Source organism: Macaca fascicularis, chromosome 17 (genome assembly GCF_037993035.2).
Source record: "Macaca fascicularis isolate 582-1 chromosome 17, T2T-MFA8v1.1".
In the NCBI taxonomy this organism is placed as follows: domain Eukaryota; kingdom Metazoa; phylum Chordata; class Mammalia; order Primates; family Cercopithecidae; genus Macaca; species Macaca fascicularis.
Window position 1 is genome coordinate 27792096 of NC_088391.1, and position 72089 is coordinate 27864184.

The 72089-nt window shown below is 39.1% G+C and overlaps 1 protein-coding gene across 5 annotated transcripts; it reads left to right on the top strand.

The window, feature by feature from the left end:
• The first annotated feature begins 2287 nt into the window (after positions 1 to 2287).
• On the top strand, positions 2288 to 49778 carry CYSLTR2 (cysteinyl leukotriene receptor 2). 5 transcript variants are annotated; one of them, XM_065533242.2, is made up of 5 exons: positions 2288 to 2375; positions 35811 to 35900; positions 38037 to 38109; positions 41104 to 41204; positions 46622 to 49778. In XM_065533242.2, the coding sequence occupies exon 5, from the start codon at positions 46623 to 46625 to the stop codon at positions 47601 to 47603; it is 981 nt and encodes a 326-aa protein (XP_065389314.1). In that variant the 5' UTR covers positions 2288 to 2375; positions 35811 to 35900; positions 38037 to 38109; positions 41104 to 41204; position 46622; the 3' UTR covers positions 47604 to 49778. The 5 variants fall into 5 exon arrangements, with proteins under 5 accessions (XP_065389314.1, XP_065389315.1, XP_015294766.2 ...); XM_065533243.2 differs by having other exon boundaries at positions 35811 to 35877; XM_015439280.4 differs by lacking the exon at positions 41104 to 41204.
• Positions 49779 to 72089: the final 22311 nt, after the last annotated feature.

Here is a 72089-nt window from a genome sequence, read left to right on the forward strand (position 1 = left end):
CCAGAGGGGTCCCAACCCCTTGCGACAGGAAGGGCTGAATGAGGACCAGAGACAGGTTAGAGTCCTCCCTGATCCTCATCCAACCCCTTTCTTGTTCCAAGGGGGCTGAGAGTCTCGGGGGCTGAGGGACACTTCCTTGTCTGTATTGTGCTCTAGATACTTGAGAATTCCCCAGCCAAGTGTCCTCAAAGGTTATGGCCTTTTCCCTAGTTGCATCAGAGCATACAGTTTGTGTAGCCCTACATCCTACAGGTGGCCAAGAGCAGCTGTTTTGAGGGGAGAGGGGACATGGATGTGAGGGCTAGAATTCCCCATGCCTAAGTGTGGAGCTCTTCATATGTGGGAGGGAGCTGGGAGTGGGAAGAGGACAAGGGCAGCTGCAGGCTTTGCCAACTGTTCTGTATAATTAGGGTAATTAGCATATTCCCCACCTTAAACATTTGGCATTTATTTTTGAAAACATTCACAATTTGCTCTTCTAGCTACTTGAAAATATACAATAAATTGTTGTTTATTTCAGTCACTCTACAGTGCTGTAGAACACTAGAACACATTCCTCTTATCTAGATGTCCACTGATCAACTTTTGTGTCCATTAATCAACCTCTGTCTATCTCTCCCTGCCTCCTCCCCTTCCCAGCCTCTAGTAACCACTATTCTACTCTCTACTTCTATCAGGTCAACTTTTTTAGCTTCCACATATGAGAACATGCAGTATTTATCTTACTATGCCTGGCTTACTTCACTTAACATAATGTCTTCCAAGCTCATCCATGTTGCCACAAATGACAAAATTTTGTTCTTTTTAAATCAATAAATAGTATTCAATTGTGAATATATACATTTTTCATCCATCTTTCTGTTGATGAACATTTAGGGTGATCCATATTTTGGCTATTGTGAATAGTGCTACAGTAAACATGAGAGTGCAGAGATCTCAACAAGATTCAGTAACCCTACTACTGAGTATATATCCAAAGTATTTTATTCGTTTTGATGCTATTCTAAATGGAATCGTTTCCTTAGTTTCCTTTTTTGGTTGTTTATTGTTAGTATATATAAATGCAACTGATTTTTGTGTATTGATTTCCTATCCTGCAACTTTGCTGAATTTGCTTATTAGTTCTATTGGGGTTTTGTGTGTGTGTGTGTGTGTGTGTGTGTGTGTGTGTGTGTGTGTGTATGGAATCTTCAGGTTTTCCTACGTATAAAATTTTATCATTTGCAGACAGATATAATTTTACTTATTTATTTCCAATTTGGATCCCTTTTATGTATTTTTCTTGCTTAATGTTACTGCAGCTTTCTATCCAGGAAATGAGGATTTGAACAGTGATGGGGAGGTCAGCAATGGTTGGAGTTGGGACATATTTTATGGGCAGAACAAATGGAACTTGTTGGCTCAGAAGTGGGTGGTGGAAGAAAGAGAGAAGTTAAAAGTGACTTCTAGGTTTATGGATGGGCTAAATTATTGTGGTGCCACTGTTTAGACAGGGTAGATGGGGGGATGCAGGACTAAGAGGGGAAGAGAAAAGGTCCATCTGGGTCACATTAAATTTGGCCATGATTGTGCATCAGATAGATAAAAGCAAGAGAAGGAGGGAAGAAGTCAGAACACAGACCTCTGGGGAAAGCTCACATGTAGAAAAGGGATGGAAGAAGAGGCATCAGAAAGAGAGGCAAAGAAGAGCAATCTGAGGGGGAGAAAAAGAACCAGGAAAGTCAGAGAAACAAGGAAGAAGTTTCAGGAAAGTGGTAGTGGTCAACTATGCAAACAAGACGGGAAGGAAGGTGAGGACTGAGAAAGGATTTTTTATGTGAGCAACAAGGTTATTGGTAACCTCTGACAGAACATTTTCAGCAGAGTGGATAAGGTCTCTGCTGGAGTGCAAGTGAATTGAAAATATAAGTGAGTGAGGGAAGTGCTTTAAACAAATCTAAAGTGCTGTGTGTGTAAGGCAGTGTTGCTATTTCTGTTGCCATGGAAACAGAAACCTTTCAGGAGAACTAAAAGCCACTTAAAATCCCTGACTCTAACCCATTATATCCGCTTGTTCTCTTGAGAAAGATAATGACAAAAACCAGTCATTAGAGGGGCAGGGCAATTTTAGGTTTCTTCTTTTTAGATGTAGCCCTTAACTGGAAATCTTCCCCCTTCTTGAGAAGAGATCTTGCACTGACATCTATACTGGCTTCTAAAAAGCACAGATGACCTGCTACACTTCCTGACTTTCTTGCTATTGGTTGGCACTGTTCATAAATATAATTTGCTGTTTCCCTTTTCTTTTAAATGAGCAATCCGAATTACTTGGAGGAGAAAGGCAGAAGAGATAGAGGCAGCAGAAGCCAGGGCAGCTGAAAGACAGAGAACTTCAGGTGGGCATTTTAATCTTTGTTTTGTTAATTCAGTGTTGAGAATCATGACTTGAAGATCACGTAATAGAGGAGTAATTTTTGAAAAGTAAATTTGTTTTGTTCTACTATAAATATTATTTTCCTATCATGTACATGGTAGTTTAAAAAATACTGTGAAAGTACAAAAATGTTAAAGGAAGCCAAATTCTCCACCAAGATAGCCTCTATTGATATTTTGGGGGTTTTCCGTGTGTGTGTGTGTGTGTATGTGTGTGTGTGTGTGCGTGTTTGTGAATGTGTATATGCACATATAACTTTAGTTTTCATAGTTGCGTCCCTGCACTATGGACACGTTTATATTCATTTCCTGCATTTCAGTCTATGGTTTTTCCATGTTGCTGTGAATTCTTTGTAATCATAAATTAAAGCTGCTGCATAATATTGCATTGAGGAACTTTACTTCCTCCATTTTTAGCTGTATAGCAGTTATCCTATTTTTCATAGTTTGGGTCCTTTTATTATATAAGATATATTTTTTTCATTCAGGGTCTTGTTTTAGAGGTAGAAGAAGTTGAATCTGAGCACATATGTTTCAATGGTTTTGCTTAGAGGCACAATGAGAGTGAAAGAGTATGTGAGATCATGAGCATATAATCTGTTCCTTACCCCACTGGGACCCTAACCAGTGTTTCTCAACTCTGGCTGCACATCAAGTCAGAATCACCTGACTCTGAGGAGATTAGAAAATTACCCCTAGAATAATTGAAGCTTAACTTTTAGAGATCAGCAAGTCATCTGCAGTATTTTGTCTTGTTTTCCAGAAACTTCTCAGGTGATTCTAATAGGTGGTCGGCATAAAAACAGATGACCTACGTCATTCAAAATATTTTTCTGTCTCTGACATATACCTGAGAGTAATATGTATTAGGAGAAAGGGAGGTATAATTTCAGGCAATCCAATCAAATCTCCCTTTCAACACTACATACATAATGCAAATTACAGAATAATTTGGGGGGAAACATAAGACTTCTAGAAATTTCTATCTACCTCAGCCACATAAACTCTTGAGATGAGAATCTACTTGTGTTTCGATTTACTAATGTTTTAAAGAGGTGGATTTGTTTCCAGTGCTTCGATGGTTAAAAGTTAGAGAAGTTGAGGCTGTCGTATGTTCTGAATGTACCTGAATCACGCCCATATCTGCTAGAATCTGCCAAGGCAGCCAGGCTTCCTTTCTTTTGCAATCTTCAAGATTAAACACAAGGTGGGCATTTAATAGCTGGCCAGTCACTAACACACTGTGGGCACAGTGAAGATCGATGGCATTGGATTTGGAGGCAGAAGGTGGCTCACTCTGGCTTTCAGGAGCCCCATAGACATGGCACTTACCTTCTCTGGACCTCATGTCCTCAGGAGGAAAGTGGACAGAGTTTATGCCAGGGCTGCGTTCTGGTTTCTCCCATTGGGGACTGAAAACAGAGCCAGAGCCCCTAAACCACATTGAAGCATTTGCTGTTGCACTCCTAGCCTGCTGCAGGCCAGGAATCATCCCAACGAGACCAACAGCATGTTAATCAAATTTCTTCTTGTTTTGACTCAGTGGAGAACACCTGTTTAGTACCTTCATTAATGAATGTAAACATTCACATAGTACTTTACAAAACACGTTTACATGCATCAGTTCATTTGATCCACATACTAGCCTTAAGAACTGGAGTAATTCTTATTTTAAAGATGGTAAAGATGAGACCGAGAGAACATAGGATCTTTTCCAGGTGGAACCAGAACTGGTCCAATCTGGTTTAGCCCAGGGCACATGGTCCATTCTTACAACTTAAATAATAGCTATTGTGGGAAATTGGTTAAACATATTTCATAATGTTTATATAATTGGTTATTCTGTAGCCAGTTAGATGATGACATTGATGTTGTTATTTGGCAAAGAAAGGTGATCATGGCATGGAAATAAGAAAAAAGCAAGATATAAAACAGTATTATAAATGCGCTTATTTTTGTTTAAAAATATTTTCATATATTTCAAGAAAGATGAAAAAAAGCATATATGTGAAATTTTAGATATGTCTGGTTGGTGGTAAAGTTCATAATTTAAGTTTATTTCAGCTTGTATTACATTGTAATTTTTCTTTACCATGAACATGTACTACTTGTGTAATAAAAATAAAGGAAAGTAAATAGAATTGTTCATGTCTTTCTGGTTGGCTCTTCTCCGGATGAAATGGCCCCATCTTTTACTTGGCCGTAAAGAAGGCTGCTATTTAATTCTCTGAGTTTTGTACGTTATTGTCACAAATTTTATTGTGATTGTCAGCTAGTACTGACTGAATTCTTTGTGTGTGTTGGGCACCAAGTTAATCACTTCACATCCATTTTTTTTTTCATCAGTACTCACTCCAGTGCTCCTTTGGCAGAGGAGAGTTTGAAGCTCAGAGGGCTGCAGTAATAAAAGAGACTAAAAGGCAGAGTTGAAACTTAAACCCAGGACCCTTTTAACTCAAAAGCACATGGTTTCATTCATTATATCACTCTGCCTCCCATCCACCTGGGATCACATGAGCAGCCTCCGTTTTGGAGGAAAGATGATATATTTTTTCAGTGTACTACTCATTGCTGTGTACATGAATACATGATGGTTACTTTGGGCATCATTAAGATTTCCTGTGTACTCCAGAATCAAGGATCCTTTCTGCTTTTCTATAGTTTGCTCTATGCACCAGATATCTGAGGCACTCTAGTTCCCCAAGGGTAAGGCTTTAAGATAAAAGCCTCACAAGGGATTGTGCAATTACCCAATGAACTCTGGCTAATGCGGCAGCCAAACTGGATAATACAAAGAAAGGCAAGTATTTTGCTGTGGATGCTTAGCTTTGCTAGAGAGCTTTTTGAAATCCATGTCAGAAACCCCTAGCACTGTATTTCTTTATTTATCAGGGTATTGGCCACTGCCTCCTTTGTACTGCAGTTACTTATGTACAGTAGGTTCTATTGGACTAAGACTTGGACATTGGAGTCCTTGCATAGAACCTAGCACATAAACTCCATTGAGAATAAGGCATTGTGTAAATAAATCGATTCACCAGTGAATGCAGACTTTAGTTACAGCTAATGTTTATCTCTGTGGAACTTTATTAACCTCTTTATATTAATTGACCCATGGAGAAAATATAATCTTGACAGAATTTAAAGGAAAACCTCTTCCAATGGATTGATGACTTTGTGGCAGTATAGTCAGAGTCTTTTGACAGAGAAATCTAGTTATTATTTGAGAGGCCCAGGATAAGGGTCTAAGCAGTGAGTTGGAGTCAAGAAATTCCAAAGTTGGAAGGGTCCTTAGGAAGAGCTGGGACCAGAGGTAGACTTTTTTTGCTTCTTTAGTGTGAAATCCTTAAGGGAGAGGTTTCCAAAAAGTATAGGAAGCTGACTATAGGAAGAACAAGAAGGAAGGAGAGAAAGGAAGGGAGTAGAGGAGAAAGGAGAGGAGGAAAGAGATGGAAGAGGAGGAAAAGAGATTGAAGAGGAGGGAAAGAGATGGAAAAGGAGAGAGGAACAGAGGGGAAGGGAGCCGGTTTACTCTGGAAGTTTAAATATTAAGCTGGGGTAATTTAAAATAATTTAGTCCACCATTATTACCTATATTGTACATTACATAAATAAGAATTTTTTTATTATAAAAAAGATAATTTCCCATATAAGTCTCCTCCCATGAGGCTGTAGAAACAGCATCTTACCTTGTTTGTACCTCTACTACAGAAAAACAATCATCTAAAGAGTATTTGAAGGCATCCTAGATTCTTTTTTCTCTTTTGTCAAATTATTATTTTAAAAGTATTTTAAATTTGTGTAAATTTATGGATTACACATGCAATTTTATTACGTGCATAGATTGTGTAGTGGTCAAGTCAAGGCTTTTAGGGTAACCATCACCTGAATAACATTGTATCCCAGATTCTTTTAGGTAAGTTGGTTTCTTTTTATTTTGAGTCTTACCTTAAAAATAACTCTGTTATCTTGTAAATTCACTGAGAGACATGAAGGTGACTCCCTTTGTTAGTTGTAAGAGGCAGAAATCCCTATTGGGAACTTGCTGGCAGAGAGTCAGACAGACAGTTTGCTACCCTCCAAGATATAAAGGGTGCTGCTTCCTACAGTGTTTAGAACAGAGCACCTTTTGGGTACCCTTTGTGGCTGCCTTCTGCTCCCATGCCATGCCATTGACCATTGACCCTATATTCCTGTTCCCAGACTTTAGATTTGAATTTCAGGAAAAGGAAATTTTCAAGGAAAAACACATTAACATCATTTCATTGTAAAAGACCATGTGAGTTATTTCCTCCCTGCCCCCAGAAGATATTAATTGTAAGGCATAAAATGAGGGCGTTGGATAACAGCTTCATTAGCTCATTTATTGATCTGAGCACATTCATGTGCCTCATGCTGTGCTGGGGCCTGGGGTCCAGCAGTAGCCACGTGCTTGCCTTCCATGGGCAAACAGTCTGGTGGGTAGGGATAGACAGGAGACAACTGCTGCCCCTCGGGTAAATGCTGGATGGGAAGCCCAAGGGTCGGCGAACAGCCAAGACGTGGAGGGGTCAGAGAAGCCGTCTTCTGAAGGAAGCGATGTTTAGAAAGAAACCTGAGATTGGGTAAGCAATAGCTAGGAAATGAGCTTGAGCTCAGAAGAAATGGGCAAGAGAGAGCTTGCTGTGTTCGGGGCCTTGAAATAAGCTTCATGAGACTGAGTATTCTTTATTGAGGGGATGGTGGGGAGAGAATATGCTGGATAACAAGATCGATACTGTGAAAAGCCTGGAGATGAACTTGATTCTGAGATGATAATGGGTTTTAAGTGGAAGAGTAATGTAGTCAGACATGCATTTTGGAAAGGTCACTCTGGCCACTGTGTGAAGAATGAATTGAGAACAGCCAGAGTGGAGATAAGGAGGCATTGAGGAGGCTGTGCCCACTGTCCAGGTGAAAGATGACAGCCTGCACTAGGCCAGTCTTGAGCTGACCCCTGAGATGAAAGGAGGGAGTTGGTGGAGCCTGCTGGGTAAACAGGCCAGGTCTGCCACAGAGGAGACACTGGGCAGCAGGACAAGCAGGGGAGGAGGAAAGCCCATGGTTTACTTTTGCTTCTGGCCCTCTCTTCTTTAGGTTCCAGATACCCACTGCCCTCATGCCACTGGCAGCAGGTGGGGTGGCAACAGTAATGACAATGCATGGTGCCAGGCACAGTGCAGCTGCATCCCTGGCTGTCACCTGTGCTGCCTCCTGGGGTCCTCTCAATAACTCCGAGAGGTTGAGTACTTGCTGATGATCACACAGTTTGCACAAGGAAGAGCTAGGATTTGGGTTCAGTTGGGATTTATTCCAGAGGTTTTCCATGATATCCCAATATCTCTTTATCGTTTTAGGAAATACACATGATGTTTAACAAACTACCTTTGTAAATAATTTCTTTTCTCTAAGAAGTGAATTTAATAGTGGAATATGAAATGCTGTCTAGGAGAAATGAGAACAAGTGGGAGTTTTAATTTGAATAAATAGGCTTGTGTGGAGCCCCTGAGTTATGTCATTTAGTCACCTTGATCATGGACAGGGAGGACCCTAACGTTGACCCATTCGTAGGGATTTATTGGAATAAGCAGGACAATGTCTCTATGATAACACTTGCTGTTCTTCTGTCTTGGAAATCAGAAGATTTGGAAATCAGAGACTCAGATAGAAAACAATCCTGTGATTCTGTGGTTTCCTTAGATCAGACATTTGGTTAATAACAGATACCTCCAACCTTTCTAAATACAAGGATGAAGTGCATTAGAAAATGAAAAACATATGTTGAGATTTTTACGCAAAATTAAATTCATAATCAGCATCAGACTCATGTGTTATATTAACCAAGGAGAGCTGAGGAAAGCTTTGAGAGCCAGAGAGAGGGCAACATTTAGTCAAAATAGTGTTTTTAAACAAAATGAAGCCGTGTCTCTAAGGAACTCAGAGCTCTTCATATATGTTGTTTCGTTGAGTTGAATTTTTATTTGTTTGTTTATTTGGTGGCTGAATGTTAGTGGTAGGATAGATGTGCAAGAGAAGCTACTTTTTGGAGTCTATTAAAGAAGGAAACAAGGAGAGTTAGTAAAGACAGAGATGGAAAGAAGGCGGTCTGAGGTAATGCCATGCATCTTGTTCTTGAGGGCGGAGGTGTCCCCTGGCATGCTTGGCTGCCAAACTTCTGCTAGATTTCAATCCCTGCTACCTCCCTGGGGATAAGTTGTTCTCTGGGAGCATTATCTCTTCAAAATAAAACAAGAAAGAATGAAATTGTACAAGAACTCCCATTTTAAGGGAATGTGTTCATAATCAATAGGCACCTTTTCTGCACAAGGAAATTCTCAAGAAAGAAACTTCAGTGAGGCTGGTTACGGTGGTTCATACCTGTAATCTCAGCACTTTGGGAGACCCAGGCAGCCAGGTGGGTGGTGCCCAGGAGTTTGAGACCAGCCTGGGCAACATAGCAAAGCCCTGTCTCAAGTACAAAAAGTTAGCTAGGCATGGTGGCATGCACGTGTAGTCCCAGTTACTTGGGAGGCTGAGATGGGAGGATCGTTGAGCCTGGGAGGTCGAGGCTGCAGTGAGCCATGATCACACCACTGCACTCTAGCCTGGGTAATAGAGTGAGATCTTGTCAAAAAATAAATAAAAAGAAAGAGAGAGAGAGAAGGAAGGAAGGAAGGAAGGAAGGAAGGAAGGAAGGAAGGCAGGCAGGCAGGAAGGCAGGCAGGCGGGGGAGAGAGAGAGAGAGAGAGAGAGAGAGAGAGAGAGAGAGAAAGAAAGAAACTTCATTGGATAATGTACAAATTGACCAATCAAAATGACAGAGGGAAAAAAACTTGTCAGCAAGATAGAGAAAAAAGCATCTATTGCTATACTGTCAAGACAATGGTGAAACTTATAGGATCTGACATTTTGGCCACACAGACACTTTCCAAGCTGTCATTTTTCAGCCATGCAAATCTTTGTCCTAATGGCGCTCTGACAATACACAGCTTTTTGAGGTGTCTCTTCCTCCATCTGTCTGTGTGCATTTGTGGCAGAGGATATTATTACCACACATTTGGTGGTCTGGGCAAAGTTCTCCTTTCAGTGGAAGAAGGCCACAGCCAGTTCACACTGCACGTCCACCCACTCCAAACTAGGCCCAAGAGTCAGTGCTTCAACAAGACCAGCAGCCCCAGGGAGAGTTCAGGCAAGGAAGGTGGTTCCTATAAGATCTCAAGAGCCAAAGAACATTCTAGAAAGAGTAAGAGGCAGATACAAGCTGAAGGGTGGATCAGGAGCTGGGGGGAAGTACTGAAAAGTTGGCAACCCAACTAATGTGATTTCAAAAAAAAAGTTCTAAGTAGAAAACTAAATATCATATAACACAGCATATCTGGACTTTAGAATTAAAACAAGAAACCAATATTTTAAAATTCAGAAGTTACTTGGGGGGTTTCTAAACTTTCTCTGCATTCTGGGATTTAGTCAGGAGGCAGGTTAGAGAGATGAACTGATAGCCAACATTTCCCAACATCCCTGATATCCTCCTCACCCACACACAAATCCTGGTGGATTCCTGAGAATCTGAGGAGAGATGGAGAAGGGAGGCTGGAACATTTGCTTATATAAGAAGCCAATTCGATAAGGCGACTACAAGGGAGTAACTGCTCAATGCATTAGCTTCCCCATGGGGACCCTTCCCTGTTGTGGCAATTGCATATTAAAGCCAACCCACTCTTGCCACAAGGGTTGACCCAGATCTTCCCCCAGTGGAGAGCGGAACAGTTTCAGAGACTGCTCCTCAGAGACTTCAAGCTGCTCTTAGGAATCTGCAGAATCCTATGAGCAACTCACCAAATTTTTTGTCTGCTGAGCTTCAGGGCAAGTCAGGCTCTGTTTAGTTGGGATTCAAGGGGAGAAGACCCTGTGAGCTTTGAGACTTCCAAATATGGCATCTTAACTAAAGGAACTGCTAAGAGGAGGGTAAAAATAAGGCAATTAAAGCTGCACAGGCCCCAGAGGGAAAACTTTCGTCTCCCTGCAGGGTGAATTATCAGGCCCCTGGACTCTGGCTGAAAAGTCCTTCCCTGTCCCAGAGCTGTTGAAGAGAACCTCTGCAATAGAGAGAAAGTGAATTGGAGAATTTCCTCCCCAGGGGACTTCCAGAGCCATAAATCCTTATTAACTGTACCAGTTTGCAGCAGATCTGCCAGCAAACTCTTCACCAATGGCCCAAGGTGCTGACTTCACAGTTAAGTGGCCTGTGGAAATAAATGGCATTCAGAAAGCAAAGGGTCACTAGTCTGGTGGCCAATGAAGTGACTCATATTTTGGGGGCTCCTTGAGGCACTTTGTGGATGACAGGGTGGAGGAAAAATCAGTGGAGCAAAATTTTCCAAGACACTGAGTCCATGAAAACAGGGCCCTGTGAGATTGATTCCCCTCCACCCCACTTCCTCTGGAAGCTCAGAGACCAGCTCCGTTTCACATTCAAAATACGTCACAATTTCAGTTCCTTTTATCTGTGTTTTTGTTTCGATCTCCAAGAACTTAATTCACCTTATCGTTTTGAAAAAAAGAAAAAAATTCTGAAAGCTCAAGACCATTCCTGGAAGGCCAGAAAGGTCTAGAAAGCTTGGCATTTCTGACATGACATTTGGAGCCTATTACAAATAAACTCTGAGTTGTCAGCTTGGATCTCAAGAATAGACTCTCAATGATTCTTCCCTGTTCTGGAGGGCCATGTTAATTCAGCACTCTGGGGCCTCTGGGATTTTGAGGAACAAATGTGTTGTAGAATCTTCTCTGCACAACTTCAGAGAGCTTATTCTGTCAGCCTTTGCAATAACAACAGCTAACACTTTATATGGCACTTTCTCTGGTCCAGGCCCTGACCTAAGTGCCGTTCATGTATTATCTCACTTCATCCTTACAACCCTATGAAGTAAGAACTATTATTAGCATTATCCCCTTTCTTTTATTTATTAATTTAAATTAATCTTTTTTTTCTTTTTCTTTTTTATTGAGACAGTGTCTTGCTCTATTGCCCAGGCTGGTCTTGAACTCCTGGACTCAAGCGATCTTCCAGCTTCAGCCTCCCAAAGTGCTAGGATTACAGGTGTGAGCCACTTCGCCTGGCTGCATTATCCCCTTTTACTAATAAGGAGCTGATGCCCAGGGACATAAAGTCATTTTCCCATGGTCATAGAGGTAGTCCATGAATGAATCAGGATTTAAATCCTGAGGTTGCCGCTCTACTATTGCTTCCCTGCAGCTGAGAGCAACACCTGTCATGCTTCTCACCATTTTTTATCACTAAATCATTTCTCAGCCTTGCTTTTACATATTTGCTAGTCCCCTGGGAAAATTTTGCCTCCTTAATACTTGTTCTAGGTCCCAGTTCTGAGGTTTAATAATAGTAACATCACTGAGCACTCACCCTGTATGAGACAACTCACATTCATTATGCCATTTATAGATGGCATAACTGAGGCTCAGAGAAGATAGGTCACTTCTGCACAACTTCAGAGAGCTTATTCTGTCAGCCTTTGCAATAACAGATCTCGGAGAAGATCTCACAGCCAGTTAGTGGCAGATGTGGCCTGCTACCTTACACCAACTGTCTCCTGTGAACATTTCTATTTATTTTAACTTATTTGTTAAATTGACAAATAATAACTGCATATTCATGGGGTATATATTGATGTTTCTATATATATAATGTATACTGATCATATCAGGGTAATTAGCATATCCATCATCTCAAATATTTATCATTTCCTTTTGTTGGGATTGTTCAATATCCTCCTTCAAACTAGTTGAAACTATTTAATACATTATTTTTAATTAGAGCCATCTTACAGTGGTATGGAACACTAGAAATTATTCCTCCCACCTAGTGGTAATTTTGTAACCTTTACTACATGTGAACTGCATTCACATACTCCCAGCCAGGGTAACAGTCCCATGGCCTTAACCCCATACTTAACTCATAGTTAAGCAAACTTAACCCATAGTTCATTGGCCCATCATGTGTACACACATGACCTTTACCTGAGAAACAACCCTGGAAGCCCATATCTGGCTATCACTACAAGTTCTTACAGCCTAGGCCACTGAGAGACTTGCAAATGCTGCTAATGTGGATTACAGCCAAAGAAACCACATGAAGACTACACTGAAATGTCTACCTAGAACCAAGGTCTACTTACGTCACTGAGCTGATACTCCAGGATACGTTTATATGAATAAACTTTGTCCTGTGAAACCTACTCCATAAAATTGAAAGAGACAACTTTTCCACCAGATGTGTAGAAATCAACATAGGAACACATCAAATATTTAAAAGCATGGCAACATGACACCTCATAAGGAAAATAATAACTCTAGTAACAGACCCAGATCATAAGGAAATATATGAAATGCAAATAAAGGAATTCAAAATAATAATCTGAAGGTGACTCAGTGAGATACAAGATAATACAGATAGACAATTCAATGAAATCAGGAAAATGATTCATAATTGAATGAGAAGTTCAACAAAAAAGATAGTTATCATAAAAAAGAACCAAAAAGAAATCCTAGCCGTGAAGAATTCAATGAATGAAATAAAAATACAATAGTCTGTTTCAACAACAGACTGGCCAAGAAGAAAAAATTTCTAAACACGAAGACAGGTCTTTTGAAATAGCACAGGCAGACAAAGAAGAAAAAAAAGAAGACATAAAAGAGAATGAAAAAAGCTTACAGGATTTATGGGACACCATTCAGGAAAGAAATGCTCATATTATGGGTGTTTTAGAAGGCAAGGAGAAGAGAAAAGGGTGGGAAAACATGTTTAATAAAATAATAGCAGAGAACTTCTCAGGTCTTGAGAGAGAGATGAGCATTCAGGTCCAGGAAGCTAAAAGAATTCCAAATAGACTCAACCCAAAAAGATTCTCCCCAAGTCACATTATACTTAAACTGTAAAAAGTCAAAGAAAAAAATTTAAAAGCAGCAAGAGAAAAGCATCAAGTCACATATAAGGGAATCTTCATTGGTCTAAGGGTGGATTTCTCAGCAGAAACCTTAGAGGCCAAGAGAGAGTTGGGATGATAAATTCAACATACAAAAAGACAAAAAACCTGTCCATGAAGAATATTATACCAAGCAAAGCTATCCTTCAGAAATGAAGAAGTAATAAAATCTCTCCCAGACAAGCAAAAATTAAGACAATGTATCACCACTAGACCAGCCTTAAAAGAAATGCTCAAGGGAGTCATATCTGGAAGTGAAAAGATGATAAACATTTTCATGAAAACATGCGAAACTATAAAACTTACTAGTAGAGCTGATACACAAAGGAGAATCAGAAAGGAATCAAGACTTATCACCACAGATAACCATTCAATTGCAAGGATAAACAATAAGAGAAGAAGTGATGAACAAAAGATACACAAAACAACCAGAAAAGAATCAATAAAATGATAGAAGTCCTCACCTCCCAAGAAATAATAACTTTGAATGTAAGTGGATTAAATTCCTCATGTAAAAGATAGAGACTAGCCTAACAGATTTTAAAAACACAAGACCCAACTATATGCTGCCTGTAAGAAAATCACCTAAACTGTAAAGACATACATAGACTGAAAGTGAAGAGACGAAAAAAGATATTCCATGCAAATGGAAATCAAAAGTGAGGAGCTATGCTTGTATCAGACAAAACAGACTTCAGGTTGAGCTGTGAAAAGAGACACAGAAGGACATTATATAATAATAAACCATTGTCTTCCACAATAGTTGAACTAATATACACTCCCACCAATAGTGTAAAAGCATTCCTATTTCTCCACATCCTCTCCAGCATCTGTTGTTTCCTGACTATTTAACGATCGGCATTCTAACTGGCATGAGATGGTATCACATTGTGGTTTTGATTTACATTTCTCTGACGACTGGTGATGATGAGCTTTTCTTCATATGTTTGTTGGCCGCATAAATGTCTTCTTTTGAGACGTGTCTGTTCATATCCTTTGCCCACTTTTTGATGGGGTTTTTTTAATTTTTCTTGTAAATTTGTTTAAGTTCCTTGTAGATTCTGGATGTTAGCCCTTTGTCAGATGAATAAATTGCAAAAATTTTCTCCCATTCTGTAGGTTGCCTGCTCACTCTGATGATAGTTTCTTTCTCTGTGCAGAAGTTCTTTAGTTTAATTAGATCCCATTTGTCAATTTTGGCTTTTGTTGCCATTGCTTTTGGTGTTTTAGTCATGAAGTCTCTGCCCATGTCTATGTCCTGAATGATATTGCCTAGGTTTTCTTCTAGGGTTTTTATGGTTTTAGGTCTTATGTTTAAGTTTTTAATCTATCTTGAGTTAATTTTTGTGTAAGGTGTAAGGAAGGGGTTCAGTTTCAGTTTTCTGCATATGGCTAGCCATTTTTCCCAATACCATTTATTAAATAGGAAATCCTTTCCCCATTGATTGTTTATGTCAGATTTGTCAAAGATCAGATGGTTTTAGATGTGTGGTGTTATTTCTGAGGCCTATGTTCTGTTCCATTGGTCTATACATCTGTCTTGGTACCAGTACTGTGCTCTTTTGCTTACTGTAGCCTTGTAGTATAGTTTGAAGTCAGGTAGTGTGATGCCTCCAGCTTCGTTCTTTTTGTTTAGGATTCTCTTGGCTACATGGGCTCTTTTATGGCTCCATCTGAAATTTAAAGTAGTTTTTTCTAACTATTTGAAGAAAGTCAATGGGACTTGATGGGAATAGCATTGAATGTATAAATTACTTTAGGCAGAATGGCCATTTTCATGATATTAATTCTTCCTATCCATGAGCATGAAATGTTCTTCCATTTGTTTGTATCCTTTCTTATTTCCTTGAGCAGTGGTTTGTAGTTCTTCTTGAGAAGGTTCTTCACATCCCTTGTAAGTTGTATTCCTAGGTATCTTATTCTCTTTGTAGCAATTGTGAATGGGAATTCACTCATGATTTGGCTCTCTGTCTATTATTTGGGTATAGGAATGCTTGTAATTTTTGCACATTGATTTGTTTCCTAAGACTTTGCTAAAGTTGCTTATCAGCTTAAGGAGTTTTTGGCTGAGATTATGGGGTTTTGTAAATATACAATCATGTCATCTGCAAACAGAAACAATTTGATTTCCTCTCTTCCTATTTGAATACACTTTATTTCTTTCTCTTGCCTGATTGCCCTGGTCAGAACTTCCAATATTGTGTTGAATAGGAGTGGTGAGAGAGGGCATCCTTGTCTTGTGTGTATTTTCAAAGGGAATGCTTCCAGCTTTTGCCCATTCAGTATGGCATTGGCTGTGAGTTTGTCATAAATAACGCTTATTATTTTGAGATATGTTCCTTCAACATCTAGTTTATTGAGTGTTTTTAGCATGAAAGGATGTTGAATTTTTCTGCATCTATTGAAATATTCATGTGGTTTTTGTCATTGGTTCTGTTTATGTGATGAATTATGTTTATTGATTTGCATAAATTGAACCAGCCTTGTATTCCAGGGGTGAAGCCAACTTGATCGTGGTGAATAAGCTTTTTAATGTGCTGCTGAAGTTGGTTTGCCAGTGTTTTATTGAGGATTTTCACATCGATGTTCATCAGGGATATTGGCCTGAAATTTTCTTATTTTGTTGTATCTCTGCCAGGTTTTAGTATCAAGATGTTGCTGGACTCATAAAATGAGTTAGGGAGGAGTCCCTCTTTTTCTATCCTTTGAAATAGTTTCAGAAGGAATGGTACCAGCTCCTCTTTGTACCTCTGGTAGAATTCAGCTGTGAATCCATCTAGTCCTGGGCTTTTGATTTTTATTGGTAGGCTATTAATTATACTGCCTCAGTTTCAGAACTTGTTATTCATCTATTCAGGGATTCCACTTCTTCCTGGTTTAGTCTTGGAAGGGTGTATGTGTCCAGGAATTTATCCATTTCTTCTAGATTTTCTAGTTTATTTGCACAGAGGTTTTTATAATATTCTCTGATTGTAGTTTGTATTTCTGTGGGATGAGTGGTGATATCCTCTTTATCATTTTTTATTGTGTCTATTTGATTCTTCTCTTTTTTCTTCTTTATTTGTTTGCCTAGCAATCAATCTATTTTGTTACTCTTTTCACAAAAAACAGTTTTTGAATTCATTGATTTTTTGAAGGGTTTTTCATGTCTCTATCTCTTTCAGTTCTGCTCTGATCTTAGTTATTTATTGTTTTCTGCTAGCTTTTGAATTTGTTTGCTCTTGCTTCTCTAGTTTTTATAAATGTGATGTTAGGATTTCGATTTTAGGTCTTTCCTGCTTTCTCCTATGGGCATTTAGTGCTATAAATTTCCTTCTAAACACTGCTTTAGCTGTGTCCCAGAGGTTCTGGTACATTGTGTCTTTGTTCTCATTGGTTTCAAAGAATTTCTTTATTTCTGCCTTAATTTCATTATTTACCCAATAGTCATTTAGGAGCAGATTGTTCAGTTTCCATGTAGTGGTGTGGTTTTGAGTGAGTTTTTGTTTTTTGTTTTTTGGGGTTTTTTTTGACAGAGTCTTGCTCTGTCACTCAGGCTGGAGTGTAGTGGCACAATTGCGGCTCACTGCAAGCTCTGTCTCCTGGGTTCATGCCATTCTCCTGCCTCAGCCTCCCAAGTAGTTGGGACTACAGGCGCCTGCCACCACACCTGGCTAATTTTTTGTATTTTTAGTACAGGCGGGATTTCACTGTGTTAGCCAGGATGGTCTCGATCTTCTGACCTCGTGATCTGCCCACCTTAGCCTCCCAAAGTGCTGGAATTACAGGCGTGAGCCACCGCACCCAGTCTTGAGTGAGTTTCTTAATTCTGAGTTCTAGTTAGATTGCCCTGTGGTCTGAGAGACAGTTTGTTATGTTTTCTGTTCTTTTGCATTTGCTGAGGAGTGTTTTACTTCTAATTATGTGGTCAATTTTAGAATAAGTGCAATGTGGTGCTGAGAAGAATGTCTATTCTGTTGATTTGGGGTGGAGAGTTCTGTAGATGTGTATTAGGTCCACTTGGTCCAGAGCTGAGTTCAAGTCCTGAATATCCTTGTTAATTTTCTGTCTCATTGATCTGTCAAATATTGACAGTGGGGTGTTAAAGTGTCCCACTATTATTGTGTGGGAGTCTAAGTCTCTTTGTAGGCCTCTAAGAACTTGCTTTATGAATCCGGGTGCTCCTGTATTGGGTGCATGTATATTTAGGATAGTTAGCTATTCTTGTTGCATTGATCGCTTTATCATTATGTGATTCCCTTCTTTTCTTTTTTGATCTTTGTTGATTTAAAGTCTGTTTTATCAGAGACTAGGATTGCAACCCCTGCTTTTTTTTTTTTTTTTTTTGCTTTCCATTTGCTTGTTAAATATTCCTTCATCCCTTTATTTTGAGCCTATGTGTGTCTTTCATGTGGAATTGGTTACCTGAATACAGTACACCAATGGGTTTTGACTCTTTATCCAATTTGCTAGTCTTTGTCTTTTAATTGGGGCATTTAGCCCATTTACATTTAAGGTTAATATTGTTATGTGTGAATTGATCCTGTTATTATGATGCCAGCTGGTTATTTTGCACATTAGTTGATGCAGTTTCTTTACAGTGTCGATGGTCTTTACATTTTGGTATGTTTTTGCAGTGGCTGGTACTGGTTTTTCTTTTCCATATTTAGTGCTTCCTTTGGAGCTCTTGTAAGGCAGGCCTGGTGGTGACAAAATCCCTCACCATTTACTTGTCTGTAAAGGATTTTATTTCTCCTTCACTTATGAAGCTTAGTTTGGCTGCCTATGAAATTCTGGGTTGAAAATTCTTTTCTTTAAGAATGTTGAATATTGGCCCCCACTCTCTTCTGGCTTGTAGAGATTCTGCAGAGAGATCAGCTGTTAGTCTGATGGGTTTCCCTTTGTGGGTAACCCGACCCTTCTCTCTAACTGCCCTTAACATTTTTTCCTTCATTTCAACCTTGGTGAATCTGATGATTATATGTCTTGGGGTTGCCCTTATTGAGGAGTATCTTAGTGGTGTTCTCTGTAATTCCTGAATTTGAATGTTGGCCTGTCTTGCTAGGTTAGGGAAGTTCTCTTGGATAATATCTGGAAGTGTGTTTTCCAACTTAGATCTATTCTCCCTGTCACTTTCAGGTACACCAATCAGATGTAGGTTTGGTCTTTTCATATAGTCCCATATTTGGAGGCTTTGTTTGTTCCTTTTCATTCTCTTTTCTTTAATCTTGTCTTCATGCTTTATTTCATTAAATTGATCTTCAATCTCTGATATCCTTTCTTCCATTTGATCAATTTGGCTATTGATACTTGTGTATGCTTCATAAAGTTCTCATGCTATGTTTTTCAACTCCATCAGGTTATTTATGTTCTTCTCTAAACTGGTTATTCTAGTTATCAATCCCTGTAACCTTTTATCAAGGTTCTTAGCTTCCTTGCATTGGGCTAGAACATGATCCTTTAGCTAGGAGGAGTTTATTATTACCCACCTTCTGAAGCCTACTTCTGTCAATTTGTCAAACCCATTCACTATCCAGTTTTGTTCCCTTGTTGGTGAGGAGCTGTGATCCTTTGGAGGGAAGAGTCATTCTGGTTTTTGGAATTTTTGATATTTTTGCACTGGTTTTTCCTTATCTTCATGGATTTATGTACCTTTGATCTTTGATGCTGATAACCTTTGGATGGGATTTTTGTGTGGGTGTCCTTTTTGTTGATGTTGATGTTATTACTTTCTGTTTATTAGTTTTCCTTCTAACAGAGGAGTTTGCTGGAGGTTGACTCCAGACCTGTTTGCCTGGATATCACCAGCAGAGGCTGCAGAACAACAAAGATTGCTGCCTGCTCCTTCCTCTGGAAGCCTTGTCTCAGAGGGGCACCTGCCAGATGCCAGCCAGAGCTCTACTGTATGAGGTGTCTGTTGACCCCTGCTGGGAGGTGTCTCCCAGTCAGGAAGCATGGGGTTCAGGGACCCACAGGATTCAGGGGCCCACATGAGGAGGCAGTCTGTCCCTTAGCAGAGCTCAAGTGCTGTCCTGAAAGATCCGCCCCTCTCTTCAGAGCCGGCATTCAGGAATTTTTAAGTCTGTTGAAGCTGTGCCCACAGCCGCCCCTTCCCCCAGGTGCTCTGTCCCAGGGAGATGGAAGCTTTATCTATGAGTCCCTGACTGGGGCTTCTGCCTTTCCTTCAGAGATGCCCTGCCCAGTGATGAGGAATCTAGAGAGGCAGTCTGACTACAGCAACTTTGCTGTGCTGTAGTGGGCTCTGCCGAGTTGGAACTTCCTGGCAGCTTTGTTTACACTGTGAGGGGAAAACCACCTACCCAAGCCTCAGTAATGGCAAATACCCCTCCCCCACCAAGCTCAGGCATCTCAGGTCGACTTCAGACTGCTGCTGTGCTGGCAGCAAGAACTCAAGCCAGTGGATCTTAGCTTGCTGGGCTCTGTGGGGGTGGCATCTGCTGAGAAAGACCACTTGGCTCCCTGGCTTTAGCCCCCTTTCCAGAGGAGTGAATGGTTCTGTCTAGCTGGTTTTCCAGGTGCCACCAAGGTACAGGAAAAAAAAACTCCTGCAGCTAGCTCAGTGTCTGCCCAAACAGCAGCCAAGTTTTGTGCTTGAAAACCAGGGCCCTGGTGGTATAGGCACCTGAGGGATTCTCCTGGTCTGCAGGTTGCAAAAACCATGGAAAAAGCGTAGTATCTGGGCTAGATAGCATCATCCCCCATGGCATAGTCCCTCAAGGCTTCCCTTGGCTAGGGGAGGGAGTTCCCCAACCCCTTGCACTTCCCAGGTGAGGTGATGCCCCACTCTGCTTCTGCTTGCCCTCCATGAGCTGTGCCCACTGTCTAACCAGTCCCAGTGAGATGAGTTGGGTACCTCAGTTGGAAATGCAGAAATCACCCACTTTCTGCATTGATCTCACTGGGAGCTGCAGACCGGAACTCTCCCTATTCAGCCATCTTGCCAGTCACCCTATCCTCATTTTATAGATAAGCTTCCCTCAAAGAAGTTAAGTAATTTGTTCTATCCAAGGTTACCTAGTTAGAAAAGGCAGACCAGAACCCAGCCTCTATGCTCTTTCTGCCATCTGTTCCCTTATTATACAGCTCCACTAGTTGGTGCTGACTCTCATATATGAGAATACAGATATGATTGGGATCAAGTAGTGGAAAGTCTTATATTTGTGGTTGAGGAATTTCCATTTGGTCTGATAGGCAATTACACTCTCCAAGTGAAATGAAAGTTGCATTTTAATTGGTAACATCTAGCAATGGTGTACGGATTTTACTAGTTAAATCTCTACAAACAGATGATGCTATGGTTTCTAGGCATCAGCTAAAAAGTCTGAGGTTAGGATGGTGATATTGTACATATAGAGTAGGGATAAAGTATAAGAAATATGATATAAAAACAATGGAGATAACTCAGCCAATTGATTGTGAAGTATAAAAGAGAGAAGAATTAAAGAAAACATCCCAATAGTGGCTACCAACTGAGTGAGATCAGTTTGAGGAGATGGATAAATTCAGATAGAGTTTGAGGTAGAGGCAGAATCTCCAAATAAGACTATTCTGTAGGCAACTAAAAATATTGGAACTACAGCTCAAGTTAGAATTTAGGAAAAGCCATTTGAGTTCTCCTAGTCCCAGATTTTTTTCTTTACTTGTAAAATAGGGATAAAAATGCCAATTTAGCCTGTCTCAAGGATAGCCAGTGGAGCAAATGAGATATCTGAAAAGAAAATTCTTTGCAAACTATAAAACAAAAATATGGGCTGTCAAAAGGCATATCTGGGAGGCAGAGGCAAAGAAACAGTACAAAGTTTCCATGGTGGGTAAATCCTTTGAGGAAATATAGACAGAGGTGAGCCAAGGACAAAGATGGGGCTCCAGTGGGTGTCCACAATAGGGTAAAGATGAAATGACTGGGGGTCAGAAGGGTGAGCAGTCAGGAAATGGAAAACCATGAGGCCTCAGGGCTACAGAAGTCAGATGAGTGGAGGTTTCAAAGATGTGAGAATTGAAGTCTACAGAGTGACTGAAAAAGGAGTTTGAGAAAAGACCAGTAGAACTGGCTGCTGAGCAGGGACAAATGATCTTAATCTTAGTCATGTAAAATTCTGAGGAGGGTCTCCTCTGAGGTGGAGGGCATGGGGCAGGGAAGGCGTATTGCTGTAGATTAGGAAGAAGATAATCACAAAGAAACAACACCAGAGTCCTCTGGTTCAGGGTGTCTAGGTGCAAAACAACAAGAAGAAATGGTACAGAATTTCAGTTGGTCACAGAGTTTGGTAGGAGGAATCACTAGCATTTGGTGCTCAGAGAGCAAAGGTTACACAGCTACAGAGTGGGAAGGTTGAGTCAAGCCTGGTCTCCTGGATTTCTGGTAGACTCTACATTCTACCACACTATGGCTCAGGTGTATGATGTTCAGAGAGGAGGAGAGATGAACAGAGGAAGAAACTGAAGTTACATGAGAAAGATGCACTGCCAGTAAGAGTCACGGTGACCCAGGGAGAAGAAGTACACATCCTCCCTCCCTGACTCAAAGTCTTTCTCCAGCAACAAACCTTTTGCAGTAACTGCAGAACTCAAAGGCATCCTCTCTCCTTCCTGAGGTCACTGTCTCAACTGCTGCTTTTTTTTTTTTTTAATTAGCTTCCTGCCTTCAGCTTTCTACACAACCCCTCTGATCACTGATAACTTTTCTGTTACTGAATCACCTGGTACTTTTTTTTTTTTTTTTTTTTTTTGAGACAGAGTCTCACTCTATCACCCAGGCTGGAGGGCAGTGGCACAATCTCGGCTCACTACTGCAACCTCCGCCTTCAGGGTTCAAGTTATTCTTGTGCCTCAGCCTCCTGAGTATCTGGGATTTATAGGCAAGCACCACCACATTTCTCCATACCAAGGAATTGGGATTTCATCCTGAGGGCAGTGAGAGCCTCTGAAAGGTGAAGAGCAGATCTGTGTTCTAGAGAGGTGACACTGGCAGCAGATGAGGACAGTTTGGTGGAGGCAAGCCCAAGTACAGAGAGGGTAGTTTTTGTATTTTTAGTAGAGATGAAGTTTCGCCATGTTGGCAAGGCTGGTCTTGAACTCCTGGCCTCAAGTGATCTGCCCACCTCGGCCTCCCAGAGTGCTGGGATTACAGGCACGAGCCACCGCACTGGGTCCACCTGTTACTTTTTATTCCCATTGAACACTCACTTCTCCTTAAAGGAGTCTTTTTCTCAGCCTTCTTGGCATTGTGTTCTTGTATCATTTGGCCAGTCTTTGTATCATTTGGCCAGACTCTCCTTGTATCATTTGGCCAGTCTTTCTCAATCATCGTTCCAGCCTCTTCTCTCTGCCTGTCCCTTAATTGTTGGTGTTCCCCAAGGTTCAATCCTCCTTCGTTCTCACACCCCCCTGTGTGAGCCTCTCCACTCCTCTGGCTTCAGTTACCATCAAGTGCTGACAGCCTTACGTTTATCAGGTTCAGGTTCACCTAGTTCCTCCTCCCCAGCTATATAGAGCAACAGGATAGCTCCATTTGCCTATTTCTTGAATGCCTCAAATCCAAAATGCCCCAAATTAAACTCCCCATTTCTTCAGCCCAATCAGCATTTTCTCCATAGGTTCCTTTTATTCATGAAAGGCACCACTTCCTTCCCCTAATACCTGAGATGAACCTTGACTTCCCTTTTCCCTGACCTTCTATATTTAGTCCACCCACAGTCTGGTCAGTTCTCACTCCTTTATAGCTCTCAGTCCCCTCCAGGTCTGTGCAGCCTCTCTGTCCTGCACAATCACAAGAGCACCCCTACTCACCTCTCTGTACTTGGGCTTGCCTCTCAAACTGTCCTCATCTGCTGCCAGCGTCACCTCTCTAAAGTGCAGGTCTGCTCTCCACCTTTCAGAGGCTCTCACTGCCCTCAGGATGAAACCCCAATGCCTTGGTATAGAGAAAGGCCCCGCAGGAACCGCTCTCTGCCCACCCATCCTCCTTGCATGCCTCACCTAGTCTCCACTATATTACTTACACTTCCCCAACTTGCCATGTGCTCTCAACTTCGGGCCTTTGTACATCGTTTTCCACTGCCCAAAGTCCCTGTCCCTCTCTCCTTAGTCAATTCGTCTCCCTCAGAACCTTAAAAAATCACCCCCCCATTCCCCAAGGCTGGTGTGGTCCCTCCCCTGCATTCTCATAGCACTCTTGAGGTTTCTATCTGTGGGCCCTTCTTCCTCATAGAGCTTTGTCCTGTTGACTTGTTTGACCCAGTCACCACTCCACAGGTTCCTTTTGGTCCGAGATCATGTTTTCTTTACTGTCATATACACAGGGCTGAATATATGTGGTGCAGAGAAGCAGGACAGTGTTTTGATTGAGCAGACAACTGGATTCAAGCCACATCCTACCACTAACTTGCAAGGGAATTTGGGCACACAAGTTATTCCATGCCTGTGCACTTTGGTCTTCTCATCTATAAAATGATCAAATCAGAGTACTTAGAGCTATTATCAAGTAAGAGTAGCAAGGATTGTTTGAGGACTAATTGAGTTAGTAACATAAGGAGCATGGCAGAGTGCCCGGCACAGAGTAACAGAGTACAACTCGCTGTTGCTGCCCCTTGTTGGATGAAGGAGCATCTGTGGCTTGAGGTGGGGTGGGCTGATAAAGAAAATGCCTTTCCCCAGAGCCCTTGGGCAGGTTTGACCAAGACAGATAGCTTGAAGTGAGGAGTCTTGAGGGTAGCAATCAGAAAGTCAAGAACCTCGATGCCAGTTTACCAGAAGGGTTTCCAATGTGGGAGTTACAGATGGCAGAGACAGTGGGCAAACAGTATACTCAGAAGGTCACTGAGTAGCAACTAGGGAGGCTTCCGCATGGCAGGTCTACCAGTTTTCCCCCCCTCTGTCTCAGGGCTGCTCTACACAGAAGCCTATCATTATTTCCTTGTTAAGATGATGCAAAGTGCACCAACCTCTGTTCTCCAGGTTATTTGCACTGTAGCAATTTGCCACAAGGTCAGGGTAGCTCGTTGTCTAATTGCACACTGCTTGTGGCTATTCTGGGTTTGTTTGTGTCAATGCATCTTCAGACTCCGCGGGCAGGACACAGATTCAAATCTGGGAACCAAAGGTGAGCAAACCCATCTGCTCATAGTCAGTGTTGACGGAGAGGGGTTAGTGGGGGAGGAGTCTGTGCCAATATCTAATGATCCCATAAGAATGTATCAAAAGATACATTTTTCTAAGTATAAATAAAAATAACATCTGTGAGATCCGGAACAGTTGCAGCTTTGCTATCACTGTGACAACATTCTAAGCATCGACGTAAGCTATTCACCCTCATCAGACTTTAACTGGTCACGCAGCATGTTTGGTTTTCTTCCTAACTCAAATATGGAATCTCCATCTGCTGCTGCTGCTCCCTGTCTCTTCTTTGTTGTTTAATTACCAGCAAAGCTGCAGGAGATGAAGTCTTAATTCTGTCTTTGTTCTGAATCCCCTTTCAGTACAGTAAGCTGTGCACATGCTTACTCCTTTCCCATTAAGGCCGTGGAAATTATGCTGCCAAATTATTTCCCAGTTTCCCTTGAATTTACCTCTTCATATATTTCTCAGCTTCCTGTCACATACTTCATTGGTCTGGCTAATTTTTACAGTCACATCTAGCAGACAATTTTCTTTTCTTTTCTTTCTTTTTTCTTTTTCTTTCTTTCTTTTTTTTTTTTCAGTCTAGTGAAATGTTGCAGTGTGGTGTAGTCAAATGTATTTTATATTGGCAGGAAAGTACAATCAAAATATTTTAAAGGTTTCTCAAGAAACAGTGTTGAGCTAAATGGAATTTGGAATGTGGGCTGGCCCTGCTTTTTGCTGGTAGCCTTTAGCTACATGAGGTTTCTAGGAAGGATGTTTGTGTATTTTTTTTTTCTTTCGTTTAGCTTTCTGGGGAATAAGATGCTCTTAGTATCAACGCCTCTGGCTTCTGTGATTATACTCTCCCTACAACTGCAGCTGTTTGACAACCATCTATCACTCTTGTTTCCCATTCCCATCCAGCCCACTGTGGGGCCTAGAACCAACCCCAACCTCAAGCAGAGGAACTGAAACAATTCTAGAACTCAGTGTTGCCCTTGGTGTTGCTCTGATCTTGATCTTGTGCCTCAATTCTAACATTAAACTTCTCTTTTGTTCCTGAGATGTTGTTCCCAGTTCATTAGGGGAAATGGACCCTTGTTTTGGCATTCTTGGTCTGAGTCTCTGCGCTCAAGGCTTTATCTAACTCAGAACTCAGGACTCAGGGCCCACCTGCACTAGCCATGCCTCCTCCTAAGTCTGAAGTTCTCTCCTTGCACTGTGGCCTGGTAGTAAGGGCCTTGCTGCTTACAAACGGACTTCCCCAATGAAGTCTGCCTTCCTCCCCAGTTGCTTAAGAAGTCCTTATTGCTGGGGTCTGTTTTTGGTCTACCTGCTCCCCTCAAATCCTTGGTGGATGACCAATTACTGTTGTTTTGGTGACCTCTTGTCTGTGGTCATGCCTGCTGGATTTCATGTCCTGCCTTTGACAAGGAACTTACCCCAGCATCTGTATCTTACAGTGTCCCTGAGGGCCTGCTATATTCCAGCAAGGGAGAAGTCCAGGGCTTGGTCCTGCCTGTCTTGAGCTGCCCTTTTCACTGCAATTCACAGCCCTATTGATCTTGAGATAGAACAAGTGGTGGTCTTCATGGTCAAAGAGTTAAATCAAAACTTTCAAATACTTTTTCAGCCCCTTCTCTAACTTCTTAAACTGTAAGGTTTCCCTAAGATTCTAACAGAATCTTGGCTCTAAAGTCAGGTTCTTTAAGACTAAAGTAGGTTCTATATGGCCATGTGGATGGACAAGAATGTCCTTTTCAATAAAAAGCCATTTGTAATGAAATCTTTATGTAAAAATTCCTCTGACTGATTCCATATCAGTCTTAGTTCTCATGCCTTGTTTCCTTGTCCCCTAGGCTCTGTGTGTTAACTCTGGTTCTAGTGCCCTGCCCATCCAGAGCTGAAACATAATTATGACGTTAATCCGGCTCCACATTTTCTTTATTGACCTGGTTTGGGCAAGCTGCCTGTACCACTTCTAGTATTCCAACGGAGTACCTTCTGATTGTGCATTTAGTCCTGCTGTCCTGGCCCTGCCAACTGACAGAAAGTATAATTCACTGTGAGATTGAGTTAAGACACTATCTCCAAGCTTCTAGTTTTGTTGTATTCACTTTCCTGAGTCAGGCTGACAGAGTTCCAGCCCCTATGTGACTATTTCCCTGAATTATATATGCCACCCTGACCTGTCTCCTGAGCTCTAAAGTATGTGGTCTCCATTCCAGCTAATGGCCTCACCATTCACCTTACAATCTAAGCTAGGAACCTCAGACTTGCTGTTGAGATACATCAAAACAAAAGAGCCATTATCCATGTAATCAGAACTAAGGCCCCAGCAGTCAACTCAGAAATAGGATTGGATGCTTAGCTCTGCACATGAGAAATTGCATCATATCAGTTCTCAAGAAATCAGCTTACACCCATAGAACTCATAGGGAACTACACCCACAGAACTAATAGGGAACTAATTTTTTTTAACTTTTATTATAGATTCAGGGGTACATGTGCAGGTTTGTTATATAGGTATATTCGTGTCACAGGGATTTCTTGTATGGATTATTTTGTCACTCAAGTACCTAGCTTAGTACCCAATAACTATTTTTTCTGATATTCTCCCTTCTCCCCCATCCAGATCTCAAGTAGATCCCAGCGTTTTTTGTTCTTCTCTTTGTGTCCATCTGTTCTCATAATTTAGCTCCCACTTATAAGTGAGAACTTGTGGTATTTGGTTTTCTCTTCCTACGTAAGTTTGCTAAGGATGATGGCCCCCAGCTCCATCCATGTTCCTGCGAAGGACAAGATCTCGTTCTTTTTTATGGTTATATAGTATTCTATGGTGTATATGTACCACATTTTCTTTATCCAGTCTACCATTGATGGACACGTAGGTTGATTCCATGTCTTTGCTATTGTGAATAGTGCCGCAATGAACATGTGCGTGCATGTGTCTTTATGATAGAATGATTTATATTCCTTTGGGCATATACCCAGTAGTGGAATTGCTGGGTCAAATGGTAGTTCTGTTTTTAGCTCTTTGAAGAATCCTCAGACAACTTTCCACAATGTCTGAACTAATTTACACTCTCACAAATAGTGTTTAAGCATTTTCTTTTTTCTGCAACCTCTCCAGCATCTGTTTTCTTTGACTTTTTAATCATAGCCATTCTGACTGGTGTGAAATGTTATCTCATTGTGTTTTTGATTTGCATTTATCTAATGATCAGTGATATTGAGCTTTTTTTCATATGCTTATTGGCCACATGTATAATATGTCTTCTTTTTTAAAAGTTTCTGTTCATGTCCTTTGTCTACTTTTTAATGGAGTTTTCTTTCTTATAGGTTGGTTTAAGTTCTTTATAAATGCTGGATATTAGACCTTTGTCAGATGCATAGTTTGCAAAAATTTTCTCCAATTCGTAGGTTGTCTGTTACTCTGTTGAGTTTCTTTTGCTGTGCAGAAGCTTTTAAGTTTAATTACATCCCATTTATCAATTTTTGCTTTTGTTGTAATTGCTTTTGGCATCTTCATCATGAAATCTTTGCCAGACAGGGAACTAATTTTTAACCCAGAACTCTGTTTGGTAAATTTAGAATGGGGATTATAATGGGGTATCCAACTTTCCTTTTATTGCATTCTTACAGTTCACAATCCATAGTCACTTTTTTAAAACATTTATTTTACAGAGAGTCTCACTGTCATCCAGACTAGAGTACAGTGGCATGATCATAACTCACTGCAACCTCAAACTCCTGGGCTCAAGCAATCCTCTTGCCTCAGCCTCCTGAGTAGCCAGGACGATAGGTACACAATACCATGCCTGGCTAATTTTTAAAAATTACTTTTTGTAGAGATGGGGGGATCTCACTATGTTGACCAAGCTGATCTTGAACTCTGGGCCTCAAGTGATCCTCCCACCTTGGCCTCCCAAAATGTTGGGATGACAGGTCCATAGTCCCTCTTCCAGACAAACTTCCCTGAGCAGATGAGTTATCAGAGGGTTCCATGGAAGAAACAGGCTTTGAGTAAAGGAGTGGAGTAATCTTGAGAGATTCTCATTATGAGCATGTCAGAATAATCAGAGTAATCCGTGCTTCTATAGAGAGATGGCATCAACTCTCACATTCACATAAGGTGTAAAAAGTAAACTCCTCTTGATGTCTTTCTAGCAAGCATCAAGAGGAGTTTACTTGTTATACCTTATGTGAATGTGAGAGTTGATGCCATCAGCTCATCCTTGGTAGCTAATGAGAAGACAGGTGTTGAAGTTAGATCATCCCTACATTCATTCACAAAGTTGGAACAATGAGGGAGCACTTAGTGCCAAGTACCCTGAGAAGCACACACTGTCTCTCTACCTCTCATATAATACAACAACTCTATGAAATAGATCTTACATATCCTTGTTGTGGTTGAGTTATGCACTCGCAAACGGTATGTCCAAGTCCTAACCCCAGGTACCTGTGAAAGTGGCCTTATTTGGAAATAAGGTCTTTGCAGATGTAATGTTAAGATGAAGTCATACTGAATATGGTGGACCCTAAGTCCAATATGACTGGTGTCCTTATAAGAAAAGGAAACGACACAGAGACACAGAGAAAAGACAATGTGAAGAGACACAAGGAAAATGCCAATAATGACAGAGTCAAGAGATTGGAATCACATGTCTGTTAGGCAAGAAATACCAAGGATTGCTGGTAACCACCCGAAGCTAGAAGAGACAAGGATGGATTCTTCCCTAGAGCCTTCTAAGGAAGCACAGCCCTGCTGTATTAGTACACTGTCACACTGCTATAAAGAAAGACCTGAGACTGGGTAATTTATAAAGAAAAGAGGCTTTAATGGGCTCATGCTATACAAGAAGCATGGCCGCTTCTGCTTCTGGGGAGGCCTCGGGGAACTTTAACTCCTGGCGTAAGATGAAGCAGGACCGTTGTCTTACATGGCAGGAGCAGGAGGAAGAGAGAAGGGGGAGGTGCTACACACTTTTTTTTTTTTTTTTTTTTTTTGAGACGGAGTCACCCAGGCTAGAGTGCAGTGGCCAGATCTCGGCTCGCTGCAAGCTCTGCCTCCCGGGTTTACGCCATTCTCCTGCCTCAGCCTCCCGAGTAGCTGGGACTACAGATGCCCGCCACCTCGCCCGGCTAGTTTTTTTGTATTTTTTAGTAGAGACGGGGTTTCACCGTGTTATGGTCTCGATCTCCTGACCTCGTGATCCGCCCGTCTTGGCCTCCCAAAGTGCTGGGATTACAGGCTTGAGCCACTGCGCCCGGCCGGTGCTACACACTTTTAAACACTCACGAGAACTCACTCACTATCACGAGAACAGCACCGAGGGGATGGTGCTAAACCAATCATGTGAAATTGTTCCCATGATCCAATTACCTCCCACCAGGCCTCACCTCCAACACTGGAGATTACAATGGAACATAAGATTTGGGTGAACACAGATCCAAACCATATCCCCTGCTGACACCTTGATTACAGACTTCTGGCCTCCAGAATTGTGTGAGAGAGAATAAATTTCTGTTGTTTTAAGCTACCCTGTTTGTGATACTTTGTTAAGATAGCCCTAGGAAACTAGTACAAACTCCATTTTCCAAATGAAGTAAGGTATGCTCGGAAATGCTGCTTTACCCAATTGCAATTTCTTAGAGCTCCCTGACTGCAAACTCTTGAACCACATGCTCCTTTACTCCCTTGCTGTTTGATCTAGCCTATTAGGTGCTGGTTCCCTTTCTCTTCTGTTAACATCATATTCTAGATAAATGACAACATCTTCAAGATAAATTACATAACAACATCAGCATTCTCCCAAGTCTGATTGTACAGAACATTAGTTCTATGAGATGTTAGACTGTTAGCATGCAAAAAAAAAAAAAAAAAAGTTTTCAAGGTTAAAAAAAAGAGACAGCGAAATTCTGTGTAAATCAGGCTTTTTTGTTTGTTTTTTTTCTGTAGGACCTCATAGAAACTTCAAAATGTACTGTGAATCTCTAAAAGGGGCATATTAGAGCTTGCCGTGTTTCTCAGGCTGATTTGACCAAGAAAGTCTTTTCTTTACAGAGCATCTCGTGGATTCGTGTTTAGTGGGAGATACTGTGGGAAGTGCTAACTTGAAGGATTAATAACTCTTCTCTTTTCTTTTTTTGACATCATTTACATGCCAACCATGTTTTTTGAGTATTATCTTCACATAGATGTCTAAAGAAGAATTGAAAAATATTCTTGCTGCATCAGAAATATGTTGACAAACCACCTTTTGGGATAGGTTAAATTAACTACTGCTTTACCATACCTCCTTTATTCTTTAGATCATTATATGGATTCTCAGGGTCAAGGTCTTCTAGTCAAAGGCCATTAGGGACATGGCTGTCGTTAACAAAATTGGGTTCATGGACTTCTTGTATCCAGAGAAAATGTACACCATTGGAAACTGCGGTGTCTCAGGAAAGGTTGTTAGTCAGGAATTATACTATAAGATTTGTGCTCATGTTAGGTAATTTGAGGATAATATTCCAGGAAGTAGGGCTTTGCAGAAGCAAATGTGGTTTTTAGTTCTTCTAACAGACTCTGAAAACAGGGACCCAGATTATCGTACCCAAGCAATGAAAATATGTCCCCCCAAATTTGTGTGTTCTTTTCTAGATGTCCAATAGGCTTTCCTCCCACAGTCATGGCTGCTCCATAGTATTTATACATGTGCAGCAAGAAGTGGTTAGCACAAATTTCTCTTTAGCTAGCTAAGAAGAGATTTAAGGCTACGTGATAATCCATGACAACTCTGCCTTACAAATTTAAATTTAAACCTAGGCTTCCGGAGCAGAAGTAGTATAATTTATGACTTTTTTTCAGGCTCAGAGACAAGTTTTAGGTGATACTTTCCAGCTGTAGCTGTCATTGCTTGTATAGTGTCATTTTTAAGTGTCAACTTGACTGGATTAAGGAATACCTGAATAACTTGTAAAGCATGACTTTTGCGTATGTCTGTGAGGGTGTTTCCAGAGGAGATTATTGTGTGAATCAGTGGACTGTGTGGGGAACCTCTGCTCTCAATCGGTGGGCACTGTCTAATTGGCTTGGGGCCAGAATAGAGCAAAAAATAAGAGAAAGGGATTTGCTCTCTTGCTCCTGGAGCTGGGACATTCTTCTCCTTCTGCCCTTAGACATTAGAACTCCAGGCTCTCTGGCCTTAGGACTCCAGGACTTTCACCAGTGGGTCCCCGGGTTCTCAGGCCTTCAAACTCAGCCTGAGAATTACACCTGGTTCTGAGGCCAACTGAAGCACGCTGTTAGCATTCCAGGGTCTCTAGCTTGCAGATTGCCTGTTGTGGGACTTCTTAGCCTCCATAATTGTGTGAGCCAATTCCCCTAATAAATCTCCTCTCATCTAAATATCTATCTATCTATCTATCTATCTATCTATCTATCTATCTATTATGTATCTACCAATTATCTATCATCTGTCAATCATCTATCAATCATCTATTATCTATCGATTATCATCTATCAATTACCCATCATCTATCAAATATCTATCATGTATCTATCATCTATCAGTTATCTATAATCTATCATTTATCTATCAATCATCTATTATCTATCGATTATCTATCAATTATCTATCATCTATCTATCATCTATAATTCTATAATATCCTATTGGTTCTGTCTGTCTGAAGAACCCTGACCAAAACACATAGTATGCAACACAAGAATGCAGCCCTCTGTCTGAAGAGTTATCTCAAGTGGACTGTGCTTGAGTTTTTTGGAGATTTCTTTGCATTCTTTTTAGGGAAACAACATCCACTGGAGGGGTGGTAGTTTTAAACAACTGAAATTCTCTAACAATTTTCCTGAATACACAGGAAAGTTAGTGTGTGGCAGGTGACCGTAAGCCTTATGTCCACATAAGAAGGACTGTCCTGGTGAAGCAGAAACTGTATTAATATTGGCAATTTAAAAATCGTTAATTACAACAGGAATTCACCATTTTCTTTATTTGGTCGTGGTGGAGGCAGTGTCACTAGAGATGGGAAAATTCCTTCAGTGAAGTCAAACAAGTCCTGCTAAGCAGGCTGGAGTGTCTCTGAAGTAACTATTTTTACCCAGGATAGGCCCAATCTTTGTTCTCACTCCTCAAGGATTAGAGTTTGTTGATAGACTTGTAAGGACCTCAGCAGATGTATTTTTCCGGAGTGCAGTGGTGCAATCACGGCTCACTGTAGCCTCGACTTCCTGAGTTCAAGCAATCCTCCTGCCTCAGCTTCCCAAGTATCTGAGACTTCTTCTATTTTATAGGTGTTCTTGTAGTGTCAGGAGACCTCTTCTTCTTCTTCTTTTTTTTTTTTTTTGGTTATACTTTAAGTTATGGGATACATGTGCAGAATGTGCAGGTTTGTTACATAGGTATGCAAGGGCCATGGTGGTTTGCTACACCCAACAAACCGTCATGTACATTAGGTATTTCTTCTAATGCTATCTGTCCTCTAGCTGCCCACCTGCCAATAGGCCCTGGTGTGTGATATTCCCCTCCCTGTGTCCATGTGTTCTCATTGTTCAACTCCCACTTGTAAGTGAGAACCTATGGTGTTTCCTTTTCTGTTCCTGTGTCAGTTTGCTGAGAATGATGGTTTCCAGCTTTATCCACGTCCCTGCAAAGGACATGAACTCATCCTTTTTTATGGCTGCATAGTATTCCATGGTGTATATGTGTCACATTTTCTTTATCCAGTCTATCATTGATGGACATTTGGGTTGGTTCCAAGTCTTTGCTATTTTGAGTAGTGCTGCAATAAACATACTTGTGAATATGTCTTTATAGTGCAATGATTTATAATCCCTTGGGTATATACCCAGTGATGGGATTGCTGGGTCAAAAGGTATTTCTGGTTCTAAATACTTGAGGAATCACCACACTGCCTTCCACAATGGCTGAACTAATTTACATTCCCACCAACAGTGTAAAAGCATTCCTATTTCTCCACGTCCTCTCCAGCATCTGTTGTTTCCTGACTTTTTAATGATTGCCATTCTAACTGGCATGAGATGGTACCTCACTGTGGTTTTGATTTACATTTTTCTAATGACCAGTGATGATGGGCTTTTCTTCATATGTTTGTTGGCCACATAAATGTCTTCTTTTGAGAAGTGTCTGTTCGTATCCTTTGCCCACTTTTGATGGGGTTGTTTGCTTATTCTCGTAAATTTGTTTAAGTTCCTTGTAGATTCTGGATATTAGCCCTTTGTCAGATGGATAAATTGCAAAAATTTTCTCCCATTCTGTAGGTTGCCTGTTCACTCTGATGATAGTTTCTTTTGCTGTGCAGAAGCTCTTTAGTTTAATTAGATCTCATTTGTCAATTTTGGCTTTTGTTGCCATTGCTTTTGTGTTTCAGTCATGAAGTCGTTGTCCATGCCTATGTCCTGAATGGTATTGCCTAGGTTTTCTTCTAGAGTTTTTATTATTTTACGTTTTATGTTTAAGTCTTTAACCTATCTTGAGTTAATTTTTGCATAATGTGTAAGGAAGGAGTCCAGGTTCAGTTTTCTGTATATGGCTAGCCAGTTTCCCCAGCACCATTTATTAAATAGGGAATCCTTTCCCCATTTCTTGTTTTTGTCAGGTTGTCAAAGATCAGATGGTTGCAGATGTGTGGTGTTATTTCTGCAGCCTTGGTTCTGTTCCATTGGTCTATATATCTGTTTTGGTACCAGTACCACACTGTTTTGGTTACTGTAGCCTTGTAGTATAGTTTGAAGTAAGATAGCATGATGCCTCCAGCTTTGTTCTTTTTGCTTAGGATTGTCTTGGCTATATGGCCTCTTTTTTGGTTCCATATGAAATTTAAAGTAGTTTTTTTTCTAATTCTGTGAAGAAACTCAATGGTAGCTAGATGGGGATAGCATTGAATGTATAAATTACTTTAGGCAGTGTGGCCATTTTCGTGATATTGATTCTTCCTATCCATGAACATGGAATGTTTTTCCATTTGTTTGTGTCCTCTCTTATTTCCTTAAGCAGTGGTTTGTAGTTCTCCTTGAAGAGTTCCTTCATACCCCTTGTAAGTTGTTTTCCTAGGTATTTTATTCTCTTTGTAACAATTGTGAATGGGAGTTCACTCATGAGTTAGTTCTCTTCTTGTCTATTACTGGTGTATAGGAATGCATGTAATTTTTGCACATTGATTTTGTATCCTGAGACTTTGCTGAAGTTGTTTGCTGAAGGAGGTTTTAGGCTGAGATTATGGGGTTTTGTAAATATACAATCATGTCATCTGCAAACAGAGACAATTTGACTTCCTCTTTTCCTATTCGAATATGCTTTATTTCTTTCTCTTGCCTGATTGCCCTGGCCAGAACTTCCAATGCTATGTTGAATAGGAGTGGTGAGAGAGGGCATCCTTGTCTTCTGTGTATTTTCAAAGCGAATGCTTCCAGCTTTTGCCCATTCAGTATGATATTGGCTGTGGTTTTGTCATAAATAGCTCTTATTATTTTGAAATTATGTTTCATCAATATCTAGTTTATTGAGAGTTTTTAGCATAAAAGGGTGTTGAATTATGTCAAAGGCCTTTTCTGCATCTATTGAGATAATCATGTGATTTTTGTCATTGGTTCTGTTTCTGTGGTGGATTACATTTATTGATTTGTGTGTGTTGAACCAACCTTGCATCCCAGGGATGAAGCCAACTGGATTGTAGTGTATAAGCTTTTTGATGTGCTGCTGGATTAAGTTTGCCAGTATTTTATTGAGGATTTTTACACTGATGCTCATCAGGGAAATTGGCCTGAAATTTTCTTTTTTTTTTTTTTTTGTTATGTCTCTGTCAGGTTTTGGCATCAGGATGATGCTGGCCTCATAAAATGAGTTAGAGAGGAGTCCCTCTTTTTCTATTGTTTGGAATAGGTTCAGAAGAAATAGTACCAGCTCCTCTTTGTACCTCTGGTAGAATTCGGCTGTGAATCCATCTGCTCCTGGGCTTTTTTTTTTTTTGGTTGGTAGGTTATTAATTACTGCCTCAATTTCAGAACTTGTTATTGGAGACCTCTTCTTTTTCAATGCATTTTGAATTCAGGACTAATCCCAAATCAAATGCCAATATCAGTGTATAAGTATTCTTTTTTCTTTTGTCAGCTTGCAGGTCTGAATGAGGGCAATTTACTCTGTCATCTGAACTTATTTAAGTCTAGCTTTACCTAGACTTGCTATCACAAAGTCAGTGACAGCATATCCTACTAGTCAATTTTTACTTTTTGTTCGTTTGTTTGTTTTTTCAGTCTGAACCAACAACAAGCAAAGTTAAATTATGGATATCCAAGGGAGTCTATAGAAGGTCCATGCAAGGTATGGAGAGTTCCTCAACAGAGGTAATCAATCATCAGCTTCTTTTTCTACAGATGAAGGAGAGAGGGTCACTGGGTTTAGAGTGTTACAGTGATGAACAGTGATATTTGAAGGGAAACCAACAATTTCCTCAGAGATTAAGTGACTAGCTGAAAAATCTTGAGTTATATCTATCAATAAAACAGGGGAATTATTAGGTTTAGTGTAGACCCTAGAACTAGTTTGACTGAGTCACTCCAGCTTCCACAAGCTTTGCTGCAGCTGCTAGAACTCTTAGACAAGACAATTATGCTGTGACTACTGGAGCTAATGAAAGACTGAAATAAATAATAGATTTTTGATGAGTCCCATGTCATTGAGTCAAAGCCCCTAGTGTTTTTTCAGACTTCTCATGACAAAAAAGTAAAGTGGGGTTGCTAATTGAGAATCTTGGAAAAAGATATTTTGATACACAGTTATTACAGTAATCTTTGTGCTTAAACATAAGCATTCTTTTTTTAACTCAAAAAAGGGTACAGTCCTTAAAAGATATTTATATTAGCATATTTTACTTAAATATAATTAACTTAGAAAAAATAAAAATATTTTTATCAGCTTTTATTAGTAAGTTTGGTAAATAAAAGAGCTCTCATAATAATTTTAAATTAATTTAAATTCAAAGGATATTTGAAAATCTAATTATTCCCATTGTCTTTCCTTTCATAGAATGACAAAACAAATCTTGTGTTACCTAATAGCCATTACAGTAAAACCAAAGATAGTGTAGGCACAAAAGACATATTAATAGCTTGATTATTCTGAATTTGGGGCCTGAATTTTGGAAGGAATCAAGAATAGTTGTTCCAGGAGGCAAGATGTAAGTCATAAGTATCTAGGGTCCATAAATAATAGACGACATTGTAAAAACACATAGCAATTAACAATAGTCATTAGAAACAACATTTTATTAAAGCAAGGAGTCTTTTTAAAAATGATTTAAAAGTGTCAAAAAGCACTGAAAGTTAACAGAATGTTTTATTAACAAAAGAAATATTTACTAATATGGGCATAGCATAACTTAATTTTTGTATATTAAAAAGACTCCAATTCTAACTTTACTCTTTTTATACATCATTCGTGTAACATTCTACAGTAGAGAATTTATTAATGTGCCTTTACATGTATACATTTAGGCATACACAGATATGTAAATATACAAATAGATAATACGCTTTAAATTTTATATTTTAACTATAGTTTTAAAATTAAATCTATTAGATAAAATAATATATATGTCAAAATAAAATTTACTCTCTGAATAAATGGTTTCAACTTTCCTAATAAACAGAAAATCAGCAGGATATTTATTATCCTGTATACATATTTGTGTTTCTCTGTATTAAGCATTTATATTAATTATCATCTTTAACCAAAGTAATCAACTTTCCTTTTCTTTAGGCACAAAAGAAAAAGGAGAGAAAACATAACTTACTTAGATATTTTTTTGGTCTACTAGTATTTATTGCATACAATTTAAACAGTTTCAATATGTAAATATATGATGTCATTCAAAGGAATTTGCATATTTTGTTAATCTATTGTCATTTTAAGAAGTAAAGGTAATTGTATTTAATGACTAGTGTTTTTATGTTTCTTATTTAGAAATTGTCTAGGCATCCAAAGGATTATTATCAATTAACCATTTGTCTAAGTCCTTAAAGTTTGTTAAGGATCAGGAAATTACAATTTTAGTTAACAAATGAAATCTTATGATTTGTAGCATTGTAAGAATTTTATAAAAATTATAAAGGCATTTATTATTATCATTCACTTTAGTTTAATACAATTTTATATATATTAAACTAAAATTCTAAATTTAGACAAGTTATAGAAATAGTGGAATCTTGTTGAACTCATACCACCAATGTAGAAAATTCAGTTTAATAAAAAAAATTTAACTCAGGCCTTGTAGAAACCAAAATATTGCAGTGACACTAGTTTTTGTATTAAAGTAATTTTTTGAAGACTCTGAATCATGTCAAACATGTAATCTTTTAACTTATATATAATGCCTGTTCTTCTTTTCTCATAATTATAATAAAGGCTACTATGTAAATATACTGTTAGTGTCCACAGAAAGAAATGCAGTTTAATAACATTTTTTCCCTTTTTTTTTTCAGACATTTTGACTATTTATCTGAACTAGATATCCCTTGAATGTGCACACAAAAAGTGAATGGCTCATTTGATAAGGTAAAGATTAATTTCTGAAGAGGGGGAAAAGAGAAAGAGAGGAGGGGGAATAGAGGGAAAAAAGAAAGTAAAGGGAATCTGCTGCAGATGAATATGAAATCAACACCCAAAAAAAGGCTAATTATGTTCCCTCTGAAAAGAGAGGGAGGAAGGCTTTTATGTAAAAGAATAGATTTTTAAATAAAAAAAGAGTGACATTAAAATTGGTTTAAGCCCTTGGCGATTTTATCAATTAACCAGCACTTATTAATTCCTAAAGTATGGAAATAAAAGAAGGGGCTATCACCAACTTTGAACAAAAGAATCACTGTTAGTCAAACAGAACAATCTTCTCTTGAAGATTTCTTCACTTTTCTAAAGTGCCTCTAAAGTAAACCATCGTGTTTGTATTCAAAGTTCCTCAGCGTGGCCATTGCGATTCCAGATTGTCCTTGGTGAAACTGTGCCCGCTGTAGAGATAAACATGCACGTTTGTGTTACAGTGCGGAAATCTGAAAGAAACAGGTATCTGGAAGAAGTGCAGTTTTAGATTGAGTGGAGCCCATCAGATGTGAACTTGTCTGACCTTGATTCTCCGATCTTGAGTCTCCAGAATTTGGGCAAAAGTCAATTGTCTACAATGAGGGCTGAGAAATGAAAAAAAGATAAGACAGAGGAAGTCCTTACAAGTTTTTAAATGGTGACCTGACACAAAGTTTATCCAAAGGCCAAAGTTTGTCCAAAGCATGTGAGTCCTGAATTCTCAGTCCCTGGAGCCAGAGGACAGACTTATGGGGACTTGGCTTGTCCTTGCCTTATGGGCTTTTCCTTGTATAAACGAACAACACTCAGGACAATAGACAAATCATAGAACAGATGTTAGAGGCTAGAAAACAATATTTCCGGCTGACTAGATTTGCAACAAGTTTTACAGACTAGAAAGACTCTGAGGATCTATTCCTAGGAAAACAAAATAAACACATTGCTGACAGTTCTCAACAAAATATCAGAGCCTAGCCATGAACAGGGTCCCACATGTATGCATCATTACTGAGTCAAGGGTACTTGCTTAAGGCAGCAAGGACTTCAGAAGAATCTCATGACACTCCATTTTTGTCAGTCCTTCAGAGCCCAAGACCACCAAAAACACTCCTGTAATGGAACAAGTTGGCTTTATTACTAATAGCAACAAAGTTTTTGAAAGTCTTCTCTCATCTTCCTGAGGAATCACCTCTCCAGGTGTACAGAGACAGTGTGGGTAGGTTGTCAGGAAAGGGAGAGGAAGGAGAGCTTCCCTAAGTGAAAACCTAAGTGTTTTCCTAAACACAAGCACCACTGAGCAGTTTGTAGATGGAATTTTGCAATCAAAATTGCAGGGTATTCTGTTCAAGCCACACCTTTTTTTTCCTCCATTTTGAGATAATTAAAAATTCCCATGCAGATGTAAAAAAAAAATAGAAAAATCTCTTGTATCCTTTCCCCCAATGGTAACATCTTGCAAGACCATGGTATATCAGAACTGGGCTGTGTGTGTGTGTGTGTGTGTGTGTGTGTGTGTGTGTGTGTCAGAGTCTCACTCCATCAACCAGGCCGGAGTGCAACTGTGTGATCACAGTTCACTTAGCCTTGATCTCCTGGGCTCAAGTAATCCTCTCATCTCAGCCTCCTGAGGAGCTGGGACTGCAGGCATGCACCACCACACCTGGCTAATCTTTTTCATTTTCTTTCCTTTCCTTCCTTCCTTCCTTCCTTCCTTTCTTTCTTCTTTCTCTTTTTCTTCTGTCTTTCTTTTTCTTTTTCTTTCCTTTCTCTTTTTTTCTCTTTCTTTTTTCTTTCTTTCTCTTTCTTTCTTCTTTCTTTCTTTTTCTTTCTTTTTTCTTTCTTTTCTTTCTTTCTCTTTCTCTCTCTCTCTCTCTCTCTCATAGAGATAGGGTCTCACTATGTTGCCTAGGCTCATCTCAAACTCCTGCACAGCCCAAATATTGACGTTAATACAGTTATGATGTAGAACATTTCTGTCACCACAAGGGTGCCTCAAACTTCACTTTTTAGCTACCTCTACTTCCCTCCCACACCCACTGCCTTCTTAATCCCTGGCGATTACAAATCTGTGTTCTCCATTTCTATAATTTTGCCAATTCAAGGATGTTATATAAATGGGATCACACTGTATGATTAGTTTTTATTTTCATATAGCGTAGCCCCCCAGAGATTTGTTCAAGTTACCAAATGTATTAATGGTTCACTCCTTTCGCTGCCGAGTAGAACTCCATAGTATGCGTGTACCACTGTTTAACTATTGAAGGCTATCTGAGTTATTTCCAGTTTGAGGCTATCACAAATAAAACTGCAGTAATCACTGACTTATAGGTTTTTATGTTACCATAAGTTTTCATTTCCCTGGGACAAATGCCCAGGAGTATAATTACCAGAATGCATGGTAATTGCATATTTAGTTTTTTAGGAAACAGCCAAATTGTTTTCCAGAAGGACCATATCATTTTACACTCTCACCAGCAATGTCTGAGTGATCCAGTTTCTCTGTATTTGGTGTAGTCACTATTTTTTATTTAGCCATTCTAATAAGTATGTAGTAATATCTCATTGTGGTTTTAATTTGCATTTCCCTAATGGCCAATAAGGTTGAACAATTTTTTGTGTGCTTATATGCTACCTGTATATCTCCTGAAATGTTTGTTTCTACCTTTGCCCATTTTCTAATTGGTTTTTTTATTTGTTTGCTTGTTTTACTGTTGATTTTCAAGAGTTCTTTATATATTCTAAATAATCCTGTTTTGATAAGTGATTTGCAAATATTCTGTCCCAGTCTGTAGCTTATATTTTCATCCTCTTAGCAGAGTATTTTGTGGAGCAAAAATTTATCATCTTGATGAGCTGCAATTTATCAGCTTTTTCTTTTATGGATCATGTTTTTGGTGTCAAGTCAAAGAACTCTTTGCCAGTCCTAGATCCCAAAATTATTTTTCCTAAAAATTTTATAATTTTACATTCTAGGGAAAACTTGGTTCTAAGATGGCTGAATAGGAACAGCTCCAGTCTGCAGCTCCCAGTGTGAGCAATGAAGAAGATGGGCGATTTCTGCATTTCCAACTGAGGTACCAGGTTCATCTCACTGGGGCTTGTCAGACAGTGGGTGCAGCCCACAGAGCAGGGCGGGGCATCGCCTCACCTGGGAAGCACAAGGGGTCGGGGAATTCCCTTTCCTAGCAAAGGGAGGCCGGACAGACGGTACCTGGAAAATCGGGACACTCCCACCCTAATACTGCGCTTTTCCAATGGCCTTAGCAAATGGCACACCAGGAGATGATATCCCTCTGACCCACCTGGCTCACTGCTAGCACAACAGTCTGAGATTGAACTGCGAGGTGGCAAATCAAAACCACAATGAGGTACCATCTCACACTAGTTAGAATGGCAATCTTTAAAAAGTCAGGAAACAACAGATGCTGGAGAGGATGTAGAGAAATAGGAATGCTTTTACAGTCTTGGTGTAAACTAGTTCAACCATTGTGGAAGACAGTGTGGCGATTCCTCAAGGATCTAGAACTAGAAATACCATTTGACCCAGCCATCCCATTACTGGGTATATACCCAAAGGATTATAAATCATGCTACTATAAAGACACATGCACACATATGTTTATTGCGGCACTATTCACAATAGCAAAGACTTGGAAACAACCCAAATGTCCATCAATGACAGACTAGATTAAGAAAATGTGGCACGTATACACCATGAAATACTATGCAGCCATCAAAAAGGACGAGTTCATGTCCTTTGTAGGGACATGGATGAAGCTGGAAATGATCATTCTCAGCAAACTATCACAAGAACAGAAAACCAAACACCACTTGTTCTCACTCATAGGTGGGAACTGAACAATGAGAACACTTGGACACAGGATGGGGAACATCACACATTGGGGCCTGTCATGGGGTGAGGGGAGAGGGGAGGGATAGCATTAGGAGATATACCTAATGTAAATGATGAGTTAATGGGTGCACACACAAACATGGCACATGTATACATATGTAACAAACCTGCACGTTGTGCACATGTACCCTAGAACTTAAAGTATAATAATAATTTTTAAAAATTTGCATTCTACATGAAGTCCGTGCTGCATTTTAGTTAATTTTTATATAAGGTGTGAGATTTGGTTCAAGGTTTGTTTTTTTGCCTATGGCTATCCAATTGCTCCAGCGCCTCTGAAAAGCCTGTCTTTCCTCCACAGTATTGTTTTTGCATTTTTGTAAACAATTAGTTGAGCATAGTTATGTGAGTTTTTTTCTGGGTTTGTATTCTTTTCCGTTGATCTATGTGTTTGTCCTTCAGCCAATACCATACAATCTTAATTACTTTAGCTATAAAATAAGTCTTGAAATTAGATGGATTGATTCTTCCCACTTCAATCTTCTTTTTCAAAATGTTTTAGCTATTCTAGTTCCTCTGCCTTTTCATTTAAGATTTAGAATAATCCTAGCAATATCTACAAAAAAAACTTACAAGGATTTTACTGGGAATTGCATAATTTTGTGTATAAATCTGGGGAGAATTGATATCTTTATTCCATTGCCTTCTAATCTATGACATGGCATGTTTCTTTACAACTTTAATTTCTTTCACCAGTAATTTGTAGTTTTCAGCATTCAAGTCCTGTACATGTCTTGTGAGATTTACACCTGTCTTTCATTTTAATTTTGAATGAATATTAACAGTATTGCATTGTTAACTTCAGTGTGTTCATATGTGTGTTACTAGTATATAAAATATAATCGATTTTCTATGTTTATTTTGTATTCTGCCACTTTGCAAAATTCACTTATTAGCTTTCTGAGATTTTCGTTTTCTTTGTGTGTGTGCATGTATGTGTATGTTTGTAGGTCTCTTGGGGTTTTCTATGTAATTATGTCATCTACAAATAGGAAGTATTTTATTTCTTCCTTTCTAATCTATATGATATTTATTTCCTTTTTGTGTTTTTGCCTCATTCCACTGGTTAGAACTTATAGCACTATATTGAATAAGATCAGTGAGAATGGACATCCTTGCATTGCTCCTGATCTTATGGGGGAGACACTCAGTCTTTAACTATGAAGTATAATGTTATCTATAGGTTTTTTTGTATATGCTCTTTATCAGGTTGAGGAAATTCCTCTTTACTCCTATATTTCTGAGAGTTTTGATTGTGAATGGATATTGAATTTTGTCATGCACTTTTTAAAATATTAATTGATATGATTACTTGGTCATGGTGTATAATTCTTTTCATATATTGCTAAATTGTATTTGATGGTATTTTGCTAAGGATATTTTGCACCTATATTCACAGGGGATATTCATCCATAGTCTTTTGTTTTGTTCTGTATTATCTTTGCCTCATTTTGGTATCAGGGTAATACTTAGCTTCAATAAAATAAATTGAGAAACACCTTTCTCTTCTATTTTCTGAAAGACACTGCATGGAATTGATGTTAATTCTTATTTAAATAGTTGGTAGAATTCTCCAGTGAAGCCATCTGAATCTGGAGGTTTCTTTTTTTAGAGTTTTTCAATTAAGAATTTAATTTCCTTAATAGTTATGGGGATATTCAAATTATCTACTTAATGTTCAGTGAGTTATTTTTCATTTTATGAGGAATTAGTCTAGTTCCTCTAAGTTGTGAAATTTATGTTTGTAGGGTTATTCAAAGTTTTTCTCATTATTCTTTTGATGCCTCAGGTATCTATCGATAGTGTTATCTCCTGTTTTATTCCTGACAATGGAAATTTATGTCTGTTCTATTTTTTTTTGTACCTCTTGCTAAAGATTTGTCAGGAGATGTAATATTTTATTTAATATATGCAATTTTTAGTTCATTATTGTCTTCATCTGTTCTGCTACTATAAGAAAGTTACCTGGCCAGGCATGGTGGCTCACGCCTGTAATCTCACACTTTGAAGGCCAAGGTGGTAGGATCACTTGAGCTCAGGAGTTCAAGACCAACCTGTGCAACATGGAGAGACAGCATCTCTACAAAAAAGAAAAATAGCTGGGCATGGTGGCATGCACCTGTAATCAATTGTATTGATTGTTTTCAAATAACCAGTTTTTCATTTCATTTTTTCCCTATTTTTTTCTGTTTTCTATTTCTTGATTTCTGCTCTTTACTATTTCCTTCCTTTTGCTTGCTTTTTTCTTCTTGAGGATGGAGCTTATATTCTTATTTCGTGACTTTTCCTTTTTGTAATGTATGCATTTAGTGTTATACAGTTTTGTCCTAATACTGCATTTGCTACATCTCACAAATTTATATTTTCACTTTTATTCAGTTCAATATATTTTTTGTTTCCCTTGAGACTTCCTCTTTGACCCATGGATTATTTAGAAGTGTGTTGTTTAGTTTTCAAGTGTTTTGAGGGTTTCCTGTTATCTTTCTGCTGCTGATTTCTAGTTTGATTCCCTTGTGGTTAGAAAACACATTCTATATTATTTCAATTATTTGAAATCTATCGAGGCTTGTTTTATGTCCCAGGATGTGGTTTATCTTGGTATGCGTTTTGTGAACACTTAAAAGCTTAAGTATTTTGCTCTTGTTGGGTGAAGTGTTTTATACATGTCAATTTGATCCTGTTTGTTGATGGTGTTTTTAGTTTTTCTATACCTTTGTTGAGTTTTTGTCTATTTGCTTCATCAATTGCTGAGAGAGGTCCTTGAAGTCACCAAGTATCTCTCCTTTCAGTTTTATCAGTTTTGCTTCAGTTTTGCCACTCTGTTGTTTGGTGCATACCCATTTAGAATTGGTATGTCTTCTTAGTGGTTAAACCCTGTTATTATTATATAGTGTCCCTCACTGTCTCTGGCAATGTCCTTTGCTTTGAAGTCCATTTTATTTGATACTAAAAGAGCTATCCCTTATTTCCTTTGATTTGAATAGCAAGCATTTTTCCATCCTTTTACTTTCAACCAGCCAATACTGCTATTTGAAGTGTTTGTTGTAGGCAGTACATAATTGGGTCATTTAAAAAATATATTCCATTCCTCTATCTTTTAATTGGTATATTTAGATTACTTATATTTAATGTAATTATTGATGAATCAGGATGTCTGCCATTTTATTTTTTGTTTTCTGTTTTTATTGTCTCTCTTCTTTTTCCTGCGTTGTTGTTGGTTATCTGAATGCTTTTTAGAATTCCATTTTTATTTATCTGTAATGTTTTTGAGTGTATCCCTTTGTATATCATTTTAGTGGATGCTCTAGGTATTTTCTCTCTCTATATATATATATATAAAGATATATATATGTATATATATAAAGATCTATATGTATATACATAAAGATATATATATAAAGATATATATGTGTATATATATCTTATGATAGTCTATTAGCATCATCATTCTACCAATTCAAGTGAAGTATAGAAAACTTATTTCCTCTTACATCTCTTTACCTTCCCTCATTTATAATATAATTGTCTTAATAATTCCTCTACATCCATTTAAAACCACATCAGGCAGCATTAACGTTTTTATTTCAAAACATTAAATGTAACTTAGACTCTAAAAGAGAAGGACAGCCTATTGTATTTACACATATTTTGGCTTACCATGTTCTTTCTTATTTTCTAATATTCTAAGATTCCTTATTTTATGAATTCCTTTCTGCTTAGATAACTTCCTTTAGTCATTATTTGTTGTTGTTGTTGTTGTTGTTGTTGTTGTTTTTAGATGGAGTTTCACTCTAGTTGCCCAAGCTGGAGTGCAATGGTATGATCTCAGCTCATTGCAACTTCTGCCTCCCAGATTCAAGCGATTCTCCTGCCTCAGCCTCCCAGGTAGCTGGGATTACAGGCACCTGCCACTAGGCCCAGCTAATTTTTGTATTTTTAGTAGAGACGGAGTTTCAACATGTTGGCCAGAATGGTCTTGAACTCCTGACCTCAAGTGATCCACCAGCCTCAGCCTCCCAAAGTGCTGGAATTACAGATGTGAGCTACCATGCCCAGCCTGGTCATTCTTTTAAGATAGATCTGCTGACAACAAAGTCTCAGTTTTCTGTCTGAAAAAGTCTTGATTTTCTCTTTGTACTTGAAGGATGTTTTTGCTGGACGTAGAATGCTAGGTTGGCAGGTCTTTTCTTTCAGCATTTGAGAAATGTGCCATTTCCTTCTGTCCTCCACAGTTTCTGATGAGAAATCTGTTATTCAGTAGTTTTAGGCTGCAATATCACAGGGAGGTATTCATGTCAACATGGGCACCAGGTCACAAGTTCCCTAAGTTTGAAGTGTCAACTTCGACCAAACAAATTAATGGCTATTCTATATTCAAAAATCAGGAAGTTTAAATTTATTATGAAGTGTAATGCAGCATATATTAAAGACTTAACCAGCGTTTTAAAACTCAACTTTCAAAGAAAAGATAGTATTGCTCCCTGTTTCATTAAAACCTAGAGAGATGTAATCGGTAAGCAAGAAGGAAAAAGGGAAATTCACAAAGTAACTTTTTATGTCTGTTTCTTTTTAACCCAGCATGGAAAGAAAATTTATGTCCTTGCATCCATCCATCTCCGTATCAGAAATGGAACCAAATGGCACCTTCAGCAGTAACAACAACAGCAGAAACTGCACAATTGAAAACTTCAAGAGAGAATTTTTCCCAGTTGTATATCTGATAATATTTGTCTGGGGAGTCTTGGGAAATGGCTTGTCCATATATGTTTTCCTGCAGCCTTATAAGAAGTCCACATCTGTGAATGTTTTCATGCTAAATCTGGCCATTTCAGATCTCCTGTTCATAAGCACACTTCCCTTCAGGGCTGACTATTATCTTAGAGGCTCCGACTGGATATTTGGAGACCTGGCCTGCAGGATTATGTCTTATTCCTTGTATGTCAACATGTACAGCAGTATTTATTTCCTGACCGTGCTGAGTGTTGTGCGTTTCCTGGCAACTGTTCACCCCTTTCGGCTTCTGCATGTCACCAGCATCAGGAGTGCCTGGATCCTATGTGGGATCATATGGATCTTTACCATGGCTTCCTCAGTAATGCTCCTCAACAATGGCTCTCAGCAGAAGGGCAGTGTCATATCATGCTTAGAGCTGAATCTCTACACAATTACTAAGCTGCAGACCATGAACTATATTGCCTTAGTGGTGGGCTTCCTGCTGCCGTTTTTCACACTCAGCATCTGTTATCTGCTGATCATTCGGGCTCTGTTAAAAGTGGAGGTCCCAGAATCGGGGCTGCGGGTTTCTCACAGGAAGGCACTGACCACCGTCATCATCACCTTGATCATCTTCTTCTTGTGTTTCTTGCCCTATCACACACTGAGGACCCTTCACTTGGTGAAATGGAAAGTGGATATATGCGAAGACAGGCTGCATAAAGCTGTGGTTATCACACTGGCCTTGGCGGCAGCCAATACATGCTTCAATCCTCTGCTCTATTACTTTGCTGGGGAGAATTTTAAGGACAGACTAAGGTCTGCACTCCGAAAAGGCCATCCATAGAAGGCAAAGACAAAGCGTGGTTTCCCTGTTAGTGTGTGATTGAGAAAGGAAACAAAAGTATAAGGAGTTCTTAGATGAGACTTGTTCTTGTATCATTGTGTCCATCTTCATTCACGCATAGTCTCCAAATGACTTTGTATTTACATCATTCCCAACAAATGTTGATTCTTAATATTTAGTTGACCATGACTTTTGTTAATAAGAACGACTTCAAAAATTTTATTCAGTATATTTTCAGTTGTTGAGTCTTAATGAGGGATACAGGAGGAAAAATCCCTACTAGAGTCCTGTGGGCTGAAATATCAGACTGGGAAAAAATGCAAAGCACATTGGATCCTACTTTTCTCCAGATATTGAACCAGATATCTGGCCCATCAGGCTTTCTAAATTCTTCAAAACAGCCACAACTTCCCCAGCTTCCCCAGCTCCCCTGCCCTCTTCAATTCCCTGAGATGTAGCCAACTAACGACGCTACTGGAAGCCCCAGAGCAGACAAGAAGCACATCCTAAGATTCAGGGAAAGAAGAGGAAGGCTGTCCTATAACAAAGCAACTTCAAGTCCCAAGTAAGGACAGTGAGAGAAAAGAGGGGAGAAGGATTGGAGCAAAAGAGAACTGGCGATAAGTGGGGGAAGGAATAATTTCATTTTGCACTGGGAGAGAGGTTCTAACACACTGAAGGCAACACTATTTCTACTGTTTCTCTCTTGCCAGGGTATTAGGAAGGACAGGAAAAGTAGGAGGAGGCATTGCCCTGGGAAATGAAAGAATTGTGTATAGAATGGAAGGGGGAGCATCAAGGGCATGTATCTCAAATTTTCTTTCTGTCCTTGCTGCAGTTCTCCTTCCCATTAATTCATTGGGATGGAAGCCAAAAATAAAAGAGGTGCCTCTGAGGGTTAGGATTGGGCACTCAAGGGAAGGATAGAGTAGAGGGCAAATTGCAAAAGTTGTTGCACTCCTGAAATTCTATTAACATTTTGGCAGAAGATGAGCAGGGTGATGCTGCCTTCCCTTTTGAGATAGTATAGAAAAACACTAGATAGTGTGAGAGGTTCCTTTCTGTCCACTGAAACAAGACTAAGGGTACTACCAACTACTACCACCATGACCACTGTACTGCCAACAATTGAATGCAGTCCCCCTGCAGGGCAGATTATGCCAGGCACTTTACATTCATTGATCCCATTTGACATTCACACCAAAACTCTGAGTTCCATGTTACAGCTGAAGAAATTGAAGCTCAGAGAAATTAAGAAGCTTTTTTAAGTTTACACAGCTAGTAAGAGTTTTAAAAATCTCTGTGCAGAAGTGTAGGCTGGGTGCTCTCCCCACTGCTATCCTTGTAAACTTCCAGGAAGATTGGTTGAAAGTCTGAATAAAGTCTCTCCTCTACTACCAGTTTCCTCCCCCTCCTCACTCTCACAAGAAAACCAAGCGTTTCTCTTTAGAGTTGTTGACTCATAGTACAGTAAAGGGTGGAGGGGATATGGCATTCTGAAGGTAGGGAGGGACTAAGTCAGTCTTCATACTAAGCACAAATCCCAGTACCTTTTCCTTATTTAGCTACCAGAATGATGACAGACTCAAACCCTGTCAAGACAGGACCCTGGAGGATCCACCTATGGGGAAACTGCATTATCTGAAAAAATGGCTGACAGATACGAACAGTTGAGGATCCTTCAACACAAAAACTGGGTATCTGCCTTATTACTCACCTGACAATGAAGCCCACAATGCAACGAATCCCTTCCACTCACAGCATTTGGTCAACCTGTCAGAGCCTCATTCTTAATTATGAACAACAGTCAATGAACACAATACATTAGAGGGAAAGGCCCTAACATGAAAGGCACCAACAAATAAATGTGAGAGTAGATAGAGACCTTTTGAGTATAACAGGTCCTCCGAAATAAGAGATTAAACCAAGATAGAGAAAAACACAGTAAGTAGGAAATAAGGAATCTGACACAGGTGAGAGTGAAGGGAATTCCCAGGATGTTGGTGTGTAGCAGGCTTAGAAAGCAACTCATTCATGTTGGAGCAGGACTCTTAAGGGACTCTAGGAGAGATGTCTCCCAGAAAAAAAAGAAATTAATTGATTCATGCACATTGAGAGGGATTTAGATTTCTCTTGCAGAGATTGAGATAAACTAGTGACAAATACATAGAAAAATAAGCAAGTGAAAACACAATACAGTTTTTAAATGATAGAGGAAAAGAAACTTTTGTATTAGAGAGGAAATATAACCATAGTACACTACATGGCTCAGCTGTGAATAATATTTACATAGAGGATAATGTGAATATAGTAGTTCCCCATTATCTGTGGTTTTGCTTTCTGCAGTTCAGTTACAGCCAACCAGTCTGAAAATATTAAATGGAAAATTCCCAAAATAATTCTTAAGTTTTAAAACATGTACTGTTTTGAGTAGCATGTTGAAATCTCACACTATCCCACTCCACCCATGTTCTGGGCATGGCAAAGTGGGATGGTGTGAGATTTCTCCAGTGGATCCACAATGTATATGCTACCCACCCATGAGTCACTTAGTCATTATCCAGTTGATCAGACCAACTGTTGTGGTATAGCAGTGCTTGTGTCAAAGTCACTCTTATTTTACTTAATAATGTCCCCAAAGCATAAGAGTAGTGATGCTGGCAAATAAGATACACCAAAGAGAAGCTGTAAAGTGCTTCCTCTAACAGAAAAGGTGAAAGTTCTTGACTTAATAAAAGTCATGCTTTTTTTAGCATGACTAAAAAAAAAAACACATGCTGAAGTTGCTAAGATCTACAATAAGAACAAATCCATCTGTAAAATTGTGAAAAAGGCAAAAGAAATTTGTGCTAGTTTTGCTGTTGTACCTCAAGTTGCAAAAATTATTTATTACACCCCACGGTGTGTAATAAATGCTTAGTTAAGATGAAAAAGTATTACATTTATGGGTGGAAGACATGAAGAGGAATGTGTTCCAATTGACAGCAATCGGGTTTGGTACTATTTGTGATTTCAGGAATCTATTGGGGGTCTTGGAATGCAACTCCCACAGATAAGGGGGCGCTGTTGGAGTGAAATACTGTGATATAACCTGTTTTTCAGGAAATGAAGGGACAAGATGTGCACATGTGTGGGAGAAGCATAAGAAACCTAAGTTGCCATATTCCATCACAGAAAATGCATAATAACTAAAGCTGGAAAATGATGAATAGCTGTACAACCATATTATTTAGCAATAGGAGGTAAATACAGGTAGAAGCAGAAGAAAGAATGGGCAGGGATTACCTCTATGGAGAAGTTGGGGGTGGGAGGATAGGGTGGGGACTTCTCATTTTGAAAACTGTGTGATTGCCTAACTTGTGAAATGTATTTCTGAAGTAAAATAAAAATTAAGTTAAAATTAAATTTTAACATTCAAACTAATTCTGAGTTGTTTTTTAAAAACAAAAAAGACAGGAAAGGCCATCAGAAATGGAAACTGAACATTGGCAGAAAAAAGGAAAGCAGGAAAGGACTAGAGTTGGATTTCGATTCTTGAGAGAAGCCCATCTAGTCCTGCCATGGGAGACAAGTCCTTTCTTGGGGTGAGGAAAGTCACTTTCTGGGATTAGAGGAGATCTGATATGTTACTTGGGATATTTTCAGTTGCAAGTAACAGAAAACCCAACCCCAAGTGGCTTACATAATAAAGGAATTTGATTATCTCATATAACTGAAATATACTAGGGGAAGTTGGACTTCAGGCCCTGTTCAACCAGGGCCTCTGTGGGCCTTCCTCCCCAGATGTTGGCTCTCCCATGTGGGTGAATCCCCTCATAGAAACAAGCTGACTGCAAGCAGCCTGAGGCTACTTCCTTATTTGTTTCTAAAACAAACTAATGAAGAAAGGATTACTCTGAATGAGGATGATGACAGTACACACCTAAAGTAGTTGGGGTGAAACCCACTGAAATCTCAGCTGGGAAAGGGGTAAAATGGGGCTTGCAGTGGCCACATATGTACTGCAAATGAGGTGGAGATAGAGCTGCCAACCAGCCAGGCATCCATGCCGGGTGTGGCCTATACCTGAGCAGGCAGCCGGGCAGCTTTGGAGGGTGGGGGTAAATGTGGGCTGTAGGAAGAAGGGCAAAAGTTAAATTTTGAATTTCGATTGTGAAGTCATAGGGATGTTCAATTATCAATGAGAAACCTTAACAATTTTCCAAGGGCAAAATGGCCCAAATAAAGCTGGGAGTAACAGAGCAAACAAGGTCCTTAGGATGAGCAATAAGGGAGGGGTTGTGAGTTATTAGTGTCTAAGGTGTGTGTGTGTGTGAGAGAGACAGAGAGAGATGTAATGACTTGCTTTTCCTTTTTCCAGCCAGAGTGAAGCCTCCTATTTGTTGAGATATGTCCTTGGAGAGGAAACAAAATGGAAGTCTTTATTTACCATAGCAAAAGCCAAAAGTGTCCTGGGGTTTTGGACACAGCTCTTTTTGTTTAAGAGAGTGGGTATTTCCTCAAGCAAATACATACATTGTTCAACTGGGAGAAAGGATTTTTGTCGTGTAAACTTTGGTGGAATTATGAGACTGAAACTGTGCTTTCTCAATGGGGACCTAAGAAGCAAATGCCATTATGTTTTGTAACTGTGTTAAATTCTTTATTTTGGATTTGATTAAGCTGATTTTCAGTTTATTCTGAAGTAGAGATTATGTCAAACTGGCCAAAGATGGGTTAGGAGAGGACATGGCTTTCTATAGATAATTTATTTTTCTGTTTTGAAAAGAATTTGAAAATAGAGACCCAATCAGGGGAAAATGAGAGTGGGGAGTGGGCACAGGAGTAACTCTAGGGATGGGTTGATGGAAGATCCTTACTCTGAAGACATCTCATCCCCAAGCAGATGAAGGCAACTGCTTGGGGCTAATAAAAGCCACCAAGAGAAATATAATGAGAAAAAGACTTGTTAGAATGTTAATATGTATTTTAAAGCTCTAATAAGTTTCCTTAAAGTATAACATTGGCATAAGAATCCACAGAGAGATTAAATAAATAGCTTGCACACAGATGCTAATTTATCTGGGGAGTTTGAAAAGCCTCAGAAGAGGTAGCTGCATGATGTGCTGAGGAGGCTAAATTCTAAGCCCAAGAACCTCCATCCCCAACCCCTGAAGACCCCTACATCCCAAGTGTGGGGTGACAGCAGGGAGAACCTGCAGCTTAGGTCAGTGGACCAGTGTGTACTGGTGGTTGCCTATCAGAGGAGTCTCCCTAATGAGCTGGCTCATGTATGGCCTCAGGATCTTTGCATAACCTTCAAGTTAGGGAAAAACAAACCATCATATTGCTCACAAATTGGAAAGCCATTGTAACAACCAAGACTGAATTTCCCCGTTAGCTTAATGGGACAGGTGCTTAAAATTTTATATAAATTGATGTAAACTAATGTTCTTAATATTAAGTATGATGCCTGGATGAGAAGTTTCTATTTATTCTGGGCCTATGACGCTGGAGAAGTTTTTCAGAGAGATTCTGTCTGACTGCTCCAGCACAGTGTTTCAGCTCACAGTTCATATGTGGACTATGGAGATTTAGTATGCAGAAGATCACATCAACCTTGCTCAGAAGTTATATCAAAGCAGAATCACATGAATGTTTATGTGTAAGAGCACCTGGTTATAGATTACAGAGTCATAATCATTAACCCTGTGTATTAGTCCATTTTCTTTTATTTATTTTTTTATTTTTTGAGACAGAGTTTCACTATTGTCACCCAGGCTGGAGTGCAATGGCATGATCACAACTCACTGCAGCATCCACCTCCCAGGTTCAAGTGATTCTCCTGCCTCAGCCTCCCAAGTAGTTGGGATTGCAGTTGCCTGCCACTATGCCTGGATAGTTTTTGTACTTTTAGTAGAGACAGGGTTTCACCACATTGGCCAGGCTGGTCTTAAACTCCTGACCTTAGATGATCTACCCAACTTGGGCTTCCAAAGTGCTGGGACTACAGGCATGAGCCACCGTGCCTGGCCAGTCCATTTTCATGCTGCTAATAAAGACATACCCAAGACTGGCCAATTTACAAAAGAAAAAGGTTTATGGGACTTACAGTTCCACATGACTGGGGAGGCCTCACAATCATGGTGAAAGGTGAAAGGCACGTCTCACACGGCAGCAGACAAGAGAAGAGAGCTTGTGCAGGGAAACTTCCATTTTTAAAACCATCAGATCTCCTGAGACCTATTCACTGTCACGAGAACAGCACTGGAGAGACCCGACCCATGATTCAATTACTTTCCACCAGATTCCTCCCACAACATGTGGGAATTGTGGGAGTTTCAATTCAAGATGAAATTTTGGTGGGGACACAGCCAAACCATATCACCCTGTTAGACATTATCTTACATGTGGGAAAAGGCAAGGACTAGGGTCATTTATTTTTTAAGGAATGTAGGCAGGCAGGAGACATGGGAGGTTGTGTGCTGTAAGCTGTTTTGTCTTCAAAGCATCTATCCAGAGACCTGCATGTTGTCACAGGGCCATGGGCTTTATGAAATTATGCTAGCAAGCAGAAATGAGCAAACATGGCTTCTTACATTTGCTACTTGATCCCACAATCCCACAAATTTCTGCTTTTGTTCATAAATCAACTGTCTAGTTACATTTATAGGACCAACATCAGTTGTCCCACATAGCTAGAAAGCCTCTTTCCTGAGAAGGTCACTAATCCCTCAGTTGCAGTTGTAAGAAATGAGCATTAGGCCCAACATGCATACTTGCCTATTTATTGGAAAACACTTTGGGTTGCATCTATTTTTCTAATTAATATGATCCTTGTTTTTTTCTGGCATTGCCTTTTCCTGTGCCTAACACAACACCTCAAAAGAACTATTACAAGGACACTACAGATTATGCATAGCAGTGTGTACTTAATAGCATTAAAGTGAGGTACAGACAGAAAAAAATATGATAACCAATTAACAAAACTGGAACATACATTTGAATTTTTTTAATTGTACTATTTTCTCTTTTTGTACCCATCTTTATTAAAGTCTTTTTTTCACACACACAAAAAACAATTTTGGAATAGAGCTTATCACATTAATAACATATTCATACAAATATAACTTTAGAAAAGATTTAACATGATAACCAAACTTATGACTGAAAACAGACTTTTATGAATTTATATAATTGTTGGAACATTTATATCTATAACACACTTATAAATATAATTGAAAGAAAATCTAGTATCATTTGATAATGCCTCTCATACAATTTACCAAATAATTCTAATCATTTCATCCAAAAAAGATTTAATTTATGATTTTCATCCTGGGGAACCTGACTCAGAGGTCATAAGATTTAAAATATTTAATCAAAACAGAATCACAAGGCATTGTAAAATAAGGTATTCTTTTAACCAGAGAAATAATCAAAAGGCTTCAAAAGTAATACATAAAGTTTCATGGATGTAAAAACCTTAATCCTTTTAAAGCTGTGTTTTCTCATGTAACCAAAAACCTAGTAAAAACAATGTAGGAATTATCTTGATAGAATATAAAATCTTTGTTTTTAGGCCAGTTCCCAAAAAGGTAAAGACAAACCTCCTGCAGTGTGATTGCTTCTCCTTATGCGAAGCCCATTTAGAAAACCTAGAAGTCAAATCTGATGAAAAGAGTACTTGAATTTAATCAGACACAGGAAGAGTGTGTCCAGGGTAATGAGTAAACACTATATTTTAGAAGAATGTAAACAAGTAAACTAGTACCTTGAGCAAGGGAATACATGCTCTTAGTAACTGCATGGGAAGTTCCCTGGTTATATGGAACAATTTAGACATATCAAAAAAGTCAAAAGCCCAAAATCAAGTTATAGTGGAGGAAAACCTTGTTTTTCTAGACCTTCAAGATAAACATTTTAGCATCAGGCCACAGCAGCAGAGGCAGAATGGGAGAAAAAAATGTTACAGGAGTTGATGAAAAGGTTAAAAGAGAGGGTTATTCCAGCCAAGCAAAAAGACATACCTTCTCAAGGGGTACGAAAATAGGAGGCAATTATATATGACCTGCAAATCATGTGCAGTGAGGTACAATAAAAGTTAAAACTTCTGTGGTACAAGTTTGAGAAGTTTCAAAAAGAAACAAATTTCAGGATTAAAAATCAAAACCTCATGTAATTTTACAAAGAGCAAATCAATACTTTAAGAAAACCTTGTTCTAACATATAAGGTCAAAATTGTTAGTTTTGTATTAATGTATTTTTAATATTAAAGCTCAATCTTTAGAAAAACTGTTATTTTTTAAATTAGAGCCAAGTTAATCACATACAAAATTCCTTTTATAAATTCTCTTTTCACAAACTTTATTATGACTTACACAAACCATTTATAACATGCTTGGACTTTCTGCTTTGTCTAATCCTTTCTCTTTCTTAAATAACCAGTCATTTTGTTTTAGAACAAAAATTTACCATACAAGATCCTTTCTCATACAAAATTATTCTCTTATTTTTTACCTTCCTTACCAAAATTACATCTTTCATATCCATAACTTTCTTCCCATATCTCTCCCCTAGTGACTGCTTCCTTTTTATCTTGCTTCATAAATAATCTACAAATTAGACAAAATTATTATTTTTCTCAATAAAGTGCACATTTTTATGCCTTTCTTATAACCTTTGTTCTTAAAAACATCGTATTTTGGGGGTACATTTTATGAATAGAATTATATATATTATAATTTTTATTCTTAGTAACCTAATGTCAGTATTTTATAGATGGGAAACATTTTATAATTTTTTAGAAACACCTTTCTTTATAAGTTTTTCTTAATTGGAAATGACCCAAACATTTAATGAGTATCTACTATTTAATTTAGCATAACATTAAGATTTTAAACTACATGAAAAGGTCATTACAAGCATTTATCTCATTTACATTTATTTAATTTACTTAGTTTTCAAGAGTTTACCTAGATTACTTATAAAAACTGAAATATTAGACAAAGCTAGTCATCATTACAAGATATTCCCCTGTTAATCATTTTATAGTCTGTGAACATCAGGTGTTTACCTAAGTAAGAACCTTAAAGTGAAATATATGGGCATTTTCTTTGTAACTCAGAAGATTTGGCTGTTTTCACTAAACCAATATTTTTATTATTATTAATTTATATAACTATATGGGGTACATGTGCAATTTTCTTGCATACATAGATTGCATAGTGGTCAAGTCAGGGCTTTTAGGTTATCCATCAGCCAAATAACATGCATTGTACTTATTAAGTAATTTCTAATCATCCATTCCACTCCACCCTCTCACTCTTCTGAGTCTCCATTGTCTATCTCTACTCTCTTCTGTCCATTTTTAGCACCCACTTATGACTGAGTATTTGACTTCCTGTGTCTACATTGTTTCTCTTAAGATAGTGATATCTAGTTCTATCCATGTTGCGCAAAAGACATGATTTCATTCTTTTTATGACTGAATAGTATTCCATTGTATACATATACCACATCTTCTTTATCCAATCATCCATTGGTAGACACAGGTTAACTCCATATTTTTGCTATTGTAAATAGCACTGTCATAAACATATGAATGTGGATATCTTTTTTATATACTGATTTATTTTCCTTTTGGTAGATACCCAGTAGTGGGATTGTTAGATTGAATGATAATTCTATTTTAGTTCTTTGCAGAACCTTCATACTGTTTTCCATAGACATTGTACTAATTTAAATTCCCACCAACAGTATATAAGAGTTTTCTTTTCTCCACATCCTTGCCAACATTTGTTATTTTTTGTTTTTTTAATAATAGCAATTCTGACTGGGATAAGATGATATCTTTGTTGTGTGTGCTTTTTTTTTAAGGGGCAGGTAGCAATGAGGGAAGCTCAAATTTCTATTTTTCTTTTTTGTGACAATGAGGTATTGCTGTGTGGCCCAAGCTGGTCTTGAACTCCTGTGCTCAAGCAATCTTTTTCCATCCGCCTCCCAAAGTGCTGGGATTACAGGTATCAGCCACCACACCCGACCTAATTGTGGTTTTAATTTGCAGTTGATGATGATTAGTGATGTTGAGCACTTTTTCATATACTTGGCCATTTCTACATCTTCTTTGGAAAAATGTCTATTCATGATCTTTGGCTACTTTTTAGTAAAATTATTTGATCTTTTGTTGTTGTTGTTGAGTTGAATTCTTGTATAGTTTGGATACTAGTCCCCTGTTGCATGCATAGTTTGCAAACATTTTCTCCCATTCTACAGGTTGTCTGTTCACTCTGTTTATCATTTCTTTTACTGTACTGACGCTTTTTAGTTTAAGTCTCATTTGTCTATTTTTGGTTTTGTTGCCTGTGCTTTTGAGGTCTTAGTCACAAATTTTTTGCCTAGACCAATGTTCAGAAGAGTTTTCCCTAGTTTTTTTTCTGGTATTTGTATAGTTTGGGATTTTATGTTTAAGTTTTTACTCCATCTTGAGTTTATTTTTGTATATGATGAGAGATACGAATCCAATTTCATTCTTCTGTATGTGACAATCCAATTATCCCAGCACCATTTATTGAAAAGGGCATCCTTTTCCCAATGTATGTTCTTGCTAGCTTTGTTAAAGATCCATTGGCTGCAAATATGTGGCTTTATTTCCGGGTTCTCTTTTCTGTTCCATTGATCTATGTGTCTATTTTTATACCAGTACCATGCTGTTTTGGTTATTGTAGCCTTATAATTTGAGGTCAGGTAATGTGATGCCTCCAGCTTTGTCCTTTTGCTTAGGGTTGCTTCAGCTATTCGTACTCTTTTTTGGTTCCACAAAACCAACAATATTATACTAGTTCTTTAATTATAAAAAAAATTACACAAATGAATGTCATTCTGGTTTTGGCTGGGTTTATAAACTTCATGCCAAACCATGGCACTTTAAAATCTATAGAAGAACAAATATAAAATTGTCTCATCAGGAAACCCAAGCAAAAAAGTGTGCTAAAGATTTTGAAGACATTTCTATTTTACTTTTCTCAATAATTTTAAAACAAGCTTATTTATTAAAGTTTTACTTAAATCAATGAACTTTGAAAATATTTGGGCTAATTTATTAGCTCATTTGTTTACAAATCAATTTGGTACCATTTAGACAACCACCTATAACATAATACATGTATGCATACATAAACACATCTAAACATACACACACACAAATAAAGATCATTGCTTTCATTTTAGAATTTGAGCCATGAGGTAGTAATACAAACTCACTGGATTATAAAAGATGGTTGGGTCCAAATTACATTTGGGACCTTTTCATATGGCTAAACTTTATTTGCCCCAATGGGTAATCTGATGAGGGCAGTGAACAAATTTTTGGGTAAAACAATTTTCATGGTAGTTTGATTTTTAAAACCTCTTTGAACCTTTTTTTTCCAGTTTCAAATGAGTTTATGGTTAAATTTTCAACATTCACATGGCTGAATTGTATAAGAAAAACAAAATCTACAAGTAACTTTGAATTAGCAATACCATAAACAGTGTGTTTTATCTCAACATCAGTAGAAAAGTCAGCAGATTCAAAGTAGATAGGAAAAACATAGAGAATTTAGAAGGCTTTACATGTTAACTCTATAGTTGCAGAGATAATTAACATTTGAGTTCTGAATTTTTCTTGATGTAATTTGCCCATCCATTTAAAATGTGCATAAGAACGAGCCCTAATATGGAGCTAACTGGAGTCCCAGAAAACCTACTATACTATACCTTTGTGTGTAAAAGTCTCAATGTTAAATTCCCTTTAGTAAAGTCTCCCATCTAGGGAGATGCTTGAAAATATAGGCTCTGTATGTATTAAACATGAAGTCACGAAGTCTGCTGGATCTTGGGTGCTTAGTTCCCTGTTCTTTCAGTCTGGGATGATTTACGTTCCATTGTGAGAGCTCAGCAAAGCAGAAACACTAGTGATAAGTGTAATGAGTCAAGTGTGGTGCTTCAAGCATTGCCAATGCTGATACTTGTCTTATATATCTTGGTTGTTTCTTCTGGTTGCCTAAAGCAATTGTGGGGGCTAGGAGCACTGGGTGACTGACTCTTATGTCTGTGTCCCTGAATGAGCCAATTTTTAATTACTTGTAATGAAGAATTTCCTATGGGACCACTGCATGTCATGAAGACTGTACTCTGACATTTCCATGAGATTTCCAGTCACCCAGAGATGCCAAATCAGAACCCAGCTAGAAGGAGCAAGCGTTCCTTGTCTTTGGAGTTAACTCGGGTCAAACCTTCACAGATATTTTAGTAGTTTCTTCCCTGCTGAGCCTTGTTTATAGAATCAAATTGAAAGGGAAAACACTGGCTTAACCTAGCCTATCAGACAGCTTCACATATCCATTTATTCCTAGTATATTTTAACTAGAAGAATTCCCCCTTCTTGAGAAATAAAAAGTCTCAAGGAAGAATTTGCCCCTTCCTCAAGGGGTAAAAGCAACTTGCTGAATAAAACTTAGAACCACCAATCAAATCAAAGTTCTGAGACTTAGGAGAGGCTCACTCAGTTATTTGCAACCATGGAGGAACTGGAGGGGCTTAGAGTGTTCATGCTGGTACTGAGGTGCCAGGTCCTTTCAATGGACCCTGGAAAGTCTACTCTCTGAGTTCTTTCATGGTTGCCATGATTATTTACTTAAAAAATCAAGCATTTAAGGAATTAAACTTTGCTTCATTCAGAGATCTTGCTGAGAACTATAGCCTGAGAATTAGAGCCTGAGAGAAGTCTTTCAGAAAGGTTTTGACAGAGTGCTCCAGAACAGTGTTTTTAGCTCACAGTTTACATATGGGTTGTGGAGGTTTAGTGCATGCAAAATCACATCAAACTTGCCTGATGTTACATTAAAGCAGAATCCCATCAAGGTTTGAGTGTAAGAGTACATCTAGTTATAGATTACAGTCATAATTCCTATCCCTGTCAGATGTTACCTTATGTGTAGGAAAAGGCAAGGATTAGGGTCATTTATTCCTTAAGGAATATAGTGACTCAGGCAAGAGACATGCGAGGGGGGAATGTGCTCTATCCTGTTTTGTCTTCAAAACATCCCTCTGGGGAGCTGCATGTCATCACAGAGTCAGGGGCTTTGTGAAATTCTGCTGGCAAGCAGAAATGAGCAAACATGGCTTCTTGTGCTTGTTACCTTGTCTCACATGCCACAATCATTTATGTGTTCTTGATCTTAGAGATAGGTATTATTCTGAATTTTATGTTATTCTTTTGTTTTTATTTATAATTTTGCTACAAAAATGTATTTGCAAGCTAAGTATTATTCAGCTTTGCCTGCTTTTGCACTTTCCATAAATGGAATAATATAACTATTTCTATTCAGCTTTATCTTTTTGAGATTTCATCATGATACTGCAGCCTGTGTGATGGTAACAGCTTAATTATCCATATATCTGTTCATGATGACTTAAGTTATTTTCCTTTTTTGCTATTAGGAACAATGCTGCCAGAATATTTTCACAAATGTCTCTCAATGCACACATGTAAAACCTTTTCCATACTATACAGTTAGGAATGTGTTCACAATCAGCATTTCTAGGTCTTTCTCAAATTGGTTTCACCAATTCATACTTCTACCAGCAATGTATGTAAAATCCTACAGATCCACCTTTTTGGAAACATTTGAGATGGCCAGACATTTAGCCTGTTGAAACCTGGCGGGTTTCAAGTGACTTCACTGTGGTCTTTATATAAATAAAATTTAAGGAATTAAACACAAATAAATCCTCACAAAAGAAAATAACAAAGGTTGTATTTTTGACAAAAGAAAAATGTTAATAGATTAACAGTCTGAAATGCAAGAAGAAACAGTGAACAAAGATATGCATAAATATATGTGTAAATGTAGGATTGGGGTTGATAGCTAGATTAACCATCTTCCACTTTTTGTTGTTGCTGATAAGATGTCAGCTATTCAAGTACCATTACTTCCATAATAGTAGCTAGCATTTATTAATGCTAGACACTTTTCCAAAAATATGTGTGCCTTTTTCATTAATAAAAGAAAGTGAAATTTTGCATATGAGGAAACTGAGTCATATAGCAGTGAAGCAATTTGCCAAGATGAACTTGTAAATAATAGAATGGAAACCCAGTCAGTACAGTTCCATAGCTCAAATTCTCACCAACCACACCTAACACTAAACTCCCTTATCGTCTTATCTACTACACTAAACTTTAGTGCAACGCTGCCTCATAGATGAGATGCTTCTTGTTCTGATTGGTCTTAAGATTTTCTCTTTGTCTTTTGTGTTCTAAAAGATTTCTGTGACATGTGGAGGTATAGATTTCTTTTCCATTAACCTGAGTTAGATTTAGCTGTGTCTAATCCAATGTTAAACCCATGTTTTGCATTTTAAATTTCAATAATTTTACTTTTCATTTCCAGAAATAAATTTTTTCCAAATGGAATGGTTGTAATTCATTGTTTCTTGTACTTGTTAATCTCTTCATGTCTCATCTTTATTTATTGAAATATGCTTACTTTATGATCATGTCTAATAATTTCATCTTAAAGTCTTTGTCAATCTGATCCTGCTGTATATCATTTTTGCTGTCTCTCGCCCATGCTGACTTGGTATATTTTGCCATTTTAAACTATGAGTCCCTGTTCTTTGGAACTCTATCAGTGGAATTTTTAAGGTTTATCTTGACTTTCCTCCAGAGAGGTTTTGCATTTATTTCTGCCAGGTTTTGGGATGCATTAAAATCCTGGGGCTACATTAAATTAAATTCACCACTTGATTTTTTAATATCACATAGGAATTGTAAATTCTGGCCATAACTTCTCCAATAATCAGATTGTGATTCAAAATTTTCAAGACAGGTATTTTTCTCCCCTTACCTAACAAAGGGGTCCAGACAGGCAAGGTGCATTGTTGCTTTCTTCTGTATAATAGGTTTGTTTCTCATATGCCCTTATACTAAGAGTGAAGTCTATAGTATTCTAGTTTACTTAGGGGGTATAGAAGATCTTGTCCAAAAACGGCTACCATTGATTCCTCCCCTACCTGTAAGTGCATGCCAGTTATCACATCAAGAAGTAGAATCTGATTTCCCTCCTCTTGAATGTGGGCTGGGCTTAATGGTATGTTTAGTCAATGGGATACAGCAGAAGTGACATTCTGGGACTTCCATGGCTAGGTCATATTGAGACTTGTGGTTTCTGCCTGGGCCTCTTCAAAGTAACTCTTGAGATGTTTCTTCTCGAAATTCAACAATCATTCTGCAAGAAGATCAAGCTATCTGGATAAGTAATGTAAAGATGATTAGGTTGGCAGCCCCTGCTGAGCTCCCAGCCAACAGCCACCATCAACTGCTCAACTGTAAATGAGCCCTCCTGAGTAGACAGCCAAGTCTTCAGATGACTCTTGCCTCAACCTCCACTGGTTGTAATCCCATGATACTCCCCAAGTGAGAACTTACCAGCTGAGCCTAGTGAACCCATATAATGTAATAACACATTGTTGATTTAGGTTACTAAGTATTGGGGTGGTGTGTTACACAACAAGAGCTCTTCTGTTAGCCTTTCCATTTGGGGTGGGATCTAAACTTTATGTCCAGTTTCCCTCATCCTATGAGGTCATCAAAAATAACAACACCTAAGTTCACTAGGGTTTAGAAAGTAATTTCATAAAGAAAGCATTTGTTGGCCCTCCACTATTTCTCAGGGTTCAAACTTTTATGTTGCTTTTCTACCTCTCTATATTTTTTTCATTTTGCACTCTGTAGTGCACTTAAAAATTAAGATTACATAGCTTTTATAAGGTCAGAAATTTAGAGGATATTGTACTCCATATGATCATAAATTAAAGCTTTTTAGCTTCTTTGTACAAAAGGAAGTAAGGTTCTGAATTATTTGGGATTTTAATATGAATTTCGTATGAATCTGTGGCATGCTTTCCTAGTGAGAATGCCTAGCTCCATTCACTCTTTGATCCCCCCAATCCAGATTTTGTTTCTAACACTGTGCTCAAAGTGGCCTTGCTAAAGTCACCAATGATCGCCATGTTGTCAAATCTAATGGTCTTTTCCCTAGTCTCAATTTACACAATCTGTATTGCATTAGACACAGTTGCCCACTAATTATTCTTATAACACATTTTCTTCTTGGGCTTTGTGACACAACAATCTCTTGTTTTTTCTCCTATTTCCTCATCTACTCCTTCAAACAGGCTCTGACTTACACATCTCTGCATGTGTGTGTGTTTCTGTGTGTGTGTTCAGTCCATTTATCAGTGAGGACCATAAGCTGGTTTGGAGTCTATTCTTTGAGATCCCATACCTTGCTTACTTTTTGCTAACTCCCATTTTGGCAGCTCAATTCTGCCTAATTTCACTCATCAAGTAACCAAGGATCCTAGTGTAGGAACATATTTTCTTAGAATTTCACCACCACTGGTTTGTCCTCTCTGCAAACTTGAATATCTAGGTATCAACTGATCTGTAGTTACAATAAAGATTGTGTCTCCCCTGCTGCCTCTTTCTTTGCCAACCTTAGCAGCTCAGTCAGTTTACCAAGTCACCCACAGTAGTCTACATGTCACATTTGTCTATTTAGACACAGCCTTCTTTTGACTACAAAATAGAGAAATTGAAAAGAATTTCATCTTCTCCCAAGTCATACTTCCAGGGAAAGCCTTCATAATTTTATTTGAAATGAACTTCCAAAATACAAGAACTACCTTTCAATTCAATTCCACAAGTTATTTTGCTGTGTACCTGCCAATTATGTGTCAGGCACTGTGCTGGCCACCTTAGGGGTATAAGGATGGCTAACATATGGCCTAGCAAAGTACTTAAGATATGTACATAAAACACCAAGATGTAATTCAGGAAGTGAAGACAAAGTACAAGCAGAGTGTGGAAAAGGAATAATTCTCACTCAAGTGATGGCTTTGTGAAAAAACGGGTATTTGGCTTAACCCCTAAAGAACAGGTATAAGTTAGCAGACAGAAATTAAGGAATGAGGGAAAAAAGAGAGAGAGAAAGATATTTCAGTTGAGGGACATACATAAAGACACAAATAAAATCTAGCACTTTGCTTAAGTTGTAAGCACACTGATGTGGACTGGCAGACATGCAGGACCCTAGAGGGAGAGTCATAGCACAAAGATGCTGTAAGAGTAGGTTAGGTGGGGTCATGGAGGATGTGGATGCCATGCTAAGGAACACACTGTAATTCAGGGGGCAATGGGGAGCCATGGGAGATTTCTTAGGGGAATAGTATAATGACTAGAGCTGTGTATAAGGAACATGACTCTGGAAGGAACATATGGACCGTATTTTCAATAAAAATATATGACCATGCCCTCAAGCTAAACATAATTTATTCTTGACTGTCTTTAATTGCATATAATTCATTTTTTCTTCTCTGTTAGAGGAGATGAGCACACGTTGATTTTATAAGGTTTGCCTGCAAGGAAATGGAACAATGTTTGAGCACAGAAGACAATCACTTTGAAAATCTACAACTCTCGGCCGGGCGCGGTGGCTCAAGCCTGTAATCCCAGCACTTTGGGAGGCCGAGACGGGCGGATCACGAGGTCAGAAGATCGAGACCATCCTGGTTAACACGGTGAAACCTTGTCTCTACTAAAAAAAAAAAAAAAAAAATACAAAAAAACTAGCCGGGCGAGGTGGCGGGTGCCTGTAGTCCCAGCTACTCGGGAGGCTGAGGCAGGAGAATGGCGTAAACCCGGGAGGCGGAGCTTGCAGTGAGCCGAGATCGCGCCACTGCACTCCAGCCTGGGCAACAGCCTGAGACTCCGTCTCAAAAAAAAAAAAAAAGAAAATCTACAACTCTCTCAGCATGCCTCAGTCTGGCCACATTTGGGCTCATGCTTTTCAGTTTGGGCTGTCAACTCGCTAGTTTTGCAAAAAGGAAACAACACAAAATAGTGGAACCAACCCAAATACCCATCAATCAATGAGTGGATAAAGAAACTGTGGTGTGTGTATATATATATACACACACACACATGGAATACACTCAGCCATAAAAAGGAATGAATTAACAGCATTTGCAGTGACCTGGAAGAGATTGGAGACTATTATTCTAAGTGAAGTAACTCAGGAATGGAAAATCAAACATCATATGTTCTCACTGATATGTGGGAGCTAAGCTATGAGGATGCAAAGGTATAAGAATGATATAGCGAACTTTGAGGACTTCCGGGGAAGAGTGGGGGAGCAAGGGATAAAAGGCTACAAATAGGGTGCAGTGTATACTGCCCGGGTGATGGGTGCACCAAAATCTCACAAATCACCACTAAAGAACTTACTCATATAACTAAATACCACCTGTACCCCAACAACCTATGGAAAAATAAAAAAATTTTAAAAAAATTTTAAGCAAACAACAAAAGCTACACCTGGAAATTCTTATTGAATATATTTGTAGTCTGGCCTGGCCATCTGTTTTGGGGCTTTTGTTTTGTCTTGTTTTGTTTTTTTAAGTGTTATGGTTGATTTTGTGTGTGTCAACTTAACTGGGCCCTAGGCCACAGGATGCCCAGATGTCTGGTTAAATATTATTTCTGAGTGTATCTATGAGGTTTTTTCTGGAAGAGACTAACATCTGTATCAGTGGACTGAGTAAAACCCATGGTCCACTTCAAAGTAAGTGGGCTTCATCCAAACTGTTGGCGTCCTGAACAGAACAAAAAGACAGAGGAAGGGAGAATTCCCTCTCTCTTTATCTGACTACTTGAGCTGGAATGCTGGTCTTGTCCTGCCCTCAGACTGGAACTTATACCACCATTTCTCCTGGTTCTCAGGCCATCAGACTCACACTAAAACTATCCTGCCAGCTTTTCTGGATCTCTAGCTTGCAAACAGCGTACCATGGGACTTCTCTGCCCCCATAATTGCATGAACCAATTCCTCATAATAAATCTCTTTATATGCATAGATAAATACAGACATAAATACTGAAACAGATGTATATCCTATTGATTCTGCTTTTCTAGAGAATCCTGACTAATACAAAAGACATCACTGGTGATTCTGATGAAGTATATTTTTATATCTTCTTCTTAGAACATTACAGATCTCCAACTACTCTCTTTGGAAGTCAAATTATTTTTATACATAGTTTTCCATTTCAAATTTGAATATACTCCAAAATAGTTTTCAAATGTCTGACTTCTGTTTCAAGAGAAAACATACATCTGAAAAAGAAGTCTGCATCTAGAGGAAAGTGTAATTTGACAAGGAGTCAAGGGACTGAAGTCTAGCCTCGCCTCTGAGGTTTTCCAGTTGTGTGACCTTGGGCAAAGGACTTGACTTAGCCTTTCAACCATGTCACATGGCAATAACACTACAGGCCCCATCTTGCAAAGTGTCATGAGGACAAAATAAATTATGAAACACATCAATAAAACTCTACAGAAATGCAAACTATCATATGCTACTTGACATGTTATACAAATAAGATTTTTATTATTCAAACTACATTTTAAATGCCCTTGGGGAGTTTGCCACACAAATGAAGTAATCAGTGAATCATTATTTTAAGCAAATTATTATTTTGTGTTTAAAGTCATTCTCTAATTTGTCTGTTCTTTGTGTTTGAATTCTGCTATTTTGTGTGTTCTGAAAATAAGTCATACTCATGTTCCTATTTAAAAGATTTGCACTAATTACGCTGAGCATAATGCAGCCCTGGACAGAAGGAACCTCAGAAGTCAGACCTGCCCTTGTGATAAGGGAGAAGCAGGCCTCCTGAAACGCCTCCAGATGGCCCCTTGGGGTTCATGCAACACATGACTTTAATCCTCTCTGCTTAAAAAGTGGTGTCATGGAAACCAAACTTGTTACGACTCAAAGCAGGTTAAGGAGACCCAGAGTCAAAGCAACTCTGGGTCTCCGTAATCTCCTCTCAAATGCAGACATTTATAAACAACTTCTTCCATAAATATATTTGCACTTCTAGAAATCCGGGAATAAAGCCATAATCTCAAAAGAGAATGATTAGACTATCAAAACTGTGTGCTAGAAATAATGAGTAACTCAAACTTGGTTGAATTCAGTCCTGACCTCCTGCTCTTCAGGGATGGTTGAAATCCGCTTTCCTTAAATGAAAAGTTTGGAATTTTATTTTATGTTGTTTGTTTCCATTGCACCACAAAGCTGCAGGAAAGAGAAAGTCACGGAATTATGAGGACAAGTCTATGATCACTTTAACATAAAGTATGTAAGGCTAAGGGTTCTGGGAAGCAGTTAATATTATTTTTAAAACTCAGTTTAAAATGGCACATGCCTAAAATGCTTTCACAACTATTTTGCACACATACGTTATTACTGAGAAAAATTTATCTTGAGGGATAAATTGTATTGCATCCTTCCCAGTACAATATTTTGTGCATAGATGATGTCAGCAATTATTTATTGAATATAATTGTATATTTAGAACTTTCCTCAAAAGCACTGATATTATATTTCCTGCATTGCAGATGAAAAGCTCAGGCATAAACAATTTAAAGCATCTTGGATTCCAAACCAACCCCTACCCAGCATTGCTGCAGACAAGACTACCCCTCTTAGAAGTCAGAGGGAATCCCCTCCCCAATTTGATGGTGAGGTAGGCCAAGGCCAGGCTTGCTAGAGGCCCAAGGGTGCAATAAGAAATGGACCTCAGAAGGGACTCACTGGAGCATATGTCACTTTTCTCAGGTTGCTACAACATCATAACATGACTAGGTGGCTTAAACAGCAGAGGTGTATTTTCTCACAGTTTTGGTGGCTAGAAGTCCAAGATCAAGGTGCTGACAGGGTTGGTTTCTGGTGAGGCCTCAGTCTGACTCTTAGATGGCAGCTTCTCGCTGTGTCCTCACATGATCTTTTCTCTGTGGGCACACTTGGCAACAGAGAGCATTCTCTGGTATCTCTTCCTCTTCTTATAAGGACATCAGTCCTATCACTTTAGGGCTTCATCCCTGTGACTTCATTTGACCTTAATTACCTCCCTAAAGGCTCTATATCCAAATACAGTCACACTGGGAATAAGGGTTTTAACGTGAATTGGGGGAACACAACTCAGCCCAAAAGAGAGTGCACCAATACCTGAGAGGCTGAGTCCTGGAGGGCAACAGGACCCTCCTCTGCCCATGGTTTGGAGCTCCTCTTGATGGCAGGATGATCCCTCACTCCCCATGGGTTACACTGACTCAAACTTCACTTTGTCTCTATTCTTGATCTTATAATTTTTGCTCTCCTTGTTGGTTGCAAGTAAACAGAAGTGAACACAAACATCGAGAGTCCAAGCCACCATTTTTGCCCACCTTCAAAATTGGACTGTCTTGTATGATAACCTATTGAAGAGACAGCATGGTACATTGAAAAGAGCACTATATGTGGAGTCAGAAGTCGTGGATTCAAATCCTAACTGCTTTCCATGGCTCGTACATTCCTATGTGACTAGGACACTGTTCCCCAACCCCATGATACCTCTTACTGCCTCCAGCAATGCTGGTTTCCTGCCTCTACTCGAAACCGGAAAGCATGCTCCCATCCCAGGGACTTGGCAAGGGCTCTTACCTCTGCCCGGAATGCTTTCCTTTAAATATACACTAGGACTACTTCCTTATTGCATTTAATATTTTAATTAAATGCCACCCCTCTAGAAAGTTCTTCTCTGACCATGCTATCTACAGCAGTTCTCACCCTCCATCTCCATCAGACACCTCAACATCCCAGACAGTGCTTTATTTTTCTTTACAGTATTTATCACTATCTGACATTACTGCATACAGATGCTCCTCAATTTATGATGGGGTTACATCCCAATAAACCTATTATAAGTTGAAAATATCATAAGTCAAAAATACATTGAATACATCTAACCCCCTGAACCTCACAGCTCAGCCTGGCCTATCTTAAATGTGCTCAGAAACTTACCGTACAGTTGGGCACAATCATCTAACACAAAGCCTATTCTGCGGTAACATGCTGAATATCTCATATATTTGTTCATCACTTTACTGAAAGTGAAAAGCAGAATGGCAGTATGGGTACTTGAAGTATAGTTTCTACTGAACGCTAATTGCTTTCACACCATTGTAAAGTGAAAAAGTCGTAAGCTGAACTATCTTAACTTGGGGGCCATTTATATATTTATTTGTTTATAGTTTGTCTTTCCCAATATATTGCAGGCTTCTTCAGGGCAGGTTTATTAGTTTCATTCACTGCTGCATCCCATGCTTAGAATAGTCCCTGAAACGAAGAAAGCACTCAATAAATATTTTGATTGAACTGAAGGAATGACTATGAATAAACGGGGCACTTGGTCTCAGTTTCCCCTTCTACAACTTGGCTCTTCCTTGCTCAGGTCCATCCCTCAGGGGCCCCTGGCCTGCTCTTGGCCTCAATGGGCCCTGGCATCTCAGGCAGAGCCCCGGGGTGCCACCCACCCTGCTGTTTGCACACCCTTGCCAGTTCTCTGCGTTCAGCAGATAGTGAGGGGCGAGGCTGTGTGGGTATGTGAGCGATGCCAGAGAGGTCAGCTTCTCTGAGGAGATGTGCCTTCCTCATGTAATAGCATGGAGAGTATGGATGAGGAAAAACAGAGTGGCTCATGGCCAGCTCACCTCTTAAAGGCTCAGAACACAATGGGGTATGGCAGGCAACGTGGCCTTGAAGGGGAACAGGGTAGGAAGGGGTTGCCAAAGACAAAACACTAAGTGAAATTCTATCCAGGCCGTATCTGCCCAAGACGAAACTGTTTCTGGGAAAAAGGCAGATGCCTCTACAGACAAAGCAGCAGAGCCTCAACCAGCCCAAATATCAATGCAGAAAGGACAAGATGGAAAGCCCCGTGAAGTAAGGCTTGCTCACTGCTCTTGCCCAGCACCCAGGGCAGGTGCTGAGGCCATGGGGAGGCACATTGTAGGGGGATGTGGGGTTGAGACGAGCAAAGGAGGCACATTGGAAAGCAAGTGAACTTGGACAGTGACAAGTAAGGAAGATGCTTAAAGCTACTTAAAAGAGACATCGGGGTGAGGTGGAAAGTCAGGCAACAATGGGGTCACACCCTGGTTCCATCTACCACTGGCTAGGGGAACCTGGGCAAGTAACTTAACTCTTTTGTGCCTTATTTTTCTTACCTGAAAAATGGGTGTAATGGTACTTACTTTATAGATTATATCTTAATCATATGCCAATTTAGCATCATGGCCCTGACACATGACAAACCATATGGAGAAGAGAGATGGAAGGAAGAAGGACCTAAGTGGAGAGGTACGTTTAGACCAGGCTTAAGCACTGAGTCAGTGGACAGGAGGATGCAGGGTGAGTGGACAGAGGAAGCTAGTGGAGAAAAAACAAGGATTAAAAAGAGGTCTGAGGGAGTTCAAAGCATCAAGGAGAGGGAGCTTTGTAAAGAATCAAGGATGGGCAGTGTAGGAAGAGGAAGACGACGAAACCAGCAACCAATGTAATGTAGACCCTTGACAGAGACGCAGGGATACAGCCCATCTTGTGCTGCTGCTGAGGCCCAGGGAGGAGCCACCTGGGTGCCCAGAGCTGTGCTGGGCAGACACGGGGCAATTCAGGCCCAGGGAGACACACAGGTCTCTGCAGGAGGCAGCAGTTTGTTAGCACGGGAATTCATCAGGCTCGGGCACCTGCTGGGGAGGAGATGGAAATACAGTCAGTGCATCTCCTCATCAAAAACAGGAAGGAAATGAAACATTTTGAAAGTCATTGAAAGGCAGGTTTTATATTAATTTGAGATAAAATGTTTGCTTAACCAACTGCTCTCTGAAGACTTCTTTATTTGGTATTTGGAGGCAGACATCACCCTGACGTACATTAGGAGGCCTGTGATCTTAGGCTTGTTCCAGCTGTGATTCACTTCACGTTTGATTCACTTCATCAATTACACAATTTGTCATCAGGTTATTTGAAAGCTGAGTAAAACCTCTCATATCCTCATGTGAGACACTTTCTCCAAGGACCAGGGTAGCTCTTAGAGTGTCCTGGGTTCAGGCTGTACTTGTCATCCAGAAATTTGGGATGAGATGCTGCTATAGCCTGGCCCCAACTTCCCACTTAAAAGTCCACAGGAAACAATATAATCACTACAGTCTATGGAGTGCCTACATGAAAATATTTAGATAATCTACTAAGATGTTATTGGCATTTTTCACTCCCATTTTTTTACAGCGTACAGCAGAGTTTTCTAGAGGCTACATGATGTGTGATATCACAACAGGCTGAATGCAGAGACAGATACATAAACCCAACTGTCTTTTCTTAAGCCAGACATTAAAGAGATTTGCAAAAATGGAAAACACTGTCACTGTCACTCTAACTAAATAGTTTTTAGTTTGAAAATAGTTATCTTTCTTAAGAACCTTTTTGTGTGTGTTAGCATGACATACAGATTTTTTGTACTAACCAAGTATTTCAAGCAGAAATTTAATTGAGAAATGAATTTTAGCTTCAAGTGTGGTAACTA